Genomic DNA, 72,089 nt, shown 5'->3' on the forward strand with positions numbered 1-72,089 from the left:
AAACTCTTTGCACTTTCCTACAGTACAACTTCAAATCCATGTTTGAATTTGTATCCGTCTCACTACAGCCATTATGTCTCATAGTTGTGTAGTTAAGTTAAAAAATCCCCCTTTTTAATGGGTTCTTGTTTTTTCTCTCTGATTGCTCCCTGGATCAGCGCCATTCTCAGGTCAGCCCTGTGGAACGTGGATGTCAGGTAGTCCCAACTGTTTCCTGTTTCCCCAGCAGTGACGTCACATCACTGGGCAAATATGCAAGAGAGCGGTCCAGCACGCGCCATCTTCCTCACAACGGGTATCTGATGGTGTGACGACCTTGCTGAGCACATCTGGGTAAAGTATTACATGTCCTGAGGGAGAGAAGGTCATGCATATTGACGCCCCTGTCGGAGACATACTGGCTCGAGCTCTGACTGGGTGTGGACAAAACCCACCTGATAATGTCAGCCCATATGCTAAAATGAGTAAGACGGCACATACTGGACACTGTAAAACTGCGAAGGTTTTCAAGATTCAACAATACAATACTGTGATTTTTACTTTGAAATGAATGCAGATGCAAACTGTTGAAAAAATCTCCTGGACCAGAATAAACCAGCAAATGGTTAAAAACATGCACATACTTTTGAGTGTGTAGCAGAAGAGTAGGCAAGCTTTGGGACATATTTCTTCGTCATAGTTGCGTCTTTAAAGGGGGGTGAAACACTCAGTTTCAGTCAATCTCATGTCAATCTTAAGTACCTATAGAGTAGTATTGCATCCTTCATATCTCCGAAAAGTCTTAAGTTGTATTATATTTATAAAAGAAAGATACACTGTACCGAGTCTTTCCGAAAAAAACAGAGCGGCTGGGGGCGTATCGTGTGGGCAGAGCTAAAGAGTCACGAGCGTGCGCAGCTATTGCGTTGAGAGCGTCTGAAAGCTCTGACATCCTTTAACCTGCAGAAAAAAACTTTATCTTAAATAAACCATTGAGATCAATCAGATTTAGCCATACATATATGATCTAGAATCAGATCTAGAGGCTGAAATTGAACAGGAGAAGCAGCAACGACGACTACAGCTGGACGTCTCAATGGTATGTACACTGAAAAAAATGGTGTGTTGGATTTACATGATTTAATCATGTACATCGGTTCCACTTGAATCAATTAAGTTAAACAAACATAAATTGTTCACATAATTTCTACATAATAGAATTAAGTAATTTTTAAGTAACCGAATTGAGTAGTCTCACAATGATTTTAATATGGCTCCCTAACAAGTGGTGCACACGGGGGCTTGGGACCCTGCCTCTTTAATCAAAACACATGTTTGTTTTTGAATATGTTTGATGTCACTTGACTGATCTATATCGCAGTACTCAATAGCTTTCATTATATTTGCCACCAATAGCACATCGTAAATGTTTAAAGTGTGAAATGCTCTTTAATGACATGTGCTGAGTCAGTCCACAGCCTAAGCAATCGCTCCGCTCTTCTCCACTATGGTAACCCAGTGTAATTTAAATGGTTCGAATAATTCCAACATAATTAAACATTAAACACTAATAAACAATATAAAGTCTCCCCATTTTTCTCATTTTGCCCAAAAACACATAAAATAACACTTAATTTCAACAATTTAACTCTAGTCATCAAGTCCCAAGCAAAGCATGCTGGGAACTACAGTTTCAGCAAAAATCATTTTCAAGTACTTAATTGGTTCACATTCACCCCAAATAATTTAATCTAGTAGATTGCACATTTTAGAGAATTCCATTAATCGAAAGCAATGAAATCATGTTTAGAAGAGAAACACAAATTTGTTGCGTAGATCACAAATGATACGATTAAGTAAATTGGACAACATGTGTTTTCCTGTTTTTTCAGTGTACTGTAACTGTAACTTATATACTTGCTTAGCGGCTTGTCATGCTCGCGAGTTTTACAACATTTGTGTGTGTTTACTCATGGTTTATGAGGACATCATTTGGTTTATGGACTGTATGCGATTTAATGTTAGCAGTAGCAAGCGGAACGGCTTTGCACGTCAGACTAGTGCGTGTTTACATACAATAGTAGCACATTTGAATGTACGAGTCGATAGCCAACAACACAAAGACATCTGAAGCAGTTTTACTCACCGCCTGCTTCCAACATACGACCATGAACCTTAATAGCTGGGACTGCTCCATCTTTCAGCATTAGACGAGCTACAAATCCGGAGTTGAACTGTACCTTGTTTATAAACCATCGTCGCCGAAATTCAGGGAACAAACAAAACACTTGCACAACTCTGTTGCTGCTCAAGAAATACAAACTCCATCCACTGTCCCATTAACACTGGGTTTTTTGGGAAGCTGTGCAGGGTTGTCTTGCCCTGACAACCAAAAACACACTTCTTTGGTGACATTGTTGATTTCGTGAAGTCCTGTGACTGCAGCACAGCCGGCTTCCGGGAGAAGCGTTTGCTCTCTCGCTCTAGTCGTGTGCGCGCCCTTCCAGGAGAAGAGCCCGTACGGCCCGTGCAAGGACATTACGCCCTATTTGACGTCAAATAGACCCATACTCAAAAAAAACTTTCCGAAACTTATGAGAAACCGGAAGGAGTATTTTTGGCACAGAAATACTCCATCAAACGTCCAACTTTGTTTAGGATGGGGATCCAAGTCTTTAACAGTGAAAAAAGCTCAATATGCATGACACAGCATCCCCCCCCTTAACGGACAGAATAGCTCTGTCATTTAGTTACATTGGCTCGTAATCATTTCACCAATCTTGGTGCTTCAGCGATTCTTCACCGGTTCTTTGGCTGAGGTGCTATATAGCACCGCTGACTGAGGAGCAATATAGCAACGCTACCATATACAGAACATGTTAAGATATGGTGCTATATAGCACCAAAAGTGGTTCCCCTATGATTACGAACAAGAACCACTTTTAGTGCCATATAGCACAATTTTTGAGTGTATGTGTATGACCTTCTTCTTTCAGACGAATGCATTCAGGAGTTAAATTTAAAACAATGTCCTGGCTCTTCCAAGCTTATAATAGCAGTGAATGGAGGATGAGATTTTGAAGCCCAAAAAAGTGCATCCATCCATCATAAAAGTAAACGATATGACTCCGAGGGGTTAATAAAGGCCTTCTGAAGCGAAGCGATGCTTTGTTTAAGAAAAATATCCATATTTAAAACTTCCAATAGACGGCCATACGCATTTTACAGTAACCCCTGACCTGACGCATCACGTATTGACGAACATGGAAGCACAGACGATAGAGCAAAACAAAACACCGCTCATGAATTAGAAGTCTAAAATGAGAATTTAAAAAGAGAAATGTCGGAGTATTTAGATAAAAGAGAAGAGGAGCTTGAGTTTGTTGTCCAGCCCTATTTGTTTGATCCTTTATTAAAAGGTTAGTTCACCCAAAAATGAAAATTCTGTCATTAATTACTCACCCTCATGTCGTTCGACACGCGTAAGACCTCTGTTCATATTCGGAACACAAATGAAGATATTTTTGTTGAAAGCTGATGGCTGAGAAAGGCTTCAGATAGGCCTCCATTGGCATTCAGTACATTTACACTCCCAAGACCCATAAAAGGCACTTAAAACGTCGTTACAAAGTCCATCTCACCACAGTGACTCTACAATAATTTTACGATGCGACGACAATAGTTTTTGTGCGCAAAAAAAAATCAAAATAACACCTTTATCCAACTTGTTCTTGTCTTCTGTGTGTGCCTCCACGACGCATGCGCGAGAATATGATGCAGATCCGGCGTTCGGACACATGACCCTGAAGCGATTTGTTTACAAGCAGAGGAAGACGCGCGTGTCTAAGCTGTTGAATTCTACATTGATCGTGCTTTAGGTCTCGGCGTAGTTCTCAAAATGGGGTTAAAGTGTGCATTTCATGGATTCCCGAACCCCGGCGCTACGTCATATTCTCGCGCATGCGTCGTGGAGGCACACACGGAAGACAAGAACAAGTTGGATAAAGGTGTTATTTAGATTTTTTTTTGCTCACAAAAACTATTGTCGTCGCATCCTAAAATTATTGTAGAGCCACTGTGGTGAGATGGACTTAATAACAACGTTTTAAGTGCCTTTTATGGGTCCTGGGAGTGTAAATGTACTGAATGCCAATGGAGGCCAGTCTGAAGCCTTTTTCAGCCATCAGCTTTCAACAAAAATATCTTCATTTGTGTTCCGAATATGAACGGAGGTCTTACGGGTGTCGAACGACATGAGGGTGAGTAATTAATGACAGAATTTTCATTTTTGGGTGAACTAACCCTTTAACCCCCTGGAGTCGAATGGATTACTTTTATGATGGATGGATGCACTTTTTTGGACTTCAAATCAGGACTGCCATTATAAAGCTTGGAAGAGCAATGATATTTATTAATATAACTCAAATTGTGTTCGTCTGAAAAGAGAAAGTCATATACACCTAGGATGGCTTGAGAGTGTGTAAATCATGGGATTTTCATTTTTGCCTTTAACTGCCGGACTCGCACATCTGCCGTGTTTGTAGTTTTTTAAAATTGTATTTATGTTTGTAGTTCTAATCGAACCCTCATCCAACATGCAATGGGTTGTGGGCAATATTAGCCTTTAGAGTGTGCATGGATCTGCACTTTGGATTCTAACCGGAAAAAATATTCTTTGGAATACTCATTTCAACATACTACGATTTGGGACACACTAATTCTTACTTCAAATACTATTTAGGACGGATGGTAGACGAATTGGTACCGAGCAAAAGAAAGCCATGAGCTAGAAACTAATGCCTGCCACAGACTGCGATTTCGGCAATCCTATAAGATCATTACAAATCATTCTGTATGACATGGATCTAATAAACTTGAGTATGATGTGCATGTAGACTGTACGATGATGACACCTATTGAATCGTAGGCTACAACACAAGTTAGTATACAAGAATAAAATTAGGGATGCACCGAAATGAAAATTCTTGGCCGAAACCGAAAACCGAAAAAGAGGAAACAAAGGCCGAAAACCGAAAACCGAAACACCGAAATAAATTATGCCAACTTTGCTAAAATCAAGGCATTGCAATTGCATAAATTAATATTAAAGTTTCAAAGAATAAATCAATTACAAATTATGGCAATATTTATTTAGCACATTGCAACACAGTATAAAATAAAATTCAAACTAAAATGTTTAACTTGACCCCACTCATGTGTACATTAAATAATAATGTACAGGCCTACAGAAAGGTTTTAAAATTAAATGTTCTCTCATAAAAACAAAGTGCATTTAGGTCTAGTGCATTTAAAATGTTTCTCTGTAGGACTACTACAAGAAAGTGCATTCAGAACAAGTGCAACTGCTTAAAGATACAACTATTTTCTCTGTAGGCCTTCAACATAATAGTGTATCAAAACAAAGACTGCCATAGCCCATGGGCCCGTTCTTCGTACCTCGCTAACTCAGTTAGCTGGATTTGATTGTTGACGATTTGGCATGATCTTGGATTGTTTGGTTCTTCGAAGCTCATCCTGGACTTGCTGTCATAGCAACAGGTCCGTAAGCTTAAACCTGCTCGGGAGCAGGCTTATTTCATCTAAACAGGATTAGATTGCATCTTGAGGTGATACTTAAAATCTGTCCCAGCCACTGCTACTTTATTACAAGAGTGCATTACTGAACCAGGGGCAATAATAATCATTTTAAATAATAATATAAAAATGTTATATTGTATATGTATATGAGAATGTATAATGTTGTGTATAATACTATAGACAGCCACTTGATTGAGCGATTTATTTGTGATGGAATAATTACTTTATATAATTTTATTTTTATTGGTTTACACACATGTTGTACAGTTAATCTGAGCCGTGCATTAAGTGATCACGGATATTATGGGAGTGGCTTGATGCAGCGCAAGAGAGGATAATTTGATCTTGACCCATAAGAAACTTGAATACTGTCACGTTACAAATCTGCATGAAATTGAATTAAAAATTAAATTACAACATTGAAATAAAAATGCAAAGGGTGTACAAATACTGTATAAAATCGTGAATATAAATAATTGGTAATCATGTTAAAAAAAAAACATTTATCATTTATCTATTATAACTTTTGTGTTGGTTTGGTTGTTTGGCTGTTTCCTTATAAAGGTTCAGAAATTCGTGGGGGTTTTTTGTGTAATTTGTCAAGTTTTTTGCCAGGTGGCTTTTTAATTATATGATGTCATTACGTTGCTGCCTTGACGCCAGCCAATCGCTGCATTGCTGATCGTGGTTTCGAGTATCGATGCATCTGCCCTCTTCAGGGGAAAAAAGAACGCTCAGTAATCTTAGATCATTTAATCCAGATATTTTAATCCAATCCGCAAATTCGTTTGAAGAACCAAATTAGCCAGAGATCAGTTATCACGATTAAAAGATCTGGGATCTGTCAAATCATCTCAGATGTATTAAACGAGGTACGAAGAACGGGCCCCATATGTTAACTGTAGAATAGGGATTTATTTGTATTGGTTTACTGAAAAAAAACACATCTGTCCTTAAATAAATTATATTATAACTAAATGTTTATTGAAGATATTGCTGTAAACTATATAGGGAGCCCTTATTTGCACATTAATATTAAAGGTTAACAAACTATTAGCCTAAATTCAGTTGCTATTTATTTTTAGGTCTAATAATCAACACTCAAATAACATAGTACGCAAACATGTAAACTTCACATAAGGCAGTATTTGCAATAACTTAAATGTAATTATAAAATATTTTTTATCGAATTCGTTGTTGAAATATGATCATTTGTGTCTGTCATTTTCATGACAGGTTTATTTAAACATGCATGAAATAATCAAGATATCATTAACAGGTTAGAATATAATGAATATAACGGCTAATATAGGTCATATATTTAGTGAAAGAGTTGATTTTTTCAAGTGAACTAACAGCTGTGGACACTGAATGACTGCCTGAGGTAACGTTAAATGTGATGCTAACTTACATGACTTTTTAGTTTAGCCTCAGTTATATTGAGGTCTTTCCGCCGTTGAAACACTGACAGAGCGATTACACCACATATGATCCGTGACAGTAAGTTGTAATGTATGCTCAACATACCTTTGCTGTTTATTCATGTTTATTCTTAAGGAAGAAATTATCTATCGCGCTCACAGATGATCGCGTTCACGCGCGCGCGCCGCGGCTTGAACTGTGATGTGATCAGTGATGCCACATTAAAGAGCGTCAAAACGGCATTTATCGTTTGAATTTCGTGATACATGTTGATCGATGTTGGTGTGGGAAATCGGATTTAAGTGTGTTCCGCGCTTAAAACATGCCCACTGTTAAAGATTGCGTTGGGAAACCGTTCGGTTTCACAGTGAAGTCTGGTCCTCTTCTCATCGAGAACACGAGCGCTCGCTGTCAGTGTTTGTGCATGGAGCAGACGTGGGTGTTTCTCAGCTATACTGAAATACGTCCACACCGCAGACATGTTGCTTCAGACATGCACGTGCAGGTCGTCTGTTTGCGTCATTACAACATTTCGGCCATATTGTTTCGGTGATAAAAGTCTTTCGGCCGAAAACCGAAAATGCACTTTTGGGCCATTTTCGGCCGAAAATTTTCGGTGGCCGAATATTCGGTGCATCCCTAAATAAAATGTCATCAGCATGCGCTAGTGGTAAAAAAACAGAGCAAGATGAATTGCATTTTGGCAATTGTGTTTTTTATGTGCACTGATAAAAAAGAGGAGGAAGCAAAAGAGGAGAATATGGACACGGTCATGGCTAGGGAAAAAAGGCCAACTTGGCATGCCAACTTTATAAATGGAGCTTGAGGTAAGTAGTTTTAAGTTTTAGCACCATCGCGTTGATCAATATGCCATTTCATGTTGAATTTAATTGGCTATTCAGTAGACGTAGGTCACAGCAAAAACTGTGAGATGATCATGGTAAATTTCTAACACTGTCAGACAACAATTATCGCAGGCTATCTTTTGGTCGCAAGACTGTGACAATGGCCATATTTGAAGTAGGACCACTGTTGAGGAGCCACAAACACAGAAATCGCCACGATTGGGGATCTTTTGTCTGGGACAGTCTAAACATTTTTATTTCGGAGTTGACAAATATGCAGTATTTTTTTTTTGTAAAACACTATTTTTGAAGAAAAAAATACATATTATTATGCAGTGTGAAGTCTGATGTTTGAGAAAATATAAGGGGTCACTAACGTTGTCACTTTTTTCAGTTTTTTGAACATTTTTACAGAAATATTTCCTATGGTATTACTTAGCAACAAAGGGTTACTTCAGCGATTTAGCATTAAGCTTTGTATCAGTAGAAACCCGGTAGTATTTTCAAATTATGGTACTTTCCCCCCTCATATCCCCCTGAGACGAGATAATTATGTATTTTATTTCTGGAAAAAAATCCCCCTATAACGCAAATATCGTCATTCTCTAACTGAACGAAATGATTGTATTACTATGAAGATCAAAACGATAGTGGGGGCGGTGTAATGGTGGGCAAGTTATTACCAGTAGCCGTGGCTTTGGGAGGGGCCTCATAGGGCAGCGAAGCAAGTGCATTCTGGGAGTTGTTGTCTTTCATCCACATGAGACAAAAATACATTTTCTGTCTTTTCTCAGTCTAGAAGGCACCAAATTCAAAAATAATTTCACATTTCTACTACATAAATGACCCAGTTTAAATATACATTCATCTTCCCAGCACTGAAGAACTCCTTTAAGAATATTGGGGTGTCACACCAAAGGACAACAAAACGTAAAATTTTTACAGTGGTTAAAAAAAGGGTAAATATTTGAACAATTCTGAGACAAAAACTTACCATGACTTGCCAACTTACCATGGGCTTCAAAGTAACATGACCTTGAATGGGGTCCTTCTACTAATTAAACTTATCAGTGGAATTGCCCGATTTAAAATCAGGATATGGTGTCACACCGGAGGACATGTTTATCAGTGACAAAATGTATCAAGTTTTAATTTGCCTGGTTATGCCTGAGGTATTTATTAACTTTAAATTATAAAAGATGTTATTTGTTTTACCATGCTTGAGACAGTCACACCATAGGAACATTTTGAGTTTTGACTCAAAAATTTAAAAAATCTAAAGACAAAGCAGTTTTTATATGAATAGGTCCATTTAAGACAACCATTTACTGCATTTTAAATGATGAAAATACTAATTATATTCATCTTTATCTTGTGTTACAGTGAAAATGCCATGTCACGTCAACAACCCATGTACATTTTTTTTGTTTTTTTTGTTACCAATTTTGAAGCAGAAACAGTCTTCAATAATAACCTAACCATCCTCATGAATTCAAATCAACATTTGGTGTCCCATACAACTCTTCTCAAAACAACTGTAAAGTTATAGGGGGAACAATGACAGCGACTGTGATTTTACAGAGCCATTGTCTCAAATTAAAGTATGACAACAGTTTATACCCAATCACACTGCTATGTCACAGCAAACCTTCCAAACGGAACAGGAGTTTGTGTCTGTCAATATGGTCACTGCATATACCAGCATGTGGATTGAGAAGAATAATAACCTGCTTACTATTCATATTTGGCATCCATTACTGGTGGCTGGGGATTATAGGTCTAGCTGTTCTCCTGCATTCCTGCTCATTGTAGTAGAACAACAGACTCGGCAGGCAGATGTGGTGCAGGCGTGGTGCAAGGCCAGCTAAAGAATGGACCAGACCCGGCCCAGGGCCCTGTGCCATGTGGTGGAGCCAGCGCATGGATACAGATGGGAACCCCTGGAAAACTTGAGGGATGCTGCATGCAGCCAACGGCCACCCACCTGTACCTGCATGTGAATACGCCAGCCCTGTTGAGTCCAGCACCTGTTTACCGCAGATACTGAAAGGTGCCATTAACTGAGAAAATGAGGCTGGAGTTCCACTGCCAACCACGGGAGAGGGAATACAGCTCCTCATTTTCCTTCTCAGAGGTAAGCGATTCCAATATCAACATTTTACGCCTTGTCTCCTCCCGCTCAGCATTGTCAGGATACTTTCGCCATGCATACTAATTGTGAAATGGAATGTTTTAAATATGAAACAGCTTAACAAATGCACCTCTACGTCATGGAAATATTTGAAAAGGCTTTTTACACAATATCACAACATGGCGTAAAAATAACTGTTTTAAAATATAGGGTAAACGTACCTATTAAGCTCAAGTATCCATTAAGCACACTACTATCTTTGAGCTCAGATTATAAAAAGGAAAAAAAAAAATGTATCATCCTACTTGATGTCTTAACCAATTGATGTGTTTGTTACTATATACCTCCTGTAATTTCAAGCTGATCAGACCATTGCACACTGAGATATGGGTCATGTGTTCACACTGTCTGGTGGCTGCCTGAAAACTTTCACCAAAAGAGGAGCCCCTTAAATGTGCATTTTTTAGATGTTGAAACCTTTATTTTGGATAAGTATAACTTCTTACTGCAAAATAGATTAATATTTAGACTTTTGCATATTATAACCTGGAACCTGGATGTGGGAAATAATTACAGTTAGATCTAAAAGACATAGCGCAGGTGCTACAGAACATTGTTAGCTTACTAGCTGTATAAGATTGTGTGCTGCACTAATATATTACTTCACAGGCATTACTGGCTTGTACTTTTAAATCCATTATATTATAAATTTAGTTTATTGATGTTCTGTGGTTTAACACTGCTGTATTTTTTAAAGACTTCATATTATTGTGCGGTGAGCTTAAAGGGTGCACTACTATGAAAATCACATCTTAAGTGTGATATCAATAAGAAAAAGTATAATAGCTGTTCATATTAAAATATGTATGAACTTAATACATGACCTAGATTATTTATTTAACAAAATTGTCCTTTTAAATTTAATGTAATAATATTTATTCATTAAAAAAAGGGTTGCTGTTCCAATAAAGCTCAGTGTGCTCCAGACTTTAAATATTAACTGATGGTTGTCACTTCAAGTAAAGCTGTATCAAATTATTCTTTAAAAATGTTGATTAAAATAAACAAGATTCTTCCCCAAAAAACATGATGTGAGCTTAATGAATGATAAAAAAACAACAGTTATTTGAGTCTCTTTGGCACCTATAAGAAAAAAGCAAGCCAATCACGCCAGCGCAACGGCCGACTCGAGAGGGTTAAAGGGTACAAACATGTACCCATTAAGCACAGCCAGACTTTTTTGCATTTAATGATGTTTATCTTAATTTAAATACTTTTGTCATTTAAAATAAAATAAAATATTATTGTGTGAGAGATTAATATTTTATTTTAACATAACTTCTTGTACTCAAACCAATAGGGTATTGGTTTGAGTACAAGAAGTTATGTTAAAATAAAATATAAAATGTCACTAAAATGTCTTAATGTAGATTTTAGTGAGCTTACCCTAATTTAGGTAGGGTGAATTCAGGGTGATTGGGACACTTTTTCCAAGTCACCCAGAATTCACCCTACGTTTACCCTACTTTATTCCTGTGATGGCAAAGCTGACTTTTCAGCATCATTACTCCAGTCTTCAGTGTCACATGATCCTTCAGAAATCATTCTAATATGCTGATTTGCTGCTCAAGAAACATTTCTTATTATTATCAATGTTGAAAACAGTTGTACTGCTTAATATTTTAGCGAAAACCATGATTTTGTTTTTCAGGATTCCCTAATGAATAGGAAGAACAGCATTTATTTTAAATTGATTTTTCCCCCGTTAAATTATAAATGTTTTTTACTGTCACTTGAACCATTTAATGAATCTTACTGACCCCAAACCTTTGAAAAAAAAATTGACCTTGGAAGTACTTTTCCCACAGCTTCCCAAACGTTTTTAACATCAATAACACTAATGACAAATTTTCAAAGAAGGAAGCATTCATTTAAAAAAAGTTGATATTATTCATATAAAATAATATAATGTAAAATGAAGTAGTGTACCAGGTTAAGGTTTTTCACATATTTAAATTTTACATTTGTTGTCTTTTTAAATGTGCAAATTGCAAAACAATATAAAGTCAAAGTATTTCATATCATTTGAAAAAAAGAAAATTAGCCCATGATTTACTCACCCTTAAGCCATCCTAGGTGTAAGTCAAGTCAAGTTACCTTTATTTATATAACGCTTTTTTACAATGCCGATTGTTTCAAAGCAGCTTCAGAGAGTTAAACAGGAAAATAATGCAAACAGAATAATAATGCAACAGAATTTGATTCGGCTGTACAGACACTCTGGAGAAAACGGTGATGTCATCCAGCTCATTTCAATTATCATATAGTGACAATGCGGGCAGATCAGTAATTTAGTTGAAAATTTAGTGTCCCCAACTGAGCAAGCCAAGCCAAAGGCGACAGTGGCAAGGAACCAAAACTCCATCAGGTGGCATAATGGACAAAAAATAAACCTTGGGAGAAACCAGGCTCAGTCTGGGTGCCAGTTCTCCTCTGGCCAATGAACAAAGAGTATATGATTATGATTCTGGCAACATATTAGATGTTCAGAAGATCAGAAGTCATATTAGATTGGAATATTCAAAAGATCTGAGTCATCACGCCGGAGATGGGTTTATTGAGGATGTCGTGTTGATGAGGCATTTATTAGATAGGAATATTCAAAAGATCGGAGTCATCACACCAGAGACGGGTTTATATGAGGATGTCGTGTCGATGAAGCAATTATTAGATAGGAATATTCAAAAGATCGGAGTCATCACGCTGGAGACGGGTTTATTGAGGATGTCGTGTCGATGAGGCAATTATTAGATAGGAATATTCGAAAGATCGGTGTCATCACGCCGGAGACGGGTTTATTGAGGATGTCGTGTCGATGAGGCAATTATTAGATATGAATATTCGAAAAATCGAAGTCATCACACCGGAGATAGGTTTATTGAGGATGTCATGTCGATGAGGCAATTATTAGATATGAACATTCGAAAAATCGAAGTCATCACACCGGAGATAGGTTTATTGAGGATGCCGTGTCGATGAGGCATTTATTAGATAGGAATATTCGAAAGATCGAAGTCATCACACCGGAGACAGGTTTATTTACGATGTCGTGTTGATGAGGCAAGCCTCTCACTGTTCAAAATGCTTACGCTACGTCCGACATCATATGTCGCGTCAATTATGTTTTTTGAATACGGAAGGCGGTCTGGCGGAAGCTAGATATTTTACTTTATAAAGTTTTACATTTACATTTACAATGTGTTTATGATACACTGGTGGTGGCGACTGCTGGGACCGAACCAGCAAACTTCTGCGATTTTCTTCAGAAGGCGTTTTCTTACAAAAGTAAGTTTATGATGGATGGATGCACCCTTTTGAGCTTTAAACTCATGGGCCCCGTTCACTGCCATTATAAAGCTTGGAGGCATCAGGATATTTATTAATATAACTCAGATTGTGTTCATCAGAAAGAAGAAAGTCGAATCATATACCCCTAGGATCCTTTACGTTTTTTTTTGTGTGGAGTTCCTTTACTATTTTAAACTTTTTTATGACTAAAAAGTCAAGGCACAATTAACCCATGTTAATGTAACCCATAAAGCATCCTGAGAAAACACAAAGCTATAAGAATAGTTTCAGAAATCTACGTGACGTCTGTGCCAGGATCTTCCACACTTGACCCACAATCCCCATGAAGGAGCTGACATTTACTGTAGGTGTAATCAGCATCCAGAGTCAGACTCACTGAATCCTTTGCAGATCTTGATTCTGTGAACATCCTACCAGGGTCAGTGTGAGTAGACTGCAAACTCTACAAGCTTGTTTTTGTAAAGCACAGGAGCTCCCAGGAGTGTCATAACTCTTAACCCCAATGTGGAGGAGGATGTTCCTATTGTGCTTCCTAATTGCAATGTGGATCTTTCATTTAGTCTGTGTAAAGTCACGTCATTTCCTGTCCTGCCGCTGGCAAGAGTTTTGGTGAGCCCAACACTCTGGAATTTTTTGTTCCAGTGATCTATGACCTATAAGAACTGCAAAAACGCATTAAGCCATTTATTTAAAATTCTTATGAACCGCGAAATACTAAAGAGCATTACTTTCAGAGATGCTCGAGATTGCTCAGTCTCTGATAATGAAAATGGCAGCATTGCTTCTGTGTTTGTAAATATTTATTAGGTTTGACAGCTCATAGTGCGACAAAAAGAAACGTCTTGAGGAGTTTAGCACAACGTGATGCTTGTGATCAATCATAGCTGACCACCAACTTCTTGTTTGAAGTCGCTAACTATTGTGTCTGTGTTTACTCAACCAATTTCCTGAAAGCACAGTAATGATTACGATGAGAGATGTTTTAATCTGTTTCGTCCTGTTACGTCTGGTGTGGACTTTATACCTGCTTTCTAGACAAATCACATGAGCAAGAAAGCATACGTGCTTAACGTCATTATTCAAGAATTTGCCTACGAAGACAATAAAAGCACGTAGCACATCTGAAAACTTCAGCACAACTAACATAACAGCAATACCAAAAACCATTGCGTTTATCCTCAAATATGTTATTCTGACAAAAGAGAATTTCCGATGCCTTGATCCCATGTGTTCACAGTGTGACAACAGGGGGAGGATCAGTAGCAGCTGACCTTGGCCACTGCACAAAGTAATATCATTTCCCCTCATGTGCGCAAACATTTTAGAGTGATGTTGTTTATGAGTTCGCAAGGCATCTTTTCCTGGTGAATAGTCAGATCTGTTTCCTTAAGACTTCACTTCAAATGAAAATCATGGAAATGAGTCATAGTGCCCCTAAAAGCCGGACAGTTCGTCTTGACAGGTGCATAACAGGATGTTCACTATAGTGTTCATGGATCATCACACAGTAGAAGGAAAGATGCTGATTTAATAGATATAATAATATGATAGATCAGTGGTTAAATCCCTTTTAGCGTGTTGGATGATTGACAGGTGAGTAGGCAGCCCGTTGAAGTTGTCCAGGACGCGTGATGATAGACAGTTTTGGGGAGTAACTAGGCTGCGTTCCACTCCACTTTTAGACACACACTTGCGAACTTCCCTAAGCACTTCCCCTCGGGGGAATCCCTGCCGCCATTTTGAAGTGCGTTCCACTTCGTGGAGTTTATATGGACAGAGTCTACTTCATATGTACACTTGAGGCAGCTTCATATACCACAATGCAACACGAATGTGACGTCAACGCATATTGCGTTTAATTTACCACACCACAAACAACTCTATGATATTTTAATAATTTTTAAAAACATTTAAAACAACCCAAACATTGAAAGTTTTAGTGTCGAAATTGAGGAAGCATCTCCTATTATGAATGTTAGATCACCCGAGATAGCGGCGCGAGTAGTTCGCGAGGCTCTGGGTCTCTCCAGATTCTGCGATTTTGCGGTATTTTTCCTGCTCATCTCGGGTCTGTTCGTTCAGAATAGTTGTGCCTTAACATCGTACACCTGTGGTGAGATTTTGGATATTGGTTTGCGAATTTCCGACAGTTTTATGGACAATCTTCGACTCCTTCCTGAGATCGCTAGGACACCCGAGGCTATGCACTCTACCCGGCCGGGCGGAAGTGCTCGCAGGCGGCGCCGAGATCGTAAACAAAGGCGGGGTATACGCGGAGGACTGAGAGCTAAGCTAAGGCTAAAGCTAAGGCTAACCCCACATCGGCTCTCTTTACCCAGTATTTTCCTTGCCAATGTACGGTCGCTAGTGAACAAAATGGAGGAGATTCGACTCAGCATCACACACAGCAAGAAACTTTTGAACTGTAACGTCCTAATCTTCACGGAAACCTGGCTAAACGGCGGAATACCGGACACCGCTATTGAGCTAGCGGGATGCCACACGCTCCGGGCGGATAGAACATTAGATGGCTCCGGTAAGACCAGAGGTGGTGGATTGTGCATTTACATTAACAAAGCCTGGTGCACAAACTCTGCTATTGTTGGGAGTCATTGTTCAGCTAACCTCGAGTTTCTCATGGTTAAATGTAGACCGTTTTATCTACCGCGGGAGTTCACTTCCACCATTATAACTGCAGCCTATATTCCCCCGGATGCTGATGCCAAGCTTGCCATGAAAGAACTTCATGCAGCCATCAGTAAACAACAGACTGATCACCCGGAAGCTGCTTTTATTGTTGCAGGTGACTTTAATCATTCAAATTTAAAGTCAGTGCTACCCAAGTTTCACCAGCATGTTTCCTGCCACACCAGAGGAAACAAAACCTTAGACCATGTTTACACAAACATGGCTGGCGCTTACGTTGCGACACCCCTCCCCCACCTGGGACAGTCAGATCACCTTTCTTTGTTCCTCATCCCCAAATATGCACCCCTCATCAACCGTGTGAAGCCATCAGTGAAGACCATCAAGGTGTGGCCTGCGGGGGTTGATTCCACACTCCAGGAAAGGTTTCTACACACAGACTGGAGTGTGTTTGCTTCTCAAGCCACCAGTGGAGCTCACACGGACATTGACTTCTACACCTCCTCTGTATTGGATCATATCAATACCACCATTGACAGTGTTACAACCCAGAAACAGATCACCACATACCCAAATCAGAAGCCATGGAGGAACAGGGAAGTGCGACTCCTGCTGAAGTCACGTAATACTGCCTTCAGATCAGGAGATGCACAAGCCTACAGCACATCCAGAGCAAACCTGAAGAGGGGGATCAAAAAGGCCAAGCACTGCTACAAGCTAAAGATAGAGGGTCACTTTTCCAACTCTGACCCTCGACGCATGTGGCAGGGCATTCAGGCCATCAGTGACTACAAACGCCCCCACTCCACCCCCGGAGCCACTGATGTCAACTTCCTGAACGAGCTAAATCATTTTTATGCTCGCTTTGAAAGAGACAACAGAGAAACGGCCACCAAGCTCAAACCCTCAGCTGACCCACCAATCACACTCTCCACCACAGATGTCTGCAAGTCACTGAGCCGGATCAGCTCGCACAAGGCTGCTGGACCAGACAACATCCCTGGTCGTGTTCTCAGGGCATGTGCGGAGCAGCTCGCTGAGGTTTTTACATACATTTTCAACCTGTCTCTTGCCCAAGCAGCTGTACCTTCATGCTTTAAACGCACTTCCATTGTGCCAGTGCCAAAACACTCTAACCCGAGGTGCCCTAATGACTACCGCCCTGTAGCACTCACACCCATCGTCATGAAGTGCTTTGAGCGGCTGGTCCTGGAACACCTAAAAGACTCTCTACCATCCACATTGGACTCACACCAGTTTGCCTACCGCAGCAATAGGAGCACAGAGGATGCCGTTTCCATGGCACTGCACTCTGTGCTCACTCACCTGGACAATAAAAACACTTACGCACGCATGCTGTTTGTTGACTTCAGCTCAGCATTCAACACTGTCATCCCAACCAAGTTAATAGCCAAACTTGGAGACCTGGGCATCAACACTTCAATGTGTAACTGGATTTTGGACTTCCTAACTGACAGACCCCAGAATGTTCGTTCAGGATTCACCTGCTCCACATCCATCACTCTTAACACTGGTGTACCACAGGGCTGTGTGCTAAGCCCGTTTCTCTACTCCCTCTTCACCACCGACTGCAAGCCTGTGTATGGATCTAATTCTATCGTCAAGTTTGCGGACGACATAACGGTGATTGGTCTCCTCAGCAACAACGATGAGACTGCCTATAGGGAGGAGATCCACCACCTGGCCACATGGTGTACCGAAAATAACCTGCTCCTCAACACCACCAAAACGAAGGAGCTCATCGTGGACTTCAGGAAGGAGTCAAGAGGCACACACGACACCATCCACATCAATGGAATGGCTGTTGAACGTGTCTCCAGTTTCAAATTCCTGGGGATCCACATCTCGGCGGACATGTCGTGGACGACCAACACCTCCAGCCTGGTCAAGAAGGCTCACCAGCGCCTCTTCTTCCTGAGGACACTGAGGAAGAATCAGCTCTCCTCGGCTATCCTGGTGAACTTCTATCGCTGCGCAATAGAAACCATCCTGACCAACTGTGTCGCAGTATGGTATGGGAGCTGCTCTGTTGCGGAGCGCAAGGCACTGCAGCGGGTGGTGAAAACTGCCCAGCGCATCACAGGGACTCCACGACCTGCCATGGAGCACATCCAGAGGAAACGCTGTCTGCATCGAGCTCGCAGCATCCTCAAGGAATCCTCGCACCCAGCCCACAGACTGTTTTCTCTCCTGCCCTCCGGCAGGCGTTTCAGGATCCACCGGACCGGACCAGGACCAGCAGACTAAAGAACAGTTTTTTCCCCAGAGCTGTCTCTTTACTGAACTCAAACCCCCGTTGATCCACTTCCCTCATATACTGATAACTCTCCTACCTCACATCCGCCTTCACTTTGTTATTTGCACTACCGACTGTTTATTACAGTAACAACTGTTTACTTATGCATTTTGCACTACCACACCGTAACTGGATGATGCTCATTTGCACTGCCGACTGTTATTTACAGTACCAACTGTTTACATCTGTATTTTGCACCGTACTTCTAACTGTAATATGCAATCACTTTCCACTGCACTTTTACACTTTTTTTTCGGATAGCTTCTGTCCATAATTTATTGCACTACCTTAATCCACTGCCATATTCCTCATTTTAGCCTAACATATCATTGTATACCTCTATCTGTAAAATTCTGTTTATAGTAATAGCCATCTGTATATTATATTATATTCATAGTACATATCCACCTGTAAATTCTGTTTATAGTAATAACTGTATATTATTCACTGTACATATTCACCTGTAAATTCAGTTTATAGTAATAACCATCTTTCTATTTATAGATATATTTATATATATTCAGTACATATCCATGTCCTGCACTTATGCAAACGTTGTATATCCTGCACTTGCTGCTATTGCACTTCTGGTTAGACCTAAACTGCATTTCATTGCCTTGTACTTGTACTTGTGTAATTACAATAAAGTTGAATCTAATCTAATCTAATCTAGTATGAAGCGCCACCTAGTGGACAAATCTCTCTATTAGTTTGTCCCATTTTGACTTGCAAAATAGAGCTATTTAAAGGTGCTGTATGTACGTTTTTGACTGTACCAAAGCATAAAAATATCAAATATCCGTTTCACACCGCAAGCGTGAGCTGTCTGGGTATAATGTATTATTAAAAAAAAGTAAGCTAGCCAGAAAATATGATTATATAAACTTTCTTTTGTAATACACAGACAGGTAGCATATATAGGCTCTAGCACTACCCAAATCAAACCCGAGTGCGCGTTTTTTTTTATCCGCAGAGTTTGCTGTCTTGTAAACATATCGAAGTTTAAATGAAACGATATGATCAGAGCTGTTTTCTTGGTTGTTTTTGTTGTTTACCATTTACATGCGAATGTTGTAGCCTACACCTCCCCATGTTAACAAACTTTCAAGACTATCAAGTTTATAAATGACCAACTTCTAAATATATATATATATATATATATATATATATATATATATATATATATATATATATATATATATATATATACATTTAGGCTAGTTGTCTTTATAAAGAAATACTCACCTATATGATATAAGTGAGCATTATATGTAGCGTTGGAGCCGCAGCTATGACGCTTCCAGTGTGACTACTCTTGCGCTTCTGCAGCTGCAGTCACGGTGTAGTTACGCTGAATATGAAGCTCAGGAAATGGCAGTTATACACAGCACCTTTAACTACAAACACAACGATTGGTCATTGAGTCTAAGCATATTTGAGGTGGAGTATAACTATATAAAATATAAAAAAAATACCATGCATGTTATGACAGCTACACTTGGGGGCGTCTGTTTGGGTCGCCAGTGAGTATGAAACTAGCATCTATTCTTGCTTCTGTTAGTGAGAAATCAATATTAGGTCTTATATGGTAGGCCTATAATGTTTTCCCTTCACACACACATAGTGGTAAAAAGAATAGTATGCAGATTTTTGCTATGCAATCAGAAGGAAAAATCATGCTTTGTACTAAAGTATAATGACCTAGAATTATGTTTTCTCTTAAATATAACTATCTGTTTTTTAGAGGTTAACCCTCAATGGTTTAAATGTTGGAAAATGATTAACAGTTGAAAAGTAGATTAGCATTTACACTGTGTTTCTAACTAAACGAAAACAAATCCGACAGCTTTTATAATAAATTTAATAATGCTTTTGAGCAGCTGTCGATGAAGAAAGCCATGGAAAAGGGGCTAACTAGGCAATGCAAACCAGCAAAACTTTGACCCCTTGTTATTGTAAATCAGGGGTGGGGAACATTGATCCTGGAGGGCAAATCTCTTGCAGAGTTTAGCTCCAACCCTAATCAAACACACCGGAAACAAATCACGGTCTTCAGGATCACTAAAGTTACAGGCAGGTGAGTGTTTTTCTCAGGGTTGGAGCTAAACTCTGCAAGAGAGCGGTCCTCCAGGATCAACGTTCCCCACCCCTGGTGTAAATGATGTCAAAGAGACATGTGGCATGTTAATGTACTGCAGGTAAAGATGTGCACTTAAGCAGGTAGGTGTGAATGCAACCTTGCATATGTGTCAGAATTAATTCAGCTGCTTATTTATGCAAGAGAGGTTGATTATGGAAAAACAGTGAAATTAGCATTTGATAAAGTATCTCATGTTCACACAGCCATTTTTTTGTGATGCTCACATTTCTCTTTGCCCTCCTACTCTGTCTCCACCTCTTTTTTCGTTCACTTTCCATCTCTCTTTCTCTCTCTCTCTCTCGTTTTTTTTTATTTTTTACAAACACTCCTACAACACCAACTATTGTTGTACCTTATGAGAGGTATTGCTGTTTTCCTCAGAATACAAGTCTAGCATATCAGATTTGCAGTTGGAAAACATATTACAGATTTAGATTAATTTAAATGGTTGAATACAGGTGAATGTTACCTATTTTATAACTTCATTTTCCAGAAAGCCTTATAAGTAGCTTCTGGGGTTTGGGTTTGTTGTTGTGTTTGGATTGATGCCTCTAGTGGCTGATATTGCTACCAAAAGTACTGTAATACAAATGTGTTTTAAAGGGTTAGTTCACCCAAAAAAGCTAATTCTGTTATTATTTACTCACCCTCATGTCGTTCCAAACCTGTAAGACCTTTCATCTTCGGAAAACACAAATTAATATATTTTTTATGAAATCAGAGAGCTCTCTGATCCCACCATAGACAGCAATATAATTAAGGCCCAGAAAGGGAAACATAATTAAAATAGTCCATGTGATTACAGTGGTTCAACCTTAGTTTCAAGAAGTGAAGAGATACTTTTTGTGTGCAAAAACAAACAAAAATATAGCTGCAAGCAGCAATACCGGGGGCAAGCGCAAGAGAAGCAAACAAGGTTAGCAGCAGACCAACTGAAAGAATGAGTGAACACATTTGTATAGAGCCAATGTCATATTTTGTTTAATTATAGCGCCACCAAGAGGCACAATCGTAACATTTTTTAATGTGTCCTCGGAGTGAGCGTCAATTGTTTACATTGTGTGTGTCAATTTTGGTGAAAATATCTCATTTCGTTTTTGAGTTATAAACATTTATATGAAAAAACACATAAAAAATTACTAACACCTTACTTTGATTGGATTTTAATACCCCTTACTATCAATATTTTGACATTTGGGCATTAGCATTTTGCTATCGACCTATGTTTCCGAACTTCTGACGCTGGTTTCGTCTCGATCGGACTAGCGGTTTCAAAGATATCAGGTAATGTTTTTAAGCGCTAAATTACCACGCTGCACAAACCATACGCCGAAACCTGGCAAGTCTGGTATCGTTGGACTCGGCAAGGATTCAGGAGACAAAAAAAGTTACTCCCATGAAAATAAGTCAATCACACCCAAAGTTATAAGCGTTTGGAAAAAAATCTTGAAACTTTTTTTTTGGAAAGTTTTGAAACTTCTCTGCCTCCTTCAGGGCATCGTGCTGATGACCCATACTGAGTTTCGTAACATTCCGTTCATGCATTCATAAAATACAGCATTTTAGCACATCATTCAAAATGGCCGATATGGTAAAATCAAAATCAAACGACTCAACATGCCGTCTTGAATCTAACGAGACCACTTTTATGATTTTTGGACAAACGGTTCAGAAGTTATAAGCAAAAATAGCCATTTTTCGTATCTCCAGACCAGTAGGTGGCGCTGCGCCGAAACACTCTATGTTGCCTCAAGTCATGCTTGTGATGACATGTACCAAGTTTGGTTTAAATACGATAAAGCGTTGCGGAGATATAGCCTTAAGTGTATTTTCGCAACCGCTACGTACATTTTTTTGCGTGTTTATCAAAAACTATATGACGAATCAACTTGAATTCCATAACTTTTTGTCAGCATGGTCTGAAGATGATCTGGTTAAATTTTTGTGAAAATCAGAGCTACGGCCTAGGAGGAGTTCGAAAAAGTAGGCGGAAAAATTTTAATGACGGAAAATAACATCATAGGGTGCAATCGAATCGGCTTGAGCCAAGGAATCGGAGGAAAGAATTTTGTTTCTAGCAATTAGGGTTAAAAAGTTATTAGCATAAACATGAGTGAAACTTTGGACAGGTGGTGGTGCTAGAGGGATTGTTTTAGAGACTCCAAAATTTGTATGGTTAATGTTGGGCCAGTCCTCTATATGTGTGCCAAATTTCATAACTTTCCCGCAAACGGTTCTATGGACCGCCATAGACTTCAATGGAGGAATAATTATAAGAAATCTAACGGTTTCAATAGGTGCCTTCGCACCTTCGGTGCTTGGCCCCTAAATAATGACTTTATTCAACAATTTCGTTCTAGCCTGTGCCAGTCTCCTACGCAGTTTACGTTGTAAACAGTGCAACACTTTTGAGTTTTACGGCAGGCGACGCTGTTCGCGTGAGCACCACGACACATGCACTGTGCAAAGTGCACTGTGTAAATATTAGCGGCATATAGTGGTGAGGTTGTGAACTGCAACCGCCCCCCACTCACCCCTCCCTTTTGAAGCTCATAGAGAAGCTATGGTGGCCGACACAGGACAAAGATGTCGTCGATAGAGACAGCAGAGAGTAGCTAGCGCTCTGTAGAGTTTGTCCGTTTGGGGCTACTGTAGAAACATGGCGGCGCAAAATGGCGAGGAGTAGTAAGGGGCTTCACTGTAAGGGGACCCACGGTGTATGGAGATAGAAATGACTCATTCTAAGGTAATAAAAACATAACGGTTCATTTTGTAAGGTCTTTATACACCACTGAAAACATAGTTATGTATGTTATATTGCATTTCTGTTAATACTGTAGATCCTCATAAATACTACACACTGCAACTTTAAAGTCAAAATGAAATGGAAATAGTGACTTTCCATATTGTGATGAGAAGTGTGTTGTTTCACCATACAATAATGTTATGATATTTCGATAAAAAAAAGTTTGAGGTCAAAAAACAAAAGAAAGAAACATACATTAATCTTTTAAAATTAGATCAATAACATGAGCCCCGTTTCCACCGAAATTACCCTGCAACAATATTTGTCCCAGGAACTCTTTTCCCCCCCAGACCGGCTGCTGTCTGCGTTTCCATCGCGGTCTAAAGTACCGTGAAGATTAGTCCGGTGGTGTAGGACTACTGCACACGACTTTCCAGAGCCCACTGGATTTCGTCCTCCGCAAATTAACTTAATAAAGCCTGAACCTGAATATTTGTTTTAACTCCATTGTTGATTCGAATAGCATTGCACGCAACGCAACAGACTTTTAGGTTGAAATAAAATGCTGCGTGAGCTCAACCAATCAGCATGTTCAGCGCCCAAGTCCCACCCCCTCAAAGTTCCTGAATATTGAAAAAGTACTACCACGCAAGCAGGGCCGTTTCGAGGGGGGAAATCTTTACCCGGAACATTATTTAGACCCCAGTTCCTGCAGTCGAAACTCAACAAGTAGCACCCCAAAGTTCCCGCGGCGGAAACGCGGCTATGCATTTAAAAATAGATTAATAGTGATAGTGAATTTTCATTTCATGCCGACTTTAATGCTGTTAAAAATATTAGATAAATAAAATAAAAAAATTAAGTATTTGATTTTGTCTTTAACTTAAAGTTATATATGCAAGGTTTAGCCTAAAAGACAAACTAGTCAAACATAGCCACAGCTTGTATCAAAGCAGGTTCTGCGGTAATTAGGCCTGACATGTCAGTGGGTAGCAGCAGATAAGCTGAGGTGATAGAAGTTCTCAGCCCTCACGTGTGAGCCAGAAAAAAGGAGTCTTACTAAGAGTAACGTGATAATTTTATTAGAATGGCTAGATTCAGTTACGGCGTAGTACCTTTAAATATAGTATTCATGTTCAGATAATGACTTTTTAACAAACTTTTGTATAACAACTTTCTATTCAGAAATCAGGAAAATCTTAAAGGATGTTTCCTCGGAATTCTTGCAGTCCTTTGCAGTCTGGCTCCACTGTTTTAAAACATATTTAGGGAGGTTCCATAACTCAGGAAAGACCTAGAGGGAGGAGGCAGGGGTGTGAAGTCTACAGGGGTCTTACGGCACATGACTCAGGAGAAAAACAATCTTATGTCCCCACTCACCCATCCGCTCAGCCAAGCTTCTTATGACACACAGACAGATGGCGAGACGGCAAGTTCACACTTGTGTTCATAGGAAGGTGCTCTCTTGGATGAATAAGCTTTTTACCCTCACAATTTCCAGAAAAATATGTGTGTTACAGGGGTTTGGGACAGCCTATCATTACAAGGTGCAGTTTCTGATAAGAGCGACATTAGGCATGATTAATGTGACCATTATTCAGCAACCAGCATATTTGTGCTCAAATATGCTCTTTTGATTGTTGAATCACATGCCAGTTGGCTTGACTCAGCACCGTTTGAAAGATTGTCAGATTCCTAACTGTTTGTAGATGATCAATTGATTTTGTCATTGCTTGCAGAGCCTCGATGAAAATAATGCTGGTTTGGATCAGAACTGTTGCCTTAGGACTGCAATGTGATATGCATTGTTCTAATTACTGCTGAATAAGAGCCGTTAATCCATTTCCATCTGGGCCACCCATCAAGTTAACTGGATCATCCCAGATACCCTCCTGCGCTCTCTTCTTAGTGATAAGGCACTATGTCTGACTGCCTTTCAATCACTTAAATGAATCGCTTACTGTACATTATATGATTTTTTTTCAATGAGCCTTACCTAATGGTATAATTGTGACATTTTATGGGACACCCCTGTTTGTACTGAGACAGCAATTTTTGTCTTGGCAGTCCAGATCCGTAACAATTACTACTATACCTCAATAGTAATGTAGCGTATTGACAGTAGCAAGATGCAATATGTATCAGAGTGTACATTATACCTGTCACAGCAAGAAAACCAGCAGGAAAGATAGGAAATAATGAACACGACTGTTTTCCACATTGATAATAATAAATGTTTCTTGAGTAGCAAATCAGCATATTAGGATATTACTGAAGACTGGAGTTTTTTGTGTGAAATTACAGTATATTCCAGGTTAATAATTGCATGACTTTCACAGTAATTCCACAGTAGGACTTCTCTTGTATCTGACTGCACTCTTGGAATATCATACTGTATTTCTACAGTGCATATGTACTATGAAGGTACCCAGCATGCGGTGCGGAATAGATTATTTTCTTGATTCTTGTTGGTTTTATCTGTGCTGCTGTACTTAATTTTGGTTCATTTTTAGCGGTTTGTGTTTTTTATTTTATTCAGTAAGAATGTATCTTTTTTATTATTATTAGTTGCTCTGTGCATCATTACGTGATGGGAAAAAATGTCATACCTTTCAAAGATAAATCTCAGCAGCTGCCTTACTATTGTGAAATATCCATCTACAAACATTTATGAATTTGAAATAAAATATTGGTAAGTCTTTGCTGAAATAACGCTGATAATAGTATAGTTTGACTCACTAGTTAAAATCAGCCAATTAGCTTGTTTTATATTCTAGCTTTTCATCGTTTTAACAAAACGTTTTAATTTGTCACACTTCTGACTTGGCTTGATCAGAAATTTGAATATGAATATACAAGGTCCTGAGCAAATGGAACACTAATGACCATTATGGTGACTTCAAAACAATTACAGCACTAAACAATATCATTTATTACAGTGGCATGGTGAAAGACAACTTTATCATTGTGAAATCCAACCCGATCTCACGGCAATTCGTACATATTGCCGTGACCTAACCTCAAACCCCGTCCCTAAACCTACCCATCACTGCAGTTTAGATGAGTGAGGTCTAGAAAATTGCAACTTTTCATTTTCCGTCGGCCTTAGTAGACGATGTAACTATACACATCACAACATGTAAATAGTAAAAAGTTGGCTTTTTTTGTCACTTATTGAGCAGTAGGCTAGCTGGAGCCGTTTACCTCCAGTCTTTGAGCTAAACTAGGCTAGCGGTGGGTGCGTCAGACAGAGTTATTGCACGCACGGAGATGAGAATGGCATGTATGGACTTATCTAACTCTGGGGGATACGGTGAATAAGCTAAAGTCCCAAAAAGTCGGCGTGTTCCTTTAACTAACAGTAATTCGTTGGAAAATTACCCAGCATGCATTCATTTCACTGTAAATTTCTGACTACAGTAATTTATTGTAAAATAATACTCTTTAATACTGTAAATTCCTGGCGATCACAGGAATAAATTACATTTTAAAATATAATATATAGGAAACAGTTATTTTAAATTGTCATTTTTGACCGCTAATGTTATTGCCCAGTATTAGAGACTTTTTCATTTATCAATAACAAATTGATATTAGATGTTTAATTGTTTATGCTCATGTCCCTTATAAGACTCCTACCTTGAACAGAATGTCCGTTTATGACACCCTGAGGCTGTTTAAGCTTTATTTGTGTTCTGTGGATCCTGCAAATATGTAACCATTTGTTATATCAACGATCAGTGTCCTCAAGTGTCTTTTACTGACCATGTGCTAAGTTTGTCTGCTCTTTTATGCAATGGCCAAGTTCTAGTCATGTGTCCAAAGCTTCAGCAGATTTGGATGCAGTCTCAGGGTGATTAAGAAGGCTTTCCGTTCTATCCTTAGCTTCCCAAGGACCGATTAGCAGATAGGCCCCGGGTGGGACGAGCGCTTCTCAGCTGGCACTTCGTAGCAGCTCCTGCTCCTTCTCAGCTCTTGTGTGGTAAATCAGAGAATGCTTTGCTGAGCTCTTGGTTTCTCAACATTTTGATCATGGTTCTTATGATGGTGAGTATTTTCAGTGCTTTGTAAGGGACAGTGTGGGTTTACATTGAAGACTTTCCCCAGTTCTTTTGGATCACAGTTAATTGAAAATGTAATTAAGAGTCAGGTGTTTTCACAGTCTTTACCTCGACCTTGGCTAAACCTCATTGGTTTAAAAAATCTTAATGGGGAAATGAGAGAAGCCATTTTTGTGCTTCAGTCTCTGTTTTTTAATTTGGATTCATCAGAATGAAGTGATTACATATCAAAATCAGGTGCATGCAAAAGCACTGTAGAATAATGAGGAACACTGGTGCAGTTATCTGGGATGTATTATGGGATTGTGCAAGTCAGAATTGAAAACTTCGGCCCGCATTTACAAAGATCTGTGAGTATCATGATGCTTAAAACGCACTTAACTCAGGTTTTTTATCATCTTTTTCATATGGTGTTTTGAGCTTACAGATCATCTGCATCACAGGAATCTATTTGTTTTGGGTAACATTATTGATATCATATGATTTATATTATTTGTTTACATTCTTCAAATGTTCTCATCAGAAGCAGATACTGGAACAGGCCTCTGGGTAATTTATTAGAATATGTTTTTTTTTCCAGAAAGAATGATGCAGATTCAGTTTTCCTGGTTCCACAGTTTGAGTCGTTAAGCCTTGAATCATCAGATATTACTTGTGTGTTAGTGTTAAAGTAGTTTATTATTATTATTTTATGATTAGTTATTATGACCATAGGCCATTTTCTACTATATACACTTTTTCCCGCCATTGTGTCCTAGTTTTTAAGACTAGTTGAGTAGACCCGTTCAAAAGTTTAGGGTCAGTAATTTTCTATATATTTATTTTTAAAGATTATCTTATGCTCACCAATGCTGTATTTATACCAAAATACAATAACAGTGTGAAATGTTATTAAAATTTCAAATAACTGCTTTCTATTTTAATTATTTAAAAAATGTATTCCTGCGGAAAGCAAAGCTTCAATACTTCATAGTCTTCAGTGTCACATGATCCTTCAGAAATAATTGTAATATGCTGATTTGCTGCTCAAGAAACATTTATTATTATCATTGTTTAAACAGTTGTGCAGCATTTATCTGAAATAGAAATCTTTTGCGAGATTATAAATGTTTTTGCTGTCACATTTGATCAATTTAAACAAAAGTCGTGGCTGATGGTTAGAGAGTCAGACTGGTAACCCAAAGGTTGTGGGTTTGATTCTCAATAACGGCAAGAAACGACTGACACCCAATCACCCCCCCGGGCGCCACAATAAAATGGCTGCCCACTGCTCCACTACTCACTACTCATAATCTGTGTGGACTAACTTGGATGGGTTAAATGCAGAGGACAAATTCTGAGTATGGGTTACCATACCATTGTCACTTTGTTCAATGCATCAATAATAAATTACATTTTCAGAAAATCTTGACCCCACACTTTTGAATGGTAATGCATATTACAGATTAGTATGTGCTTCTGCAACACTTAAAGAGTCTGGTTTGGTCCTGTTATGCAATAAAACTCACAGGCTGTATCCTTTCCCTGTTTTTGTTCTGATAGCATGAGTGGAAAAAGAGAGCTGGAACTGAGGATTCATGTTCCTCATCCACCACCCCCCCACCCCCATGAGATTATTGTTGTTGTTTTTTTTCAATTTATTTATATGTGGATTAGAATATAAGGCAGTGTATTCACTGATCTCACATAAGAAATCAGAATTGTTGTATATTAATAGTTTTGTGTTAGATGTTACTGATTTAGAGTCCTACCTTTTCTTTGAACAAATCAGCATGTGTTTCCATTTCTCGCTTTACAGCTTTGCTTTCTTAAATCACATGACTTGGTAATATTTATTTTTCACATTTGAGCTTGAATCAAAAATAACAATAGGCTTCTACTGCAGCTTCATCCTGTCACATGTTGCTTCCACTTTTTCCCTGCACTTGTAGATAAGCTCTTTAGTCTAATTCAGGCGAAGTCTGCTCTTTTTATCCCTGCTTAGTCTCTGATATCTGTCCATCATTTCTGTGTCTTGAGCTCAGTAATGCTCCCTCAGCTGTGGAGTGTGCCAGGCACAAATGTGCTGTCATGATGTGCCAGTGGGATTCCTGCAGATGTACCTGTTTAGGGTCACATGTTAAATCTGAATTCAAGACCACAGATACTTTCAGTTTCAATAGTTGCAATGGGCAAAACGACATTGACTTGTAAAGGTACTGAGATTTATGTAAAAAAGCTTGATTGGTGCGAGAAAGGTTGGTTAAAGTACAAATAATTCAAATTTAAATGTAAAGTATCAGTTAGTAATCTAAAAACACTTCATTTCATGACAATGTAAATGTTTCAGTGTTGTGTTTGGGTCACTTACCAGAGAATTTGAAATCCTGTTAAGAACAGGATCGAGTTGAAAGCATTCAGTCTTTTCATTTAAGCCTGTGAGTTTATCCTCTTGTTTAAGCTTGTTAGTTTATGCCCAAGTTTATCAGGATTGTCTTTACACAAAGACAATTCTCATAAACTAGTTTGCAATTGCATTCAAGTCTTAATTTTATTATATTATTATCCACCGATCATGTTGCAACATTTTGTCCTCGAAGTTGATGTGTTAGAAGCAGGAAAGATTTACAAGCATAAGGATTTGAGCGAGTTTGACAAAGGCCAAATTGTTATGGCTAGACGACTGGGTTAGAGCATCTCCAAAACTGCAGCTCTTGTGGGGTGTTCCCGGTCTGCAGTGGTCAGTATCTATCAAAAGTGGTCCAAGGAAGGAACAGTGATGAACCTGCGACAGGGTCATGGGTGGCCAAGGCTCATTGATGCACGTGGGGAGTGAAGGCTTGCCCGTGTGTTCCGATCAAACAGATGAGCTACTGTAGTTCAGATTGCTCAAAAAGTTAATGCTGGTTCTGATAGAAAGGTGTCAGAATACACAGTGCATCAGTTTGTTGTGTATGGGGCTGCATAGCCGCAGACCAGTCAGGGTGCCCAAGCTGACCCCTGTCCACCGCCGAAAGCGCCAACAACGAGCACGTGAGCATCAGAACTGAACCACGGAGCAATGGAAGGAGGTGGCCTGGTCTGATGAATCAAGTCTTCTTTTACATTACGTGGACGGCCAGGTGTGTGTGTGTTGCTTAGCTGGGGAACACATGGCACCAGGATGCCCTACGGGAAGAAGGCAATCCGGCAGAGGCAGTGTGATGCTTTGGGCAATGGGACTGGAGCTGCATGAACTCCACAAGTCTGTGTCAAACCTGATGATCATGTGATCCAAAGAGCATGTTTAATGGAAGCCAGAGCATCTGACTTTTGACAAGTATGCATTAGTGAAATCGCCTAGAAATAGTGCAGAATCTTAAATATTTGTTATTCATTTTTTGATTTTTATTTACATTTAAACTTTTTTTTTTCCAGGTTTAAATTACATTTTGAATTCCAGATACTACCAGTTTGTTATAAAGTTCCCTAAAATCTAATGTTGTCCTAATGGGTTTGACGAAAATGACTTGAAATGCTCTGTTGGTGATGTTAACCTGTACATGTGTTTTTGTCTTTTGCAGAGTGGACGGAGAGGATGAGTGAGTTTGATCTGCTGGGGCAGAGAGTATAGCCCTGCTATGTTCTGCTGTGGTACCTTTATCCTCTGATTCAACCTAAAGTCAACTGACATCTGCCACAGCTCATTGGATGAAGTTAAAATGGCCTCCCACAAGCAAAGCTTTCAATGCTTTGACACCATCACGGACGACCCACCTCTCAAGCCCCCTTTTCCCCATGGGCACTGCTCCGCAACATCCTTCAGAGGCTCCTACGGCTCAACTAGACTGGAACCGCTGGAGGATCGTGGATGTTATCTGTGTGCCGATCACCAGCAAGCTAAGACGATGGCCTCAGAGGCCTCGGGCGCTTACTCGAACCCGTGGTATCATTTCCAGACACATCCACACCCTCAGCAGTATACAAACAGAAGGCCCATTAGACATGAGGAAGCTCCTGGACAGAGTGAAGATCACCACCACCATCACAGACACTCCAGGAAGATTGTGCTTGTGAAAAACAGTGACCCCTCTGTCCAGAGGACCATCGTGCTGCACCGCAGGAGCCTGCGCAGTCTGGCACTCTTCATGGATGAGGTCTCTGAACTCATGCATTGTCTCATCAGGAAGCTCTACACATTGGAAGGCCACAAGGTGAGTGTCTTCTTGAAATATATACAAAGTTTGGGGTCAGTAGAATTTTTTATGTATATACACCGATCAGGCATAACATTATGATTCACTAGGTAAGTGAATAACACTGATTATCGCTTCATAACGGCACCTGTTAGTGGGTGGGATATATTAGGCAGCAAGTGAACATTTTGTCCTCGAAGTTGATGTGTTAGAAGCAGGAAATATGGACAAGCATAAGGATTTGAGCGAGTTTGACAAGGGCCAAATTGTGATGGCTAGACGACTGGGTTAGAGCATCTCCAAAACTGTAGCTCTTGTGGGGAGTTCCCTGTCTGCAGTGGTCAGTATTTATCAAAAGTGGTCTAAGGAAGGAACAATGGTGAACCGGCGACAGGGACATGGGCGGCCAAGGCTCATTGATGCACATGGGGAGCAAAGGCTGACCCGTGTGGTTCGATCAAACAGACAAGCTACTGTAGCTCAAATTGCTCAACAAGTTAATGCTGACCCCTGTCCACCGTGGAATGCGCCGACAGTGGGCATGTGAGCATCAGAACTGGACCACAGAGCAATTGAAGGAGGTGGCCTGGTCTGATGAATCCCATCTCGCCTCGCTTACCTGGGGAACACATGACACCAGGATGCACTATGGGAAGAAGGCAAGCCAGCGGAGGCAGTGTGATGCTTTGGGCAATGTTCTGCTGGGAAACCTTTGGGTCCTGCCATCCATGTGGATGTTACTTTGACAACCACCTACCTAAACATTGTTGCAGACCATGTACACCCTCTTATGGAAAAGGTATTCCATGGTGGCTGTTGCTTCTTTCAGCAGGATAATGCGCCTTGCCAGAAAGCAAAAATGGTTCAGGAATGGTTTGAGGAGCACAACAACGAGTTTGAGGTGTTGACTTGGCCTCCAAATTCCCCAGATCTCAATCCAATCGAGCATCTGTAGGATGTGCTGAACAAACAAGTCCGATCCATGGAGGCCCCAGCTCGCAACTTATAGGACTTAAAGGATCTGCTGATAACATTCTGGTGCCAGATACCACAGCTAAAATTCAGGGGTCTAATGGAGTCATGCCTCGACAGGTCAGGGATGTTTTGGCAGCAAAAGGGGGACCAACACAATATTAGGTCACAATATTATGCCTGATCAGTATATATATACACATATATATATAGTCCTCCTCTCGTGTTGATTGGATAGGTCATTTGAACGTGTTCCTCCTGAACTTTGTGAATTAAACATCATTTAATTTGAACTTCCTTTCACATAAAAAAATGCAACTAGACTAACACTCTTAAGGGAGGAAGTTAAAAATTGTAGTTTGGTCTTATTTTACATTGAACTCTTAGTCCGGTCTAAAACAGCAAATTAAAATCCATGTCCATGAAGCCCCATACATTTTTCAGGTTTGCTTATTTGTGTCTTTCAGGTTGTGTTATGAAATGTTATTAGCATTAATTATAGTATACAAATATGTAAGATGATAAAATGTTCATATTGTGAATAAAGTACATGTAGCTGTTTACATTTTTTGTAAATTGACCTAAAATATGTAAGATCAGCTGTTAGTTTGGAGGAGAGGCACATGTGCTAAGGACACAGAGGCCTCTAGTGGTTGAAACTGGAAATGTTTTATTAATGAAATATTTAAGATCTGATAGAAATATTCAACAGGGTCTGGAGCAGATAAGCTAGCAAATGTTTTATCAGTCTTGTATTCCTTTGTTTGTAACCATGGCTCCCATTTGAGTTAAAAACACATATTTACAGGAAGCTAAATATATGTAAGCGACGCCACATCTGACAACTGGAAAGTCCCAAAGCTGTGGGACCTCTGATTTTGAGCTCTTTAATTTGATTTTTGTGCATTAGTTATTTGAGTCTACCAAAGAAAGTGACAAGTCTCCACAGATTGAGTTGTTTGATTTATGAAGTGCTCATAATGCTGAGAACAAGATTAGTTGAGCAGATCAGTCAGCGTAAAGTTCATTTTAGTCACTATCACTCCCACTTGCGCTTAAGGGCAAATGCCACAGACCACGGAAGAGGAAAAAATAAAGAATTACAGTCTGCAGGTGGTTTGGGTAGATAAGAGGTGGACAGGGTGGCCCGAGCAGTGTAAGGAATAGCCCCTCTGGGACTGAGCTATGGCAACCCTGATAAAAGGTGAGAGGCTAGGAGTTTATACAGCCCCGAGGGCAACCAGAGGCTGTCCTACCAAATCAAGACCTGTCTCTAAGTGTTCGCACGCAACGGTACGGCACGTTATGCCACAGTGCTAAAGGTGGCATCACGCTGTACGCAGAGAAAGTGCTGTTCCTTTTAAAAGGGGAACACTTCTTGGCTTGGAGTCCACAGAATGTCTGGAGTCATTCCAGGCATTTCCTGCCCATCAGAGCTGGACTCACTGGTCGCTGCTGACTCTGGTCAGCGCTGCTGGTCCTCTTTGGGTCTAGAGCAGGCACATCCTATTAGCACTGCCACAGGCATGTACTTCCCATAGAAAACATGCTGTAAAGTGGCACACACCCCTCCACAGGGGCCTGACTGATACATGGATAACATTACGAATGGCACAGAGACAATACCAGAAATAGCTCGACAAGCAGTAGAGTAAAGATTTATTTGTCACTGGCTAAAAGTTGAACATGTAAGAGAACGAGAACAGAATCCAGCAGGACCCTTGTGTATCTTTGAAGATATAAAGTTTTGACCTTTGTTGCTGGGCAAGACAACTGCAAAAACATCAGTGCAGTGGCCTATTTTAGTATATTGTTTGGGCTCGACAGCGCAAATAAAATCTCTATTAATGAAAAGTATTGATGTGTGCGTCAATACCCAGCAATAAAGACAGGAAAATAATGCAACAGAATTTGATTCGGCTGTACAGCCGCTCTGGAGAAAACTGTGATGTTATCCAGCTCATTTCAATTATCATATAGTGACAATGCGGGCAGATCAGTAATTTAGTTGAAAATTTAGCGTCCCCAACTGAACAAGCCAAGCCAAAGGCGACAGGGGGCAATGAACCAGAACTTCATCAGGTGGCATAATGGAGAAAAATAAACCTTGGGAGAAACCAGGCTCAGTCGGGGTGCCAGTTCTCCTCTGGCCTTGTTTAAAAGACGTCTAATAGCTGTCAAAACACAGCCCTGACGTCTAGGCTAAAACAAGGCAAAATTTGGGCTGTCAGTGAAAATGTAAGAGACGTCTAACCATAGCCCAAGAAGCCCTATCATACATCTCACAATTATTTTGGCAAAAATGACATGTAAACAAATTCAAGGTTATTTTGGCTAGATTTGGGTTACTCATAGTCGGACTATATGGGGTCTATAGATAACCGAGTCGGTGAAATTACGGCTATTGCTTGCTGGGTTTGTAGTTTCGTCAGATATATCTTGTGGAGTGGCATTGGTTACATCTTTAGAGTAAGTGTATGCATGTACCTGAAAACAGCATGAGGTGAAGTCCGTTTCATGAACAAATGACTCTAATGAAGCGATTATTTTAATGTGTTAGTCAAAAACATTAACAAAACAGTGGTTTGAATCAGTGACTAAGGCTGTGTTCGAAAACTTAGGCAGCTGACTTGTTGCTTCACTGCCCAATCAAGCAATGACTTTGCAGGCAAAATATGCACAAGGTACCTCACGAAACAGGCAGGCTTCTGAGGCAGCGTAACGGTTTGATGATCTACAGCAAAATAGAAAGAGCTTTGGCGAAAACAAAGTGAATATTTTATTACTACAATACTACATTTTTGCTATAAATTGCATCAAAAGTGGAAAACATTGGTCAAAATTGTCCATTTACACACAAACTGACCACCAACCGCAACTTTCCAACACCATATTTAGCCTATTTTTTTAGCTTAACCGTCACTGAATAGAACGCACAGGATTGTGGGATATCAAAGGCAGCGAAGGATACATGCTGCTTCAATATCTTCTATCAGGAGACAGGAAGTGAAGCTAACATTGTATTCGGACGTGCATTCATGCCTTACTACCTTGAAATTGATCCTCCAAAGGCAGCATTTTTAAGATAACGGACACAGTCTGAGTCACAATTAGTGACTGACACCCCTCACTGAATTGTGGATCATTTATCGATTATGTTAGATTCCAAATGAACCGGCAACCATCACTAGTAATACAAAAATACATATTGCACAACAGTTAATATAAAGGGAGCACCAAATTGATGATAACTGATGTCTATCTTTGTTAAACTAGATATACACGTTTGCATTCTGCACACCGACAGTTTGAAACATTATTTATTATAAGAAAATCACATTGACACTTATTATTTTTTTATTATTAATTTGGTATTTACCATTTAAGATTGCATACCATTAAGATTTGCTTCAATAATTCTCATCTTTGATACACTCTTTTTAAACATCTTTGAATAAATCTTTCCTGCTGTTCTTGTTAGATATGATCAGGATATTCCTTTACTTGTATTTTTGCACAGCGGTGATGCACCAGCATCCAGAGAATAACTATTAATCTTGCTCAAATCAGAGCTATTTTGAACCAGCAGAAGCAGGTCAATGCCATGAAAACATACAGTTTGAGATACTCGCATCCTCTACAGTTCCAATTAATTATCTTCAAATCCACTGTAAAATTGAAAAGTTTTGAAGATCTAAAACTGCAGAGCATGCAGATTTAGCGTAAAGTTAGTATTGTGTTAAAGAGTGATATGTGATGTTGATGTGTGTACTTTTACTCTTTCTCTATTTATACACAGTATACTCTGATTTCATGAGTTTGGAACCTGGTTTAACATCAGATGTTGTTGGGTTACTATATTTAAAAAGGTTATTTGGACAAGACTGACGCACCATAGTACTCATGTTTCTTGGCTCTTTTCCCTTTTTCTAGAAAAAAAAGACCTTAAACATAAGAATAATTCTTTATTTTTTAATAACCCCAATATTTATAAGATAGGTTAATGCAGCTCTAATAAATTGACCTCAGATGAACTCTTGCTAACAGAGATTTGCTAACAGAATGTTGATTGTTCATTTTTTTATATATATTTATGGAATCACAACAATCGTTTTTTAATTAAGGGGGAAGCCTTTTTGATTGACCGATGACTTAATTGTTTGTACACTTGTTATTTGTGCTGACCCATGGGTACTGACTCGTGCACCGAAAACACCCTGCATAATAGATCACACACACATTTTCAGATCACTGTTTTCATGATTAAACATTAGTGTGGGAAAATGTATACACCAGATGGTTTGACTTCCCATGGCCATTAACCTTTAATTGGTATGGCTTCAATCCATCATAGCACATTTCCTCATCAGATCTTGGCAGTTGTAATAACCCCTGCTGATTTAATTTCAGCCAGATATTTCGGATCTCAATCAATTTGATTCTGTCATGTTGTAATCAACCAGCAGCACAGTATCTCTAACGTTGAGAGCGATTTGCATGTTTTTCAGATTGACAGTGTGCAAAGTCTTCTGCAGTGCCCGAGTATTTTGGTTTGTGTGGGACGTGAGCCTTTCCACCCACTCTTGTTGGACAGCTTCAGGAAGAACTCTCATGACAAACTTCCGAGGCTGAACATAAAGTCACGCTCTAGTGTCTGCAGTGATGAAAAGGGAGCCAAGAAAAATGGTAGGTCACACTACACAAAGTCATTTTCCTAACCATTAATCATTATTTTATCTATTACTTCACTGTAAAAAAAACATACCGGTATCTCAACAGTCTAAAACAACTAATTTACTTGAAGCAAAAGTGACGTGTTTTTATAGAATATATTTTCAGTCATGTTTAGTGACAAATTTTTCTATAAAGTAAATAATCTATAAGGTAAAACAACAACAACAATGTATAGGCTATATTGTTTTTTATATATGTAGTTAATGAAGAAAACAATTATTATGAAAATAATATTTTTTTGTGCAATTTTGCATTTGTGCCAATTTGTATGTTCATTCATTCATTACATAACTTTGTAATATGTAATATTTATTGTAATACATATTTACTGTGGTTACTTCCTTGTAGTCAACTTTGGACTAGAAACAAATAGAAGCACCATCCATCCAAGATGTGATTCAAGCAACAGATCAGCAAGACTGTCTCAGTCTATCTCATCTGAAAAGTTGTTTCCAAATCGACTTAACTCGCTACCTCCAGGGCACAGAGGCGATTGTCCTCATACAGGAGAAAATATGATGGATGATGATATCGAAAAGAGAGTTCTGGTCAACCAGGATGGAAGCCTGTCAATGGAGATGAAAGTGCGCTTTCGACTATTACACAACGAGACATTGCACTGGTCCACAGAGGTCAAGAAGTCAAAGAGCTCTTTTAATGAATCCCATATAGTACCTGAAGAAGCGTGTTCCCTCTCCCATGGCAGTGCAGAGAGCTGCTCAGAAGCCGACTCTCTCTCTGCTGGTGAAGCAGATGAGACACACAGCACCAAATTTTACCAAAGACATTTTGAAGAACCACATTGCCAGCACTGCTGCACTCACTGTCAAGAGTATGACATCTGGAAGAATCCTGTACCTCCCAGTCAAGGATCTGTAAGACGCATCAGATCGTCAAGCTCGAGTGCATCCTCGCGGAGAATAGTGTGCAAAAAGGCATCTACTGACAGCATGCGCACAATGTCCAGTGAAGAGTACACAGAGCACGTAGTGGAAAAGGCAACTTGCATTCAACAGACCATCGGGCAGCAGGGTGACACCACTATTGAACAATGTACCATCAACCATTGTTGCAGTCGAAGTGAAGTGCGCTCAATGACCCCTAAAACAAAGAGCACAAGTGCTATAGAAGACAAGCGTGAGAACAGTCACGCATCTGATAATGATGAGAACAGGCCTGATGTCATATCCTCTAACCTCCCTAAAGATCAATTAAGTGTTAAGATCACTCAACCAGTAGAGGAAGACGAGAGGCCTGTATCTGTCGTGAGCTCTTCTTCCCAAATTTTAGCATTACTGAAGGAGGATGAAGATGATGAAGATGTCGATCTCCCTCTGAGTATCTCGAGAGCATCCCGTGGCCAACAGGAAGATGAGGAGAGCAAAGATGCTGAACCAAACCCATGTTCTGTTACACCATGTAAATCTCCTGCATCTCTGGCGCATTTATCACCAAGACCACCGAGCAAAGCTTCATCTTCAGGGGAGTCTAAAACAGCCAGAAAGTTTGCCAGTCCAGAAGTAGGTGATGAAGAGGTCAGGTCTGAAGCATCTGCTTCACCCAGAGCTTTGTCTGGACCAAAAACCTGTAAATGTCTTGTCTCAAAGGACGTAGCGAATTTAGGGGCTTCTAAATCAAATGATCATCTAGAAGACATTGATGGGCAAGATACTGAAACAGAAGAACGGGCACTAAGTGCCATATCAGGCCCTTATGAAAATGGAAATACTCCAGAGAATACTGAAGTAAATGATGAAATAATAGATGAGCGATCCTCAAGTGCTATCTCCGTCAAATCAAATACCTCTGGAAAATCATACAGAACAAATGTTTCAGAAGTACTTGAACAGGATGGAAGAGCACACAGTGCCATGTCAATAAAGTCTCACAGATCAGACAAATCAAGAAATTATGAAATCTCAGACAATGTGTCTGAGGAACAAAATTTTGAAGCAAGAACATCAAGTGCCATGTCTGTTGAATCAAATACATCGGTGAGATCCAAACTGTCAGAAAATTGTTTTGATGAGCTTGCTAAATCACAGGACAGTGTTGAGGAGAGGTCTGTAAGTGTTGTGTCATCTAAATCAAATATTTCTGTTAAATCTAGTCAGTCTAAAGAGCCACAGTCTGCACCTGATGGGACATCTGAAGATAGAATAGAAGAGAAAGCATCAAGTGTTAAATCTGGTACATTAAACGAGTCTGGAATTGAAGACCTGACAAATGATGATCAAACAGAGGAGAGGGTTCACAGCTCCTTTTCGATAAAATCAAATATTTCTGCGAGATCGAAAATGTCATTTGAGCTGAGCGAGTATGAGGATGATGAGCAAGACAGAGCTCCCAGCAGCATTTCTATTAAATCGTTTGTCTCACAAAAATATATGTCTGACATTTCAGAAGCAGCTTCTCTCCAAGAAGGAGGGGAATGTTTAAATTTACTGAATACTGAGTGTGTGAAATTAAACACACCTGAAGATGAAACAGCTACTCGAGTGGAGTTACCAGGGGAGAGATCACCAAGCTCTGTGTCATCAATATCAAATATCTCTAAAAGATCCAGAACATCCAAAGTTTCAGGGGCAGACCAAGATGAAGCACAGGAAAAAGAGGATGTTCAGGAAAGAGCATCAAGCACTCTTTCTGTAAAGTCTACTACAGCTACAAGATCAAGGAAATCCAAGACAACACCAACACCAGGATCAGGAGAAGAAATGAAGGAACGAGCTCCTAGTGTTATATCAATCAAATCAAATGCTTCATTGAAATCAAATAAGTCCAAGATGGAGGAGGAGGACACAGAAAACAGAGCCTCCAGTGCTTTTTCTGTCAAATCTGAAGTTTCCACACTGTCAAAAAAATCTAATATGTCAGACGGAGAGCAACTAGAGGAAAGAGCACCAAGTGCATTGTCAACAAAATCCAATAGCTCTTGTATATCCAAGCAATCAAAAGTATCTGATATGGCAGCAGATGTTGTAGCTGAAGATATAGATGATTTGAGATCTGCAAGTGTGCTATCCTCTAAATCTAACATATCTGCAAAATCTATGAAAACAATGGTCTCAGAAAAAGACCAAACAGAAGAACGAGCTCAGAGTGCACTCTCAGCACAATCCAATCAGTCAGGAGTCACTGTAAGTGACGGAGTTGAAGTTACAGAGGAAAGGGCTCTGAGTGCAATGTCATCTAAATCCAATGCTTCTGAAAGATTGAAAGAGTGCAATAATTTAAAACTGCCATCTGCTTTGCCTCGAGGATCAGACCACCAAACAGAGGAACGAGCTCAGAGTGCATTGTCAACAAGATCAAGCGTTTCAACAAGATCCAATAAGTCCAGAATTTCAAATGTTTTAACTGAGCTTGTTGATGCAAAAGACCAAGAGGAAGAGAGAGCTTCAAGTGCTTTGTCAGCCAAGTCAAACGTTTCTGCAAAATCAAAAAAGTCAAATGCTTCTGCAATCAATGTCAACAATGATAACAAAGAAAAGGGCGACCGAGTGCCAAGTGCTATGTCAGGAAGATCTGATATTTCTACCAAAACCAGTATCTCTGCAAAATCCACAGCATCAAAAGTCTCTGAAGTACAGGCAGAAGAGCCTGATGCAAAAGACCAAGAGGAAGAGAGAGCTTCAAGTGCTTTGTCTGCAAAGTCAAACGTTTCTACAAAATCTAAAAAATCAAATGCTCCTACAATCAGTGTCATCAATGATAACAAAGAAAAAGGGGACAGAGTGCCAAGTGCTATGTCAGGAAGATCTGATATTTCTACCAAAACCAGTATCTCTGCAAAATCCACAGCATCAAAAGTACAGGCAGAAGAGCCTGATGCAAATGACCAAGAGGAAGAAAGAGCTTCAAGTGCTTTGTCTGCAAAGTCAAACATTTCTACAAAATCAAAAAAGTTAAATGCTTCTACAATCGATATCAACAATGATAACAAAGAAAAAGGGGACAGAGTGCCAAGTGCTATGTCAGGACGATCTGATATTTCTACCAAAACCAGTATCTCTGCAAAATCCACAGCATCAAAAGTCTCTGAAGTACAGGCAGAAGAGCCTGATGCAAAATACCTAGAAGAAGAGAGAGCTTCAAGTGCTTTGTCTGCAAAGTCTAATGTTTCTGCAAAATCTAAAAAGTCAAATGCTTCTGCAATCAATGTCAACACTGATAACAAAGAAAAATGTTACAGAGTGCCAAGTGCTATGTCAGGAAGATCTGATATTTCTACCAAAACCAGTATCTCTACAAAATCCAAAGCATCAAATGTTTCAGAAGTACAGACAGAAGAGCCTGACAATGAAGAAAGTGAAGTTAAAGCACCAAGTGTTACTAAATCCAGAATTTCAGTAATATCCAATAAGTCAGAGCATTCAGAGGAAGAAGAGGTTCAGAACCTAAACAGACCTCCGAGTGCCATTTCAATAATGTCTGAAGCCACACCTGATGAAAATGAGGGAGAAATCCAAGAAAGGGCTCCAAGTGCGGTGTCTGCGAAATCAAATTATTCTCTAAGATCCAGAACATCGGAAGTTTCAGAAATAATCATAGATGAACCAGATGAACAAAAAGTGAAGAGGGCACCAAGTTCGAGGTCATTGAAATCTGGTGTCTCTGGAAGGTCTGGTCGAGAAGACCCTGTCAATAAAGATAAAAAAAAGGAAGCGAGAACAGAAAGTGCTTTGTCCTCTATTTCTAATGTTTCTGCAAGATCAAACAAGCCAGAAGATTCTGAGCTAATTAGCAATGTACAGCAGAGAGCACCAAGTGCAACATCAGTTACATCTAAAACATCTGCAAGATCTAAGAGGTCCAATATTTCAGTAGTTGCTCCTAAAGAAACTGGAAACACAGATACAGGAGATGTTCGATCATCAAGGGCAATGTCTGCAAAATCTTGTTCATCTGAGAAATCTAAACATTCAGAAAGAACAACTGAGGACGATGAAGAAGCAAATAAAATGGTAGAAAGAACAACAAGCTCTTTGTCTGTAAAGTCAACTCCATCTACAACATCTGATGCCACTGTTAAATCAAGTGTTGTGCCTACCAAATCAAATGCTTCTGCAAAGTCCCTCCTCTCAGAAACTGAAGAGCCTGCCAGAAGATCGACAAGTGTGTTGTCTAATGCATCTGCAGAATCTAAAGTGTCTAAAGCAGGTGTGGATAAAAAAGAAAACAGATCACCAAGCAAATTGTCAGTTAGGTCAAACGTATCTACAAGATCCAAGAAGTCTAAGGTTTCTGAGGGTCAGGTCGATATAGCCACACACACTGTAGATATGGAATTAAACAGAGGTGAGAGTCCAGTGTCTGATCAATCAAAAGTATCTCAAGCGGAGAACTCAAATAAATATGGTGCAATAGATAAGTCATCAAGTCAAATGGCATCATCTGAAAAAGATTCTGAACATGAAGAAGTACCTGCAAGTCCTCTCTCTAAAAAGTCAGCAAAGTCCAAAATCAGCTCAGTTAGTTCCGCCTCTGAAAGAGTCTTAACACCAACAAGCACCTCAGTGTCTATTGGGATAGTTGAAGACCATGAGGCTGATGATGTTGAGGAAATAGATGAAGGCGCTGTTTCAGTGACCTCAAGAACATCTGCTTCATCAAAGACTGAAATATGTGGTAGATCTGATGTGAAGTGTTTATCAGAATCTCCAGTACGAATAACAAGTGAAACAACACAGACCCCAGAGGAAAGACCTACAAGTTTTGCATCGGCTAAGTCAAATGTCTCTAGTAAATCGAAGTCCAAATCCTCTAATTGCAGCCCTACATTTCCTAGAGACACAAACCAGGACAGAGATGATGTAGCAAGCAATAAATCCTCCAAAACAAAGAATTTAAATACTTCATCTGATAGCCAACCATCTGCCAATGGTTCAGTGAGGCAGAGTTCTCTAACCGAAGAGATCTGTCCATCTAACAAAGCTTCTGGTATGTCTCTACACACTGAAATCACAGGGCAAGATAAAAGTGAAAGTCCAGGTGTTACCCATGAATCTCAAAGTGTCTGTTCAAAATGTAGTTCTACACAACAGAAAATAAAAATTTCAAGTGCCTCAGCAATCTCAGACTCTGAGAAATCTAACACAAAAGAAGAAAATACTGCAGAAATGACAGACAGACCAAAGAGTAATATATCCAGATCATCATCTCATTTGAAAGTAAATGGTCAAAAGAATGATGTTAAAGCTACAGTTGTCAATGGAAGAAACAATAAATTAAGCACCAAGTCAACACAGAAAGTTGAGGATACGCCCAAGTGTCGTTCAGCGACTTTATCTGTTACCTATGGAAACCAACTCAGTCCTATCCCACCAAAATCTCCCAAAAAATCCAAAAAACCTGTTATTTTACTTGGCGGCTCCAATGATAGAATATCACAGACCGTTCCTGCTCCAGTCCCAAGAGAAGAACATACTGACCATTTGAATGCAGCAGCAGAAAAAACTGAATCTTGTAGATCTGATACGAATGTCAGCGACATTAAGAGTGAAAAAAGTAGCAAATGTAGGAAAAGGATTGGAAGTGACTCTTCTTGCCACAAGATGGATGAAGACATGTCTGAGCTGAGTCCTTCTTGCCTGCCAAATGCCTCTCCAACTGAGGTGGTAAATGAATGGCTGAGGAAAATCCCATCAGACACCACCTTGTGTGATCTAGGCGATGACTTCCACGACAACTTTGATTTGATAGAGCCACTCTGCACATCACATGTGCCTTCAGGAGATGTGCATGAAACTTTGCAACGTGACGTAACCAAGCTTGAAACACAGCACAAGATGGAAGATGCTCATGTGGTGAATGCAGAGGGAGCTATTGACAAAAAGTCTCCTGAAGTTGCTGAGGGTGATCACTCTCAGAGGGGGGATGAACCGAAGATGTTCGATTCCTCAGTTCTGGTGATGAAAGTCTTGCTGAGCCCCAAACTCGACAGATGCAATAGCTTACCAGAGGTGTCTCCTGTATATGGACGTAAACTCAGTACATCAGCGCAAGGTCTTCTGGATTGTTTGGCAAATCTTCAGTTGTTAGATTTTGGTACTAGTGATGAAGATGGTAAAAAAGAAAAATACCAGGAGCTCATGAGCATGCTTAGGTCCCTTTGGCTTTGTGACCCAAAAGACAGCGAGAAGACATCTGAGGAAAGAAACAAGCGTCCGGACAAGGAATACAAAGCCAGGTCGTCCTCAGGGGTAGATGTTAATAGTGGCTCAACAGGTTCTGGGAAAAGTAGTGTCAATGATGGCACCCAAGTCCAAATCAATACAGAATGTGAAGGCCTGGATATCCTGACAAAGGTACAGGAAGTTGATGAAACAGTGGAAGAGGAAGCTTCAGAAACACCAGTATCAAAATATGATTCAGCCTCTCCAGATATAGGAGAGACAAAGGACACAGTTGAAGAGAAGCTAAAAGATGATGCCCGAGGCTCTGACGAAACTATCAGGAATAATGATAGTCCAAGGGAACTCGTTGAAACACCTCTTTCATCAAACAAGAGTTCTGGGAATAATACTAATAAGGAAACTGAATCAGACCATCAAGAGGACACAAGTTCAGGGAGTGCTCCAACACTACCAAGAGGTCAATTATCAAAAAGGCTTTCTCAAGACCCTGATCCTCTATGGGTTCTGAATTTATTGAACAAATTAGAAAAACAATTTATGACAAATTATGTTGATGCAATGGCTGAGTTTAAAGTCCGTTGGAATCTGGATGACAATGAGCAGCTTGACGCCATGATAAGTGAATTGCAAGATGAAGTCAGCAGACGGATACAATCAAGTATAGACAGGGAACTAAGAAAAATCCAAGGCAGAGCTGGAAGACCAAGACCACCGAAAAGGTTCACCACAATATCACGTGAATCTACCATTCAAACGGAGCAAAGGCGGAGGCGCCTGAAAGTGATGCGCAACCAATCAATTGATCCACAACCTGCTAAAAGTGATGATGAGTACACAATGACAGGGACTGATTTCAGTGATCAACGTAGCGATGATGAATATTGTCCTTGTGACACATGCTTGAAAAAGAAAATTGAATCTAAACAAGTGTTACCTGTGGAACCGCTGAATTCTGCCCCTGTGATGATGGACTTTGATTTGAGAAGAATTCTCCAGATTAAGAAATCGTCTCCCATCAATGAAAACATTGAATCTACAGCCAGTAAGATGGAAGGAGAAAATGTTGGGCTTGAGGCTGTCAAAGAGGAGGATGAGAAAGAGGGGGCAGATAAAGAAATTCTTGCTTCCATTGCCCAAGAAATTAACGAAGAATATGAAAAACAAGAAAGTGAGGAGGGTGAAGAGAGAGACAGTGCCTCCAGCACTTATGTGGATGATTGTTCTGTGAAACAATCAAATATATCCAAACATTTAAGGAAAGATGTGAATGAAGTTGGGGAAATTGCTGAGATGTCTGAAAACACTAAGACAGCACAACATAAGGCTGTAGAACAAGATGAAGAGAAAGAGGAGAATGATGAGACTGATTCTGATGTAATGGCATTTAAAGAAAGTGCAAGCAGTTCTAAGATTAATGATGAATTAGATGAAGATGTGGAAAATGATGACATTAATGAATTTGATGATATAATGCAGGCTGAGGAAGCAACTGAAGAACACACTGAGGAAGAATCAGAAGAGCAGGATGAAACAGCTTTTGATGAAACCGCAGAAGACAGGCAAACTGCGAAAACAGAATCTATTAAAGAGGGTGAGACCACTGGCGAAGGGACTTTAGAGAATGGGCAGACTGCTGAAGTGCTAGACACTGAAGAAGATGACATGGCTGGAGATGAAACTGGAAAAGAAGGTGAGACTGCAGAAGAGGATGAGGTGGCTGAAAATGAAACTGCAGAAGATGGACAAACTGCTGAAGATGAAACTGGAGAAGAAAGTGAGACAGTTAATGAAAACACTGCAGAAGAGGACGAGGTGTCTCAAAATGAAACTGTAGAAGATGGACAAACTGCTGAAGATGAAACTGGAGAAGAAAGTGAGACAGTTAATGACGACACTGCAGAAGAGCATGAGACTGCTGAAAATGAAACTGCAGAAGATGGACAAACTGCTGAAGATGAAACTGGAGAAGAAAGTGAGACAGTTAATGAAAACACTGCAGAAGAGGATGAGGTGTCTCAAAATGAAACTGTAGAAGATGGACAAACTGCTGAAGATGAAACTGGAGAAGTAAGTGAGACAGTTAATGACGACACTGCAGAAGAGCATGAGACTACTGAAAATGAAACTGCAGAAGATGGAAAAACTGCTGAAGATGAAACTGGAGAAGAAAGTGAGACAGTTAATGACGACACTGCAGAAGAGCATGAGACGGCTGAAAATGAAACTGCAGAAGATGGACAAACTGGAGAAGTAAGTGAGACAGTTAATGACAACACTGCAGAAGAGGATGAGGTGGTTGAAAATCAAACTGCAGAAGATGGACAAACTGTTGAAGATGAAACTGGAGAAGAATGTGAGACAGTTAATGACGACACTGCAGAAGAGGATGAGGTGGCTGAAAATGAAACTGCAGAAGATGGACAAACTGCTGAAGATGAAACTGGAGAAGAATGTGAGACAGTTAATGACGACACTGCAGAAGAGGATGAGGTGGTTGAAAATGAAACTGAAGAAATTGGACAAACTGCTGAAGATGAAACTGGAGAAGAAAGTGAGACAGTTAATGACGACACTGCAGAAGAGGATGAGGTGGCTGAAAATGAAACTGAAGAAATTGGACAAACTGCTGAAGATGAAACTGGAGAAGAAAGTGAGACAGTTAATGACGACACTGCAGAAGAGCATGAGACGACTGAAAATGAAACTGCAGAAGATGGACAAACTGCTGGAGATGAAACTGGAAAAGAAGGTGAGACGGTTAATGAAGACACTGCAGAAGAGGATGAGACGGCTGAAAATGAAACTGCAGAAGATGAAACTGCTGAAGACAGTGAAACAGCTAAAGATAAAACTTCAGAAGAAGGACAAACTACTGAAGCAGAAATTGCTGGAGAGGATAAAATAACTGAAGATGAAACTGCAGAAGATGGTGATACTGCTGCTAAAAGTGAATCTGTAGAAGATGGACAAGCGGCTGGTGAAGATGAAATAACTGAAGATGAAACTGCAGAGGGTGAGACATCTGCTAATAATGAATCTGTAGAAGATGCTGAAACTGATGAAGATGGCAATACAGGAGATGATGATCAAACTGCTAATGATGACACTGTAGAAGAGCATGAGATGGCTGAGAATGAATCTGTAGAAGGTGGGCAGAGTGCTGAAGCTAAAACTGCAGGAGAGACTGATACAGGTGACGAGGACACAGCAGATGAAGGCACGACTGAAGCTGAAACTGAGATGTTTGAAGAGAAAGCTACTGTTGAAGAAGGCACCACAGCAGAAGACATGAATGCTGAGGTAGAACTGGCAGAGCGAAAACAAACACCTGATCATGAGACAACTGGAGAAGAGACAGACAAAGGTCAAACAGACGTTGAGGAAGACGAGGAATCTGTCAGCTGTGAAGCAGCAGAGGAGGGAGACATTCTTTCTAACCTTGAGGACACTGAGTGTCTTGATGAAACACCTCTTAAGAACCAGGGGGATGTCGTTGTAGATAGTGTTGATGATAAAGGTGAAGAATGTAAGGGAAAAGATGATGATGTGAAGATAATTTCAAATAAAGTTGGTCTTGTGGCCAACAATGGTGAATCAGCTGAAGCTGGTGATGAAGCTGAGGATGATACAGAGCCAGATATGGAGACAGATGAAGGGGAACATGATGGCAATGCTCCAGCTTTACAGCCTGTGTTACAGCCGAAACAAATAGATGACAAACCAGATGGGGCAACTTCATTTAATGTTTTGGTAAAGCACAACTCAGAATCTGAGGACGGGGCTGATGCTGATGGAGAAGACTCAGAAACAGATGAACACAGCCAAGTCGTGGACTTGTGTTCTGGATCAGAGGGAAAACCACAGGAAAATACTGCACATAAAAACTTCAAGATGATCGTTCATGCTCTGAGATTCCTCCAACTCTCAGTCGCTGGACAACCAGAGAGGAGTGATAATGAACATGGAGACGAAGTTGAAGACGAAGCGACTGCAGAGGATGGGAGTGATGATGCAGAAGAGAGTTCTTGTGTGGAAAAAGACGAGGTCGAAGAGTTGAATAAAAAGGAAAAGGGCAAACTCTCAGATATTACAGAGGATACAGCAGAAGAAGCGGAGGTCCAGACAAATGAGACTAATGATGATTCAAATGACAGTGAATGGGAATCATCTGAAAATGCCTTGCAAAAGCAGATGACAAAGTCATCCCTGGAATCTCAGCCAGGTTCCTTCGAAGAAGTTCAGGAGGAACAGACAAAAAATCAGAAAGGTTCAAATCATCTGAAAGCCAACTGGTAGAATCATTCCTCAACATCAAAACCAAAGATAAAATAGTTCCAGATAGGTTATTTCTCTATTATACTTAGACCTTATAAATCTTAATAGCCCTTTGGATCCCTTATTTTGATTATTAATATAATATAAAGTATTATTTTATTAATTAAAAAAATGCACTTTACTTATGATTCCATTGTATATGCAGATTATATATGCAAATGCACAGCATTACTGCTCAGGTACTGTAAAAAGGGAATTTCTGAAACTTGAACGGCACAGAAAGCTCTTCTGGCTTGATGGTAAGATAATTGTTTAGAATGTTACTACATTTATGTCAAGACAACATATTTAATTGCAGTTATTTATATAAAACACTTGGTTTTAAGCCTTAGCCATATAGGACTGCTGATGAAGGATTATAAATGTATCATATATGTGTGTGCTGCTATACAAATGTATTAAGATGCCCCTTTATTTAAATACACTGTAAATGGAAAATCACATATCATGGTGACATGTAAGGGAAGTGCATGAGAATGAATGTGTATTGTATTAATGATCTCATTTACTTGTAGGTTACTTGTGGGAGATCATTATAAAAGGTAAAGGAAAAACATTTTTATCCCTGCTAAATCACATAACAAAAGTCCACCATCGGGCTTAGTCAGAATATGTACAGTAATTCTTACTTTTAAAGTGAGTGCACTAAATGCAGATGTACAGGATTGACATCACAAAAAAATCACCCATATTACAGCATATTGTGTATTATAAGGATCGAGTTGCACACATGCCTTAGAGGTTTTGCCACAGCACACAAAGGATTGTACATCTAAAGGATTATATGTTCAAGTTTTGTTCACAAAACTTTAAAGTGAAGTGATTGCCATGCAAATGTAGTTCCTTCATTGCAGTTTCTTTTCTGCTGGCCAGATGGTAATGGTTAACTTAAATATGATCAATTCCTTGTTACTTGAATGTAAAAAATTCCTGTCTAAAATAAAAATATTTAAGCTCAAATGTTTATTTATTTACTTAGTTGACTTGAGAAATTAATCAAAAAGCTTGAAAAGCGCCTTACAGCTTTTTAAATATGACTTGTTTGCTAAAATGCATCATTTTGGTTTTAAAAGAGTTCTTGAAACTATTAAGGTTGGGCTTTTGTTAATTTCCTGCATTGAAAGGCTAATCTCTGATGCATCATCTGCATGTTACTGTCGGTGTAAACAGTACACTTTTTGTTCTAAAATTAAGACATCTTTTGTATAATTATTTATTGTTGTTTACCTTTCAAATGACAATGAGCAGATGAGTGGCTATTTGTCAAACGAAAGGTTGATTTCTAAAAAAAGAACATTTTCCAGTTTTAGAAGGTCTAAATCTCTAGGATGTTCTTTACATGTCTACATATAGAATCCTTCCAGAGGGAAGTTGCTTAATCGAATTATAGGGTCATTGTTATTTAAGTCAACGTGTGGCTGAAGCATTACGCACTAATGACACCCTGTTGAAATGTCAGCCATACTTATACGTTTGACCTACCAAGCCTGAAAGATTCTGTAAGTATTCTGTAAAATGGTGAAATAGACTTTACTCTTTCATTCGTATTCTAATCTCTCTCTCTGTGTGTAACTATTGTCACTTAACATATTTTTTCTTCCAGTAAATGCATATGTCCTATGACAGACACCAGCCTACACTTCTGCTGTCCACTCACAAGCCTGTTGCTTTGGTCACTGTGCCTTTCAGAAGTTTTGAATAAGGAAAATTATTTCAAGGGAGCTGACTTTGTCTCTGAACCTTCAATAGATCATACCATGACATTCATGACACAATAAAAAATGCCCTCTGAAAATATTGAAGGTGAAAATCAGCAAACTATTAATAACCTGACCCACCTCATCCATCAACCACCTAGTTAAGAGTCAATTCCCAGCCAGTGAGACATCTGAACAACCTGCATTTTGTTTTTTCCTCCTTAACTTTGCTGTGGTTTTAACAGGCCGGCCAGTTCACCGAACAGGGGCAGAGCCCAAGGATTCCACGACAACTCCAATTACTCAAGTTAACGCCCCCTAAAATGGCGTCACCTTTCCAATCCATTAGTTTAAAAATTGATATTTGCAGACTAAATGGTATGTATATTCTGGGACTTTTAATTACTGTCTCTTTCTGACAGGGTAAGTGTGTGGCTGGTTATTTGAAATCGTCCTAAGAGACTTCATTCCCTGCCTTCGCAGCGATGGAGTCATAGGTATACAGCCCCATTGGACAAGTCTGATGGATGGTCCTCTCTTGTTGAGTTTCCATCCTCTGCTTCCGGAGGGAATGTGACATAAATAATTGGTGTCACTCCCATCGACCGAGTGCCACACTCGAAGGCGGGGCTGAAGCAGCCGACAAAACACAGCTGTCTAATCTCACAAGTTCTCACAATATCCTAGAGTGCATTCCATCTCTTTACAGAGAGAGACGATGAGACCGTTTGCATTTTAGCATCATGTAAAGACGGACCAGTGGAAGAATGTACATAATTATGTTTGCATGTCAGTACAGAGGGAATACAGAAGGTTATTGCTTTTTCATACATTGTCATAAATTGGGGGAAAAAAATCATAAATCAAGAAATTATATCATATATAGGACCCCTGTAGACTCGTGACTATGTCTGAATGTCAAAAAGTCTATTAAAATGGCAGATAATTTGACCTTTCAGGTTGTAAATTTAAGGTGAAATTCTAAGAAAATTTAACCTTTTGTTGAAAACGTTCTTTACAACCACGTGAAAACAACAGGAATTCAAGAAGCACATTTCTGAGAACTTGGCACAATTATTCCCTTTTTTTATTTTTGGGGTCTAAATACATTCAAAGGGGCCATATTATGTTTCAGCTCAAAATCCCCACCAGATCATTTATTATAGCTTGTCAAATTTGCCCTTATTTGGGTGTGAGCAAAAACGCTGTTTTTGTGTGTGTCCCTTTAAATACAAATGAGCTGCTGTCCAGAAGAGGAAGGATCATTTATACGAGCTTCGGATACTCCGTCAACAACAAAACGAATCTCACTCAGTCAAAATAACCAGTTGTGGAGTACAGCCTTACATGTTTGAACCGGAGTCGGACACTGAGAGGCTTAGGAAGAGGTTGCAACTTTTAGACTGACATTTATGTAACACTAGTTGTTGTGGAGTTACGTTGATTCAAATCACAAATTCAATTCAATTGTTGTATAGGCGCTCGTGAAAACAAAAAATATGTCACCTGACTATACGATATATAATAAATGTGTGTTTTTGAACTATGCAGATGGTGAGCGTTTTCAGGATAAAACGACATGAATCAGTCAGTCATGTCTCTGTGAATACAGTCAGAGACTATGGTAACTTTATCCATCCTTACTTGTTCTGGATATGAAGTTAGAGCACAAATAGTATTGACCCATCCTTCAGAAACAACTTTTCCGCAAATCCAGCGTTGGACTGACCCTCGTTGCTGAAGCAGTTCTGCGTAAAATGATTTGTGCAAATATATAAAATTTTGCCGACATTCTTCGGCACATTTCATTAAAAAATTTAATTCAACCATGGTGTGCTCAGTGGCGCGGATGCTGGGAGTCTATGGAGACTTGTATGTTCCTTGGTACATCCAACAACAGAACACTTGTAATGTTTTTGGCATAGACATTGTAATACTCTAGCTAGCTGATACTAGCCTGGCTCCGCCCTCCTACGTACTTCCGCTCAATTTTCATTTTCCTTCAGTACTATGTACAAATTAAATGTACGAGAGTCTGGTAAGACCATAGACAGTAAAAGAAATGGACACAGCGACCCCATAGACTTCAACGGAGAAAATTGAAGTCAGTTAGAAGCACTCACTTCCTGATGGCTGAGCGTACTGCGCCAGTGATGGAGTACTCGAGTCCTGGACTCGGACTCGAGTCCGACTCGAGTCCTTATTCTCTGGACTCGAGTCCGACTCGAGACTCCGTTCTCTGGACTCGTGACTTGACTTGGACTCGCGGACTGATGACTCGTACTTGGACTCGAGTCTCGAGGATATATAAAATCGCACTTGAGCATTCATCAAATTAATTACGTTGTTTCTGACTAAATAGGTTCTCAAAATTTGATATAAGTTGTTACACTTTTCATGTTTCGGGCTCCCAAGACCCTATTTTTTCCCTCACAGACACTGCTACCGCTCGCTCTCCTTGCTTGACAACACACTCACTGACTGACGTCACTCACTTTACGCCGCATTCTTGTGCATTATTCGCGGGCTAAATGTTGACATTTGTCGTGAAGTTTGCCTACACGGATTTTGCATCTAATGCTGAAAAGAGCAGCGCTAAATGTTGTGTGTGTAATCGCACAATTGAGGAAAAGACTGGGATAACTTCAAACTTTAACAGACATCTGTCACGGATGCACCCAGAAAAGTAAGTAAAATGCTTTCCATTGGCTAACATTAGCTTTAAAAAAACTATTATTGCCTAATGCATATATGATAATAAACAGAGGAAGCTAGGGTTGGGCGATGTCTGCCTATTTGGCATCAGACGTCAGCGATGTCTATGTACAGTGAAGCGAATGTACAGTGACGTGACAATAACTGCCAGATTCAAACTGTGCTTTCTGCAATGTCTGGCGCTGAGCCAAAGACAGACTCAGCGCTTTATCCCGCTTATGTTTATTTTAGATTTCAGATATTTAAATACATATCATTTATAGCAAAACAATACATTTATAGTTTGTAAAATACACAATGGTGTCTATGGAAGCAGCAATAAACAATCCTTTCAAATATATTTGCCGACATGACATACACTACAGGCCAAAAGTTTGGACACATTACTATTTGTAATGTTTTTGAAAGTAATTTCTTCTGCTCATCAAGCCTGGATTTGTTTGATCAAAAATACAGGGGGAAAAAAATAATATTGTGATATATTATTACAATTTAAAATATTTGGTTTTCAATTTATTATACTTTAAATTATAATTTATTTCTCTGATGCAAAGCAGAATTTTCAGGATCATTACTCCAGTCTTCAGTGTCACATGATCCTTCAGAAATCATTCTAATATTCTGATTTATTATGAGTGTTGGAAACAGTTCTGCTTTGCATCACAGAAATAAATGATAATTTAAAGTATAATAAATTGAAAACCAAATATTGTAAATTGTAATAATATATCCCAATATTAATTTTTTTTCTGTATTTTTTCTGTATTCTCGAACACGGGACTCGACTCGGACTCAAACTCAGGTAATGGTGACTCGACTTGGACTCGACTCAGACTCTTCTTTGGTGACTCGGACTTGGACTCGGACTCGGAACACTGGGACTTGAGACTCGACTCGGACTTGACAGTTGGTGACTCGACCACAACACTAACTGCGCAGCCTCAGACTGAGCTTGACGACGTAGATGTGACGTGAGCAGCCTGTCTGACAGTTGTAAGTCTTCTAGTAGTTGTGCAAAGTGAAATCTGAATCACCGAATCTTGCAGAGACGGAGCGAGTGAGCAGGAGCAACTTTTGATGAATGAAGCAGGATTTGCGACATCAGCGTTTATGCCTCCAAGAGACCCCCCCCCCCTCCGATTGCCTTATAGACAGTAAAAGATTGCTGCGAGCCTCTCCTCCTGTCTATACGGTACAGCATGACGCAATCGTTAGCCTATTTTTTTTTTTTTTACAAAAAACGCCTTCTACAGGGCGATAGTGTAAGATACAAGGTAATGGAGCATTTTATACATTGTCGTGTTTGTTTATAAATAAACAATGGACAAATTGAGTCTTTAAACGCCTCAGATGTAAAGTTATTCGCTGTCAAAGTGAGGCCAAAATGAATGGGAGTCAATGGGATGCTAAAAGCAGGTGATGGCTTGGTTAGCAATGGCTGCCCCTATGGAAGGTACGCTTTCCGGGGGCTGGATTACCCCCTTGGGTAAAACCAGGCTAAGCTAATACAACAAGTAAACAGAAATGGCAGTCTCTGTGCTTCTCAGGGGTGTGTCTATGCTAAAAGGGCAGATCATCGACAGCCATGGGCGGGGTTTACCTAGGAGTAGGGGGAATATGAAACAGCACGTAATAAGAGATTGATAATGATTGATGGGGATTATAAAAAAGTACTGGGTGGATTTTTACCATTTTAGACTGGCTGTTTACACACACATGTGGACACGCATCTGTGTTCAAACACCTTATGAAAGTGAATTTTGCATAATAGGTCCCCTTCAAATAGGTAGTCGTTTAGCCTGTATGAGGAAAATGGTAATACTATTTAATGCATTGTAATCAAAAAGTGATGACAGACATGGGCGTCACTAGGCCCTTTCTAGGGGGGCTTCATCGTGTTCTTCAATCTGCAGCGCCGCCGGGTAGAGCGCACGTCAGAAGCGGAGGTGTGTGCGTTTATTGGTCTGTCACCGCTCGTCAATGTCAAATTTGAGAAAACCAATCAAATCAGAGTAGGCGGGCTTTATGTTCACAGACGCTGCTGAGGCCGAGCGCACATTTTTGCCGCACGACTCGACGTCAAGTGCAAGATTATGTAAATATCTAAAATATAGACTGACAAAAAAAAACTAAAAATGTCATATTTGACAGCTGCTTCTTTAAGTCAGAAATGCTAAACAAATGACAAAATTATTCAGGCAAATTAATAAATGTTTGTCTAATTCCGCCACTTTGAATTGAAATAGGCCTATGTAATGTAATTTATAATATAATTAACAAACAAAAAATATTAACAAAGCCGTTTTCATCAGATTAAGCATAAGAGTAAATATAGCTGCAAGCAGCCATTAGCGGGGCCAAGCGCAAAGAAGAAGACAAGACATGCCAAAATGGCTGGCAGTGTCAGATCAACTGCAGCAATGAGAAATTAAAGACCTATTAAGGTGATTTTAGGCAAAATAGCTGTAAAATGATAAATACAGTCAATAATAATGATTTATCACTTTCAACCAATAGGTGGCACAGTTACGAAATTGATGTGGTGTGGTCAGAATAAGGGAACAATGACACATGCAAAGATTGGTGTCAATATATCAAAGCAGGGTGTCAATATAGTGTCAATGTCATTGCAGAGATATAACCTCAAGAGGCCTTTTCATTATAAGTATGGACCACATGGCAGTGCTGTTTTGAAACCGTTTAAGTACCTTAAAGGCATGGTGCTGATGGCAAATACCAAGTTTCGTAATGATACACCAATTCATTTGTAAAGCATAGCATTTTATATCATAATACTGCATTCTAGTCAATGGGAATTTCATGTTTTGTTCTATTATAGCGCCACCAAGTGGCACAATCCTACCTTTTTTTATGTGTCCTCGGAGTGAGCTCATACATGTATGTGTCAATTTTGGTGAAACTATCTCATTTCGTTTTGGAGTTATAGACATTTATATGAAAAAACACATGGAAAATGACTGACACCTGACTTTGATTGGATTTTACACCCCCTTATTATCAATATTTTGACATGTGGGCATTAACAAATAGATATTGACCTATGTTTTCGAACTTCTGACGCTGGTTTCGTCTCGATCGGACTTGCGGTTTTGAAGATATCAGCTAACATTTTTTAAGCACTAAATTATCGCGCTGCACAAACCATATGCCGAAACCTGGCAAGTCTGGTATCGTTGGACTCGGCAAGGATTCAGGAGAATAAAAAATTTTCATTTCCCCATGAAAATAAGTCAATGCCACCCAAAGTTAAAAAATTATTATCCACTAGGTGGCGCTGTTTCAAAACTTCTCAGGCTCCTTCAAGGCATTATGCTGATGACCTATACCGAGTTTCGTAACAATCCGTTAATGTGTTCATAAAATACAGCATTTTAGCACATAATTAAAAATGGCCGAAAGCCAAAATGGCCGATTTGGTAAAATTGGATATCAGTCGACTCGGCATGCCGTCCTGAATCTAACGAGACCACTTTTTGATCAAACGGTTCAAAAGTTATAAGCAAAAACAGCCATTTTTTGTATCTCCGGCCCAGTAGGTGGCGCTGCGCCGAAACGCTGCATGTTGCCTCAGGTCATGCTTGTGATGACATGTACCAAGTTTGGTTTGAATACGATGAAGCGTTGCGGAGATATTACCTTAAGTGTGTTTTCTGAAGCGTTACGTAAAATTTGTTTGCGTGTTTATCGAAAACAATGTGACGAATGCACTTGAATTCCAGCATTTGTCAGCATGGTCTGAAGATGATCTGGTTAAATTTTCGTGCAAATCGGATGAACCGTCTAGGACGAGTTCGCAAAAGTAGGTTTTTCGGAAAATTCTAAATGGTGAGAAAATTTTCAGGACGGAAAATGACGTCATAGGGTGCGATCGAATCGTCTTGAGCCACGGAATCAGAGGAATTTTGTTTCTAGCCCTTATGGTTCAAAAGTTATTAGCATAAACATTAGTCAAACTTTGGACAGGTGGTGGCGCTAGAGGGATTGAGTTAGAGACTCCAAATTTGCTATGTTGACACTTCAGACTGTCCTCTATGAATGTGCCAAATTTCATAACTTTCCCGCAAGTGGTTCTATGGGCTGCCATAGGAAGAAGAAGAAGCAGAAGAAGAAGAAGAAGAATAGGAACGCTAACGGTTTCAATAGGTTTTCCTTTGGTGCTTGGCCCCTAATAATGAATGTGTGCATATCGTAAATAAATATAACTCCATTTGTAGCCTTCAGTAAATTAAAAAAAACTTCTATTTTTTCAGCTTGTATTGGGCATAAGATTAGTAATGAATGTGTGCATATTGTGAATTAATTTTAGTACATTTAGTTACCTAGCTTTCTTGGTAGCTTTCAGTAAATTAACATGTCTACAAAAATGATTCATAAAACATATAAATATCAGTTAAACATATGTTTACTTTTTTCACTGACGAAAATGTAAAAACTATATCAGTCAAATCTGCCCACTGACATGATTTTCAAGCTATTGTTATCTAATTTTTTGGCCTTCTGAACATCTTAAAATGCACATAAGTAGATCATAGAAATCAAAATGTTCTCAACCCCTCTAACTACCTCACACTTGGGATCGCAGTGATTATAAACCTGCCTACATTCCTGGGTATGATTAAGGGATGTACAATATGATCATGCAGAATAAGGCATTAATATTTGCTTTATAAGTACAATAAACAGCCATTATACTAATATTTATGCTAATAAGATACTAGTTAATAATGAGAATTGGACCCTAAACTAAAGTGTTACCATTTTTGTCATACCCTGACTGGGGGCTGAGCCCTGCTAAAATAAAAATCCTAGAATCGCGACCCTGATGACAGACCAATGTGTCCCTCCAGAAGTCAAGCATACATTGATACTGAAGCTCACTGCTTCTTGCAGGGATCAAATCTGCCAGATTACCAAACAAATAGAAAGATAGAAAGCCAGATGAGGAATAGCTGGAGTTACTTTGAGATTCCCCTTTTCATGAATTCAGAACACATTCATTCGTCCACCTGTTGTTAAGAGACTTAAGCTGGTGTCCATGGTTGCCCAAACATGGCTGTAAATGTGGATAAATAAGAAGACTTGCTGGAGGAAGCACCTGCTCCTGACAGGGGGGCTATTTCCACCCTCAACTCGGGGATATACAGACATCTATTCCGGAGGATAATGCGAGGGGTTTTTCCCTGTTTTTCCCTGTTTACCTTTGAGTGTTGTGCCTGTAGCCAGCTGCAAAGACCCGCTTAGTGGGACTCCACACTCTCATGCTTCCAGATGTTCCATGAAAAACAAGTGTGCCAGCCTGTCGGTCAGGAGAAGAGACATTTAAAGCTGTGTGCCAGGACTTCCTGCCTCGCATATACGCAGGTGGATTCAATTACAAGTGTAAAAGAGGACACTTGTCTTTTTCAGTACTGTATTAAACACCAAGCATTCAGACCAATTGTTCAAAAATGAAGATTATTAAGTGTAATTTAACTCTTTCTCTTCATATTTTTAATATATGTTTTAATCTTTGATTCTGCAAATATTATCCTAATGTTGCTACAGACAGCATTTTTGGATTTTTTTTATACATTAGTGTAATAAGTTATATGATCAACAAGTCATTACATATGTTTTACATTAACTCATCAAAAATAATTCAAACAATTCAACTTTTTAAAATAATTTATACCAGATTAAACTCAAATGTTATATAATTTAAGTTGAAGTGTACTGCCAATTTGATTCTACTTAATTTAGGCAGCAACTGAACTTAATTTTTTATGTTGAAATGGGAGATTTTTTTTAACAGTGCACAGTATACATTATAATTGATATATCTTGTATATACACTGCAGTATATAAATTATAATGCAAACTGTACTGCAAGACTTTGCAAATATCACTAAACAAAATTTTTGCAGTCACTAATATAATATAATGAAATATAATGATATAAATAAAATGAAAAATAGTATTCATTTAAAAGGTCAATATGTCAGAAAGATCAAACCATTATTATAAATATAACAGCACAGGGTTGAACAGAAAGTGACAATTTCTGCATTTTCTCACAAAAAGAAAAGAAAACTGCACCAAGCATTTCAGAAAAACATAAAAAAAAGCTGATATATATAGGCCTAATTCCAAAGCCTATAAAAATTGTACATGCATATTGCCCAATTAAAAACAATACTCTATCAAATGATATGTAAATATGTGATTGTCTATGAATTACAGGTAATTCTTAGGAACACAAACAGGACACAAATCTAGGAGAATGAGCCGTTCATTGATCATTGTATCAGTCCTGGCATGTCTTTTTACTGTAGGATATGGCTCCAGTGCCAAGGACATGTCTTTTCAGACCACCAACTCCTGACAAAAACCGATTCCACAGAGGAAGTACCATGTATAAAGCAGTCCTGGAAGCCAGGGCTAAACAACAGGCCCTTGAGAGCATTGTTCAGTTCTGTGTTATTGTAACTGATGTGTCCATGGTCTCATTTAATAAAGGACGAATAAATGAGTGAGTCCCTGTCCGGCTTGATGTGTGAGAGGGGCAGAGGAGTTTTCCCACACGGTGAGAGGAAGAGAGAAAATGTTCTCACAGTACACTGCTTTCCCCTCTTCCACTGAGGAAGCACCCTACAAGGCTGTGAATAGGGGCTTCTCTCTCTTTTGTCCTCAGGTGCTGCTTGATTGGCACGGTTAGGACTGGGTGCACGCAAACAGTGTGAGAGAGCAGACTCTTGCATCAATCTACTATAGGCCTACCTGTTGTTTTATGCACAAGATTTTATAGTCAAGATGCACAGTCTGAGTTACACACGCACTAGCAATGTAGAGTGTAGGTTTTGAATAAAAAGGCCAATGAGACAAACGTGTTTTTCTCTAGCAGCGATTTCATTAAAACAGTTCAAATCCCTCTTAAATTAGGGAAGGACAGGAGGGGAGGGTTAAGCGTGTGTGAACTACCTGAGTCTGTGCATCTCTCGATCAGTGTTCGGCAGCAGCGTCTCTACTAATAGCGAAACTGTGAGTTTACCTGCTTCAAGAACAGCGCCATTATTACCTCGCTAGTGAGAAATACCATTACGATTTTATGTTGCTAGACTATTTTACTGATAAAATTGTCAGAGCAGCGCTGACAACACGTTTGAGTGGGAGAGAGTTTGTGGCAAAAACATGGAAATAATTTGTAATCTTTTTCCTATTGCTTAATATGTTTGCTTCCTCGTGCCATTGTGGGTTTTGGTTATTTTGCTGTTGTAGGCTGTAAGGACCTTTAAAATAACTGAAATCATTTGGCGAAGTGATATGGACATGTAATATGGTCAAGACCTGCCTGGAACCATAGATATAAACACATACGTAGATGCCTCATTAGCGACAGTTTCAATAGGCTGCTAATAGAGGGTATGCATCGACATTACTTTCCCGCCGGAACACACCCCCTCAGCCGGACTGTGTGGTAGAAGAGCGAGTAGAGCAAATGATTATCAGTTTAACTAAAGGTTGGACTCTATAGTCTTCCTTTCAACTTACCAAAGATCCAGTGATCCATGGATATTGACATGCAGCCAGGAATTGTGTTTCCTGACATTTATATGTGCCTGATTTCGATACATAAATATTTATCTCTGTCAGTCATCACAATTTCGAGAATGAATCCCGCATGTATGTAGACTGGGTAAACCCAGCCTGATCTGCCGGCGATTTGATTTCGCCCTGCAACTCAGTCTGGAAACCTGTACATTAATTTGCTTCTGTTACACTTTTGCGGGAACCAATCACAGACTGGCTTATCCCCCTGGCGCGCTATTGGCGGGTTTAACACGATGACGGATAGAGAAGCGATGGGTCGTTGCCCGTTGATCATGCCTCTTGTGGTCTGATTGGTTGAAGGATTATCCAATTGCATACAGAGTCATTTGAATTATGCTCGTTTATCTCGCCTCTTGTGCAGTAGAAAATACATAGCAGACTCCCCAGACAATGTTCAATCTTAAATTGAGCTTGGTCTGGTAATAGCCAGACAAGCATCTATGCGGATATGGGCCTATGTTTTGAAGCGTGTATGTGGATGCTTGTCAAGAATGGAAAACAAAAGTTTTATTCAAATTTTGAATATACCATAGGCCTATGAATTATTATTTTTTATATTGCACAGACAGCGCGCAAACATCGCTCCCTTTATAATCAATAAAAGCTGTCACTCATTCAATGAACGCGATCTCACACAGTTCCGTTATACAGTATTAATCAGTGAAGCGGACTACACAATGAATCTCTTATTTACATAATGTCTACTCTTAGAGAGGATTAGCGCGTGTGCATAACTCACCTGGACAAAATTGTAGAAATCAACAAACATGTCTGTGATTGGCTACATTACTCACCAAAAATGACATGCTATTTTCAAATCCGTCTCCCTCTGTTCGGAAGGGGGCACAGGGAGGGATTTTCATGTGGTCCATGGCCATGCCTTCCCCTGACCCCTCCTCGGGTGCTGGGTCTTGTTTTGTGTGTTTTTCGCGGCATTCACGCTGAAAACCAATGCTGCCTCTCAGTGGGCGTAACCGCAGTCACTCCAGCTGACGGTGACGTCACGTGCATACCCTCTATACGTAATCCATCCACCATATTGGAAAGGTCAAAGTCGGTCCATGAACATTCGAGAGCAAGTTAACTGAGTGTCTGCATACATAATAGATGCATGTATATATATATATCAACTTCAGCTGATGATTTTGCTAAACTAACACAATACAACAAGACGAAGGCGTCAGCTAGCACAACATTAAAAAGTTAGTAAAAGTAAAAACGTGTCTAGAGTCGAATGTGGCATCTACGTATACATATGCCTGGAACTACTTTAGCTGTGCGTTTCATATAATTGCACACCTTAGAAAGTTGCTCAACCAATCAGATTAAAGCATTCAGCCCGTTTACAGTGAATTTAGAACCGCTAAGGGGCCTAAGAAATTGCTCATTATGCACGTGATATATATGGGTATGCACGTGACGTCATCGTCAGCTGGAGTGACTGCGGTTATGCCCACTGAGTGGCAAAAAGACTGCGGGCCAGCATTGGTTTACAGCATGAATGCAGCGAAAAACACCCAAAACCAGGCCCAGCAGGGAAATTGACATCGATGCATACCCTCTATAGTAGGGGTGGGCAATTCACTAGACTGCTGTCATTGTAAGACTCTTAGCAACTCCGTTTGTTTGTCCGAGTTAACAACAGTAACTAAATGGGGCGGGGCTTACCAATAGGTCAATTAACCGGTAGAAATTGGTCAACCACTAACGCAGAGATTTTAGAGGATGGTCTTAGGGCCCGTCCACACGGAGACTCGTATCACTGTATACGTATACATTTTTTATCGTATTGGCGTTTCGTCAGGGGCGTCGCACCCGTGGGGACCCACACTTTTCCCGGTGAGAGGGTTCAACACCCACACTTTTTCTGCAGTTTTGCACAAACGCTTTAGGGATGCCACAATTCTCATTATAATATTAAACCGTTTGGTACGGCATTCACGGTTCAATACACGCTTGTGAATTGCATTGTTTTTTTGTTTTGTTTTTGCAGTGTGCCTGTGAGTCTATGCGCTGATATGAGCAAATATCCAATCACTATACACAGTGCTAGACACGCTTGCAATGCTGGTGTCAGAGAGTTATATTCACAGAACACTATAGTTATTCACAATCACGAAAGTTCATTATTTGTTTTAAAGCCTTGCCGGTTATTCGCGTGCTAATGCGCATTTTTTTCTCCTTAACCTCTTTCTGTTCCCGTCGCCTAAGAATAGAATAGCAAAAAACTGATGTGACTAGCCATCAGAACCCAACCAAACACCGAGTTATGTATAATATATATATTATATATCTTGTATGTTATACCTTTTGTACCCTTCTGTCATTGTATTCATCGTTTTCATTGTTAACAAACAAACCACATCCATCCCCCACACTTTTGAAAAGCTTGCTACGCCTCTGTGTTTCGTCCACATGGATCCGGCGTTTCGGGAGACTGAAACCGCTATTTTGGATAAATCTGAAAACGACACCTTTGCGGTTTCGTGTATACAGCCAATCCGTATATTTTGTGAAACGGGGATGTCATCACACCACGTCCTGCGCGGGGAAGACTAGAAGGAATACAACTACGGGCACTGGGCATGCGCACATCAATACTGCGTTGTTTAATTACTGTATTTGCATTATTGTAAGGGTATGTTTAGGGTTGGGGTAGGTGTATGCGTTAATAAAACACATCTGGTAAGTAGCAAATTTATTTATTGTTATTTTATTGTGAGATTTTACCTCACCTCCGACTGTTGCCGTACCCCTTCTAGCCACAACTCTTCTTCTCCGTTTTTAGTGTATTTCTGTAGCAGAATTACAGTGCCACATACTGGCCTGGCATGTATACTACATAGTTTTGAGCCGTTTTCATGCTCTCGTGTGTATGCAGATATTTCTTGAAACGAGGGGAAAAAAAAGATCGGATAGGGAAAGTTCTGGCTTCGTGTGGACATGGCCTTATTTTTGGGAGAGACAAGGGTCCGTGGCTTATGCTGCCTTCATGTGATATCAGAATTATCGTAAATACGAGTTTTCTAGGTAAAAAGTGTACATGAAAGCCCTCTGATGTCGTGTTTACCACTGGGAAGTTTGGAAATAATTTTGATACCCCAATTCCCGAGATGGGCGTGTCATAAACTTTAAACATGGTGGCGGGGAGAACTAGACTGCTGTGGCAGGTATGGTTTTATTGTTCCCCCCACCCCCCCAAAACAGCTAGGTTGTCTTGTCTTGACATTAGTGCATATTTACATGTAAGAGTAATCATATGAAGCGTATTGTATGTTTGGTACACAGCGAAAATAGCCTGCATTTGACTGAAATTAAAGAATCAGCAGAAAGCAGACTATCTGGAATGTTTATATGGTTGCCGGTGCATGGGAGACTACATATGATGTTGGTTTTAATACGATTTTCCCAAAAGATAGGCAAGAATAACCTGGTGTCCACCTGGTGTCCACAGTGATTCCTGTTCACTCCGACAACAAAGCATTTGAATGCAATGTAATCACGACTTCTAAAGTAGGAATAAGGAAATTACAGATAGCACGTGAAGGCATCATAATTTTGATACCCATATTCCCGAGATTGGCGTGTCATAAACATGGTGGCGGGGACAACTACTGCTGTGACAGGTATGATTTATTAGTTTTAATGCCATGTTTATAATAAAAATGGTGGGTAACAAGATTAATTTGGAAGAGAGGGTTTACAGATCACAATGCAAGTGGAAGAGGTCTCATGTTACGGTCGTCACGGTGTTACGTTGTTAGCCTACATGATGTGAGAACAGTTAACGTTAGCTATTTAGGTTTGTAAGTTAGCATGGAGTCGTTAACTTTAAAGGATTATTCACTTTAAAATGAAAATTATCCCATGATTAACTCACCCTCAAGCCATCGGTGTAGCCTATATGACTTTCTTCCTTCTGGTGAACACAATCGGAGTTATATTAATAAATATCCTGACGCTTCCACACTTTATAATGGCAGTGACAGGGTCCATTGAGTTTGAAGCTCAAAAAAGTGATCCATCCATTATAAACATACTCCACGCGGCTCCGAGGGGTTAATAAAGACCTTTAACATTTTTTTTAAAACAAAGTAAAATCTAGCTTCCGCCAGACTGCCTTCCAACTTACGGAAAAAAAGCGTAACTGGCACGACGTATGACGTCGGACGTAGTGTAAGCATTTTGAACTGTCTGGGGGATGCTTTACACTTTGGCTTCGTCTGAAAACCTAGGCAGCTGACTCATTGCCTCGTTGCCTTATCAGACAATGGCTTGCAAGGCAACGTTTGTGCATGAAGGCACCTCACAAAACTAATTTCGGACAGACTTCTTTGGCAGTGTAACCGTTTAATGATCTCCAGCAAATTAGAAAGAGCTTTGGTGAGAACTAAACAAATATTTAATTACTACATTAGCAATTTCTCGCTAGAAATTACATCAGAAGTAGAAAATGTTGGTAAAAATCGTACATTTACACACAAACTGACCAGCAAACGCAACTTTCAGACGACAAATCTTTTTTTTCCCAGCTCAACTCTCACAGAATGGAAAGCACAGGATTGTGGGATATCAAAGGCAGCGAAGGATACATCTATGCTGCCTTCAAAAATCGATCAGATGAAGGTATCTCTGGAGACAGGAAGTGAAGCTGACATTAGATTCGGACGTGCCTTGGTGCCTTCCTGCCTTGAAATGTGTCCTCCGAAGGCAGCATTTTCCAGGTTTCGGACGCAGCCTTTCTCGTAAGTTGAATACGGAAGGCGGTCTGGCAGAAGCTAGATATTTAACTTAAAACAAAAGTTTTAAATATGGATATTTTTCTTACAGAACCATTGATTCACTTCAGTGACTTCGCTTATAAGACAGCATTTGTTTTCTTGATGTAAACTCTAAAAATAGATCATATTGAAAATGGTGACAACAATTATGAAATTTCAATAATATCAAAATTTTGATACCATAAAAAAAAATTGCAATGTCATTACACTACATTAAATTAGGCTACTCATATTGTGATATAAGATTTTGGTCATATAGCCCACCTCAATAGGGGTTTTTTTATACCCAAGACTTGTTTTGGCCTACAGTAGGCCTATGTACTTGTACAGAAATTGACTTTCAAAAATAAGACTATACCTTGAGAAATATTCACCAGAGTCGAAAGTGACAACTAGCCCTGGTTTCTCATAGGCCTATATGTATATTCACACACACACATAACACAATAAGATGGTGCAGGAGGAATTTTGCAGGGTTAGCACATTGTCGCGAATACGGGCAGGGCACAGAGGTTCTCTTGAACCACAATCACTCTCTCTCTCTCTCCCCGCTCCTTCGTTTCCACTGTTATTCAGGTTATACTGCTGGACAGGATGCAGCGTCTGGGGACCTGGGTTGTGGGGACGCAGTATCCGCAATCTCTGGGAAAACCAGAGTGGGAAAAAGATGAATGTGTTACTACACCCTCAACAAACTCCCATCACACACCTGCACTGCATGTCAGAGGGGCCCCTTAGACTCCACATCACATACACAGCACAGGTGGTCCGCAGAAAACCTGGCTAGAGAGTGACATTGTTACTTTATGTGCATCAAAAAGTGATTCTGAAAGGAAAACAGGAACTGAGAGGAAACAACTTTGAAGTGATTTAAAGTTTACTGTACTTCCTTGTTATCATTGTTTATGTAGTTCTCATATTAATATGATAAATGTCTTCCTGATTATATGGGAAAACCAGAGTTTTCTTTGGAGAAAATGATTAATCAACAAGCTATTGTTTGAGGTTTATAATCTTTCATTTCCTTTGTTACTCAAAATTCTTCAAATGATCAAGTGGAATGATGTCATTTTCAGTCTCGTAGGCTGTACTCTGCATTGTCATATAACAGAGAATTTTACACCAGGTGACACTGTATGTGAAGTGTTTTTGACGTCTTAAATTCTTTAAGATACATTTTCTAGCAGAAATTACCACAACAACAATCATAATTAAGATCAAATGTAAAGTAAGATGAAAAAGATAGGTGGATTGAAAATACACAAGAAAACAATAAATGTTAAACCTTTCTGCTTACTTAAAAAAAAAGCAAAATGGGTTTTGATACTCAAGTAGTATGTTTTAATTAGAACATTTTTAAGATGATGTTTGTATTCAGCGATCATGATTAAATCTAAATAATTAGACTATTTAAAAAAGAAAACAATATTTAAAAAAAAATGTTTTAGCACATTTTAAATTAGGTTAACTAAAAATGTCAAACTAATTATATAATTATATTTATCATAATTCACTGGGGTCTCAGGGAACACTCATTCTCACAGCTTAAAGCTGTTAACTGCACATTTATATTCATTTCCAATGCTTAATCCTCAAAGCTTTGCTGCTCTCTAGTGGACGTTTTGTAATAGATAAATTTTTGCCCATTTTAACGTAGGCCTACTCATGTATTCGCTTTTCTGTAGAGGTAGCTTACTATGAAGAGATTCACAATTAGCCTGTAATGGAGCTGGAGCCACGTGACAGACACAGGACAGGAGTAGAGTAGTGCACACACACACACACACACACACACACACACACACACACACACACACGTATTCCGATTAGAGTAAAACATTTGCTATATTCTGAGCCGCGTACTAGAATACAAGAATATGCTAAAAATAGTATGAGTACGGGGTTCAGAATTCTACGATTGACTCCAGCAGGCTTGGTTCCGGAAGGAATCTACCACAGACTCTGTTCCCATAATTTTCTCTGTAGGGTAAAAAACACCCAATAAGTAGCCTATTCTATTTTTATTAGGGAGCGCGGAAAACTCCATTAGTTCTCAAATCTCGTTTACTTTTACTAGTGTATCGGGGCGCTTATGTAAACAAACATTCTCGCCAGATTTAAATGGGCGGAAGTCAATGTTTTGAGTGAATAATACCAACTTAAATTCTGTCGGTGTCGGCCTAGTTCAAGGGAGATTGGAGAGAGTTTGAGCATTTCAATCATCACCTCCAGTGCTCAAGTAATGATTTTACTGCTGCTTATGAATAGGGGAGAGCAGGGCACAACCTAACACTTTTTGACTTTCTCAGTTTGTGAGAAAGTCCACTTTGGGTTCAGAGAATGTATTTTTTCCCATATTAATTTCACACGTCTACTACAATTATGTGGTTTTGTTTAATTAATACAGTGTATATATATATTATTATAATATTATTATATAAATATTTTTTTAGATCAGTGTTAAATAAGAGATATAACATTAAACTAATATCAGATTTGTCTAATTTTAAATAAACAAAAAACAGAGATGAAAAAAATTATTTAAATAAGAAATTGACTTTTGCTATGGTTAAATAAATGTTCAGTGATATCTTCTAAAGAATTTTTTCTCTATATATTTTTGATATGACAACCAGTAAATACACTAAGTTTCGTCATGCTGGCATGTGTGGACAGTTTTAAACCATGTGTGTTACAACTAATCCCATGTGAGGATGTGCTCCGCTCAAATGTATACTTGCCCTGCCAACTTTTTTTCACTGACCCAAAACTCGGTTTATAATTGAGCTTGGTCTGTAATTTCTGTAATAAAAAGTTTTATAATTGGCAAAAATCAGCTAATAGGTTTAAGACAGCTATATTTATTGCTGTTCATTCATTGCAAATGCTATTCTATATTTCAGTTAAAACCATTTTTTTTAATGGTATATGCCTAAATATTACTGTTAATAATATTTACAGAAATATATACAAAGGAGAAAACAATACTAAATTCTACTCAATATAAAATAGGCCTATTTGACATTTCAGAGTAACTTAGATAAATTAACTTTTATAGTTATAGATTGTGAGAAGACATGAGCTTATCTCCTGTTCCAGATGTCTCAACCCAAAGTCAAATCAAGGTACTAACTGCATCATTATTATTTTTCATGCATATTGCACACACCTAATTTCCATTAAGACGTTCTCTGTGTTCCACAAGTTTTAAGTAATTTTGGTGTTTGGTATTAGGGTGATGGACATTCTCATTCTAGAAAGCATTTGATTGGACAAAAATCAGTGTAGTAAACATCTGCTTCAAGTGAATTTGATCAATGTTCAGGAGCATGTTCTCATATATATGAGCTCAAAGACTAAAAGACACAAAACTCTCAGTTTGATTTGAGTCTTTAAGGCCTAACAGACAGGGTAAGACCTACAAAAACCTGTATGATTCGTTAACACATACAATCCAAACTTGTATTGAATTAGATTAGAACTGCAGAGTAAACGAACATGCAAAAGGTAGATATCAGAATAACCGAAGTTTAACTGAAGAAAACCACAGTGCCTAAAAAGGAAAGCACTGTCTGTATGGTGGGCTAGTAGTCGACAACATCCTGTGACAAAGCTGCTGCTGTGAGCTAAATCGTGTGTATCTTCAGAGCACTACGCATAGTTTCAGTTACACCTGGTTCAGCAAGATTTTGAACGTTATGGTCCATGCATGTTTTTTTATGAGGGATGCCTTTAAAACATTAAATAATTTCTTGGAACATATTTACATATTCGGAACTGGTATTTCTGTATTTCTAAGAAAGCTCAGCCTTCCTTATTTCCAAATAACCGTCCTATTCATATCATGAATTTGTCTAAAGTCTTTCTGAGTGAAACAGTTACTAAAAATGAGGATGTTAAATAATGTAGTTGTCTACAGCTTCAATGTCTGACATCACATGCTCATCATATGCATGCTTAAGGCATTTGCAGTTTGTGAATTAAGCACTGACAGAGGAAAGGGAGGGAGGAGTATAAGCTAAATAAACACAACTACTGATCTCTATTTATCTCTTTTAACTAATGTGGTCTCGCAGGGCACATGACGGGCCTCAAATGAAGATTGTGTGTGTGTGTGTGTGTGTGCAGTAGATGGTCTGAGTATGTCTTTGTATGCGTCTGAAAGAGAGAAATACTTAGTTCAGAAATTACGAATCTGAAGTTGGATTATTAAATATATTAGAGGCCATAAAAAACGTAAGTACAAACTTATATATTTTACTTTAAGTTTATATTTTACATTTAGATGTTGCTTTGACCATATAGTTGTAACATCTTATCAATTTGCGTATTTTGACATTCAAGTATTGTGTAATTATACATAATATATGATGATGTTTGTATTCAGTGACCATGTCTGAATAATTTTTTTTAAATGACCACCGATCATCTGCAAACTATCAACCTTATATTGTATTAAAAATGTATTTTTTTTATTTAGATTACCCTACCAAGCTGTTAAACATGGTAAACACACACAAACTTTATCTTGTTTATCTTTTGCACTAGTTCATATTTTCGTCCAATGGAATCTGTTTTCATCACAAGGGTAAGCAGTCATTCTTTATGTAATATTTCATATGTTGGTTTATTATTTGTGTGATTGGTTTAAGGTTTGCATTTGACCATGCTTGTCTACTAGAGCACATCATGTGATCTATTTATACTAATGGAAAAATGTCTGGTTAGGTTTTTAAAGACTAAACTTTTAAAATGTTTTCTTCTTTTATTCAGCACCCAGTATTATGCCTTTCTGGAACTTTGTGGATTTCTTCTGGACTATTACTGAACTCCGAGTAGAGAACTGCGGAGACTGATAGCGGCGAATATAGGTGTGATAGCAATTAACAAGTAGATTTGTTTTTATAAAATAAAGTTCAATGAACACTGAAGATGATTACATTTTATTTTTAAGGATGGGTTGTGCTTCTAGTGACCAGAAACATCGCAAAGACTCAAAGAGTAAAGGCCATGAACATTATAATTCATCAAACTCTAACGCATCTAATGTAAGTATTGCTTTTTTTATGACAATCTTTGTCTTTTGAGCTTTGTGGTGAAAAACAAGACCATTTTCTGTTTATTATTTAGCTTTAACTCTTGATGAGTGCTGATTCTGTTCATCTGTGTTATTGCTTGAATATTATGTTCAGTTTATATTATATTCAAATTTATATTACATGTCATATTTTTAAAAACATCTTAGTCAATAAGCAAATGCATCCTTTTATTTTATTTACAGTCAAGAGATCACAGGAACCAAAGCAACAATCTAGGTAATACATGTTCATTTGTTGTTGTGGAATTTGGCATCAGGAGAGCATTTTTCTTTGAACACTAATTATTCGCTGATAAAAAAAATCATTTTGAATACATCATTGTCATAATGCTGCTGGGCGCAGATCTTGTGTTCAAACTAAAAAAATACAACCTTGAAGAAAAAAAATGCCAGAAACTGTCATAACATGTTATTGTTCACATGTTATGCCATAAAGGGAAATGTTACAGATGGAAAATACATTTGAATTTATATTTTAACAGATTTAATTTTCTTTTCAGATGAAAACATTGCTATTGCTCAATATGACTTCCAGCCTGCTAGTGATAATGATCTTCAATTCAAAAAAGGGGACAGACTCCAGATTATTAAGGAGTGAGTAAATAACATGGATGCCCTATTGGTAATATGAGTGTAAAATTAAAATATATCTTCCAGTGTGTTATATTAAGAGAAAATCTCGTCTTGTAAAGAACTGGGCAATTAAATTCAAAGACTATGATCGGTTTGAAATGTCAGCTAAAATAATATATAACACACACACACACACACACACACACACACACACACACACACACACACACACACACACACACACACACACACACACACACACACACACACACACACACACACACACACACACACACACACACACACACACACACACACACACACACGCCTGGTTCGCTATCTTTGTGGGGACTCTCCATAGGCGTAATGGTTTTTATACTGTACAAACTGTATATTCTGTCCCCTTACACTAACCCTACCCCTAAACCTACCCATCACACAAAACTTTCTGCATTTTTACATTTTACATTCTGTATGATTTATACACATGAGTCCCATTGAGTTTGTGTGCATTCAGGATAGAAAACCGTGAACACACACACACACACACACACACACACACACACACACACACACACACACACACACACACACACACAAGATAAATACATTTTTATAGACAAATGGTAACTTGTCCCATGTTTTTCTCAGGACCGGTGAATGGTGGTTGGCGAAGTCCTTGGTCACAGGTTATGAGGGATATATTCCAAGTTCATACGTGGCAAGAGCACAGACATTGGAGGTGGAGAGGTAGAAAATTATATGATTAATATTATGCATACATTTAAGCAATATCACACGGGTTAGAGTGTTGTCTGTTGTTGTTCTCAGAACTTTGGCTAACGTTCTGGCAAAGTTATGAACAAACATTCTTACAGTAATGTTGAACGTTCAGTCAAAATGGTCAGATCTTTAATAAACATTATTTATGCTTCGTTCATAGAGCATTTTTTTTTCTGAAACATTTTAGGGATGAACGTCTAATGTTTTTGAAATGTTACTACTTGTTTCAGAACGTTCAGATAATAT

The 72,089-nt window shown here is 39.2% G+C and overlaps 2 protein-coding genes across 4 annotated transcripts in view; both read left to right on the forward strand.

The window, feature by feature from the left end:
- Window positions 1-27,035: 27,035 nt before the first annotated feature.
- On the forward strand, window positions 27,036-48,566 carry rp1l1b (rp1 like 1b). Of its 2 annotated transcripts, XM_079831539.1 has the most exons (5): window positions 27,036-27,240; window positions 30,797-31,426; window positions 36,889-37,066; window positions 37,463-40,482; window positions 40,717-48,566. In XM_079831539.1, the coding sequence occupies exons 2-5, from the start codon at window positions 30,935-30,937 to the stop codon at window positions 48,547-48,549; spliced, it is 11,523 nt and encodes a 3,840-aa protein (XP_079687665.1). In that variant the 5' UTR covers window positions 27,036-27,240; window positions 30,797-30,934; the 3' UTR covers window positions 48,550-48,566. The 2 variants fall into 2 exon arrangements, with proteins under 2 accessions (XP_079687665.1, XP_079687664.1); XM_079831538.1 differs by having other exon boundaries at window positions 37,463-48,566.
- A 20,809-nt stretch (window positions 48,567-69,375) lies between these two features.
- blk (BLK proto-oncogene, Src family tyrosine kinase) overlaps window positions 69,376-72,089 on the forward strand; it is a 13,032-nt gene continuing 10,318 nt past the window's right edge. The window contains exons 1-7 of one of the 2 annotated variants that reach the window (XM_079831541.1): window positions 69,376-69,625; window positions 69,870-69,977; window positions 70,163-70,260; window positions 70,344-70,437; window positions 70,671-70,704; window positions 70,988-71,081; window positions 71,712-71,810. In XM_079831541.1, the coding sequence (XP_079687667.1) occupies window positions 70,345-70,437; window positions 70,671-70,704; window positions 70,988-71,081; window positions 71,712-71,810 (320 nt within the window). In that variant the 5' untranslated portion in view covers window positions 69,376-69,625; window positions 69,870-69,977; window positions 70,163-70,260; window position 70,344. The remainder of the gene's footprint in view (window positions 69,626-69,869; window positions 69,978-70,162; window positions 70,261-70,343; window positions 70,438-70,670; window positions 70,705-70,987; window positions 71,082-71,711; window positions 71,811-72,089) is intronic. The other variant, XM_079831540.1, reaches the window with a different exon arrangement.

Source organism: Gobio gobio (genome assembly GCF_949357685.1).
Source record: "Gobio gobio genome assembly, chromosome: 12".
Classification (NCBI taxonomy): domain Eukaryota; kingdom Metazoa; phylum Chordata; class Actinopteri; order Cypriniformes; family Gobionidae; genus Gobio; species Gobio gobio.

What these genes read in the sequence shown, in the direction of transcription:
- rp1l1b (XM_079831538.1), top strand. Translation starts at nt 30,935, where the DNA reads ATGGCCTCCCACAAGCAAAGCTTTCAATGCTTTGACACCATCACGGAC. An exon ending in ACACATTGGAAGGCCACAAG is followed by an intron (nt 31,427 to 36,888) that starts GTGAGTGTCTTC and finishes CATGTTTTTCAG; the next exon opens with ATTGACAGTGTGCAAAGTCT. An exon ending in AAAGGGAGCCAAGAAAAATG is followed by an intron (nt 37,067 to 37,462) that starts GTAGGTCACACT and finishes ACTTCCTTGTAG; the next exon opens with TCAACTTTGGACTAGAAACA.